The 70713-nt window shown below is 36.2% G+C and overlaps 8 protein-coding genes across 13 annotated transcripts; 4 read left to right on the forward strand and 4 right to left on the reverse strand.

Moving 5' to 3' along the window:
- Positions 1-17881: 17881 nt before the first annotated feature.
- LOC106378383 lies at positions 17882-19497 on the reverse strand. Its single transcript, XM_048749572.1, has 2 exons — positions 19106-19497; positions 17882-19004 (listed from the first exon to the last, which is right to left on the reverse strand). Exons 1-2 carry the CDS (start codon positions 19495-19497, stop codon positions 17882-17884), a joined length of 1515 nt encoding a protein of 504 aa, XP_048605529.1.
- Positions 19498-21079: 1582 nt separating this feature from the next.
- LOC106379633 (transcription factor bHLH25) lies at positions 21080-23597 on the forward strand. The gene is made up of 4 exons (XM_048751139.1): positions 21080-21355; positions 21445-21822; positions 22263-22607; positions 22979-23597. Exons 1-4 carry the CDS (start codon positions 21320-21322, stop codon positions 23066-23068), a joined length of 849 nt encoding a protein of 282 aa, XP_048607096.1. The 5' UTR covers positions 21080-21319; the 3' UTR covers positions 23069-23597.
- A 509-nt stretch (positions 23598-24106) lies between these two features.
- On the forward strand, positions 24107-26468 carry LOC106381732 (proline iminopeptidase). Of its 2 annotated transcripts, XM_013821670.3 has the most exons (11): positions 24107-24333; positions 24427-24584; positions 24672-24770; positions 24858-24968; positions 25062-25124; positions 25214-25307; positions 25428-25525; positions 25637-25738; positions 25827-25940; positions 26047-26121; positions 26207-26468. In XM_013821670.3, exons 1-11 carry the CDS (start codon positions 24225-24227, stop codon positions 26297-26299), a joined length of 1116 nt encoding a protein of 371 aa, XP_013677124.1. In that variant the 5' UTR covers positions 24107-24224; the 3' UTR covers positions 26300-26468. The 2 variants fall into 2 exon arrangements, with proteins under 2 accessions (XP_013677124.1, XP_013677123.1); XM_013821669.3 differs by having other exon boundaries at positions 24672-24968.
- A 713-nt stretch (positions 26469-27181) lies between these two features.
- On the reverse strand, positions 27182-37053 carry LOC106381733 (DUF21 domain-containing protein At2g14520). Of its 2 annotated transcripts, XM_013821671.2 has the most exons (11): positions 36667-37052; positions 36288-36364; positions 36128-36211; positions 35906-36019; positions 28683-28769; positions 28446-28585; positions 28284-28371; positions 28134-28207; positions 27936-28066; positions 27580-27845; positions 27182-27490 (listed from the first exon to the last, which is right to left on the reverse strand). In XM_013821671.2, the coding sequence occupies exons 1-11, from the start codon at positions 36842-36844 to the stop codon at positions 27446-27448; spliced, it is 1284 nt and encodes a 427-aa protein (XP_013677125.1). In that variant the 5' UTR covers positions 36845-37052; the 3' UTR covers positions 27182-27445. The 2 variants fall into 2 exon arrangements, with proteins under 2 accessions (XP_013677125.1, XP_048607097.1); XM_048751140.1 differs by lacking the exons at positions 27182-27490; positions 27580-27845 and having other exon boundaries at positions 27977-28020; positions 36667-37053.
- A 2174-nt stretch (positions 37054-39227) lies between these two features.
- Positions 39228-41748, forward strand: LOC106381734 (protein trichome birefringence-like 13). The gene is made up of 6 exons (XM_013821672.3): positions 39228-39723; positions 39924-40101; positions 40177-40317; positions 40610-40730; positions 40991-41125; positions 41321-41748. The coding sequence occupies exons 1-6, from the start codon at positions 39336-39338 to the stop codon at positions 41582-41584; spliced, it is 1227 nt and encodes a 408-aa protein (XP_013677126.1). The 5' UTR covers positions 39228-39335; the 3' UTR covers positions 41585-41748.
- Positions 41749-41855: 107 nt separating this feature from the next.
- On the forward strand, positions 41856-46915 carry LOC106380154 (glutathione S-transferase T3-like). Of its 4 annotated transcripts, none has more exons than XM_048751141.1 (4): positions 41856-42223; positions 42379-42693; positions 43044-43120; positions 44688-46915. In XM_048751141.1, exon 4 carries the CDS (start codon positions 45855-45857, stop codon positions 46896-46898), a length of 1044 nt encoding a protein of 347 aa, XP_048607098.1. In that variant the 5' UTR covers positions 41856-42223; positions 42379-42693; positions 43044-43120; positions 44688-45854; the 3' UTR covers positions 46899-46915. The 4 variants fall into 3 exon arrangements, with proteins under 4 accessions (XP_048607098.1, XP_048607100.1, XP_048607099.1 ...); XM_048751142.1 differs by having other exon boundaries at positions 43044-46915; XM_013819962.3 differs by lacking the exons at positions 41856-42223; positions 42379-42693 and having other exon boundaries at positions 42702-43120.
- A 2362-nt stretch (positions 46916-49277) lies between these two features.
- Positions 49278-50913, reverse strand: LOC106379708 (pathogenesis-related protein 1). Its single transcript, XM_048751144.1, has one exon. The coding sequence runs from the start codon at positions 50438-50440 to the stop codon at positions 49958-49960; it is 483 nt and encodes a 160-aa protein (XP_048607101.1). The 5' UTR covers positions 50441-50913; the 3' UTR covers positions 49278-49957.
- Positions 50914-63360: 12447 nt separating this feature from the next.
- LOC106437008 (pathogenesis-related protein 1) lies at positions 63361-64033 on the reverse strand. Its single transcript, XM_013877950.3, has one exon. It carries the CDS (start codon positions 63973-63975, stop codon positions 63487-63489), a length of 489 nt encoding a protein of 162 aa, XP_013733404.1. The 5' UTR covers positions 63976-64033; the 3' UTR covers positions 63361-63486.
- Between the last annotated feature and the right edge of the window lie 6680 nt (positions 64034-70713).

Consider the following 70713-nt stretch of genomic DNA (forward strand, 5'->3'; position numbering starts at 1 on the left):
TTACTCTTGCGGCGGTGGAGTTTTTGAATGCTAGGTATGGTGTTGAAGCATTGGTTACATGGGATGAAGATGAAAATGTCAGGAAATTTACAACCTAATGTTCGCGGAGATAGTGGGAAGAATGTTATGTTGGAAGTATAAAGCATGCATGATTTTGTCAAGGTGTAGCAAATAAAGTTCTATTCTTTAAGACTTTGCTTAAGATAAATAAGAAGTTTACCGGTGGCTGCCTTCAAGGTGGTTGTTCCTCTTGTTCAAGTTACAACTTTTGCTTTGTCTAAGTTTGATATAACTAAATTCATAATTTATTTAATAATTTTTTTTATAATTATTACTTCATCCTATAAATTTATATGATCTACTTTATATTGTTAGGGTTTGTTTATTAGCTTAGCCATTTTATTTTTGAAAAACATACATTGTCCATACTTTTACAAAGTATATTTATTTGTTTAGTCACATTATTTTGGAAATACATACACTGATTATATTTTTACAAAATTTCTGATTCCATAATATGTTAAACATAGCCTGGACACATAAACAAATGGTATAATCATATGTCAACCAGTATTACTAGTATAACTTCTGTAATTAGTGTAAAATGTAAACCAGTCTGATACAACTGGTATAACTGGTCCAACTATATATCAAACCATATTGGTTAGACTGGTATAACCGGTACATCTATGCTTTATTTATCATACAAGTGATATTGGTATAACTAGTACAACTATTCATTTTCTGAAATTTATATATTTCATTAGTATTCCATATGAAAAAAACAATCAAATGACCATTTTGGTAAATATTTAGATAGATTCTTTATTATTTTTTTTTTCTTTTTTTTTTTGCAGTTCTTACACCTTCATATAAGTTTGCATGATCTACCTTATACTTTTAAGGTTTGGTAATTTCTTTGTATACATAATTTTTGGAAAACATACATGAAATTTATTTTAACAAAATTGATGATTTCATTTTATTGGGGCAAAGACATGTACACATATAGAAGTGGTACAACTGAAGTAAGTTTAAATCTTATGTGGTACAACTAGTTTTTTCGATTTCACTGCCAAAGTACAACTATGTACTAACCAGCACAACTAAAAAACTAGTACAACTATGCACAAACCGGTACAACTCAAATATTCTAGTACAACTATGTTATTTCATTCTGTATTGTGCATCACGTTTTAAACGTGTATCATGTTTTATACATTATGTAAATTGTTTTTGACAATTATTACACTATCACATAAGTTTACATAATTCACCGTATACTTTAATTGTTTGTTTACTTGATTAACCATGTTATTTAGGAAAAAAAACGTAATCTAACTTTCAGAAATCGTTAGTTTAAGTTAATGTCAATGTTACGAGGCCGTTTTGTGATATATTGTGTTTTCTGACAGATTGTATATATGTTTTCTAAATTGTTTTCAAGTTTTTATCGAGTCTTTCTAGTCTTTTTCGAGTCATTTTCAGGTTTGAAGTAGGTTGAATGGCTCTTGGAGAGATGCATGCAGAGAAGAGTGAAACTTGGAGATTTCTAATCCAGAGCAGACGTTATTGTTTTACAACTAAGAAAAAAACTAGTACAACTATATTGTTATTTTATTTAGTATTGCTTTAAATGTGCATCACGTTTTAAATTAATGTTAGTGTAATGAATGTTCTTAAAAGTTTAATATGATGCTAATATAAGTTAAATCATGAAATTGCTAAAGTAGTGAGTTATAGAAGATGGTACAACCGGTAATCTAATAAAACTAAACATATAACCCATATACAAGATATGTAATACTGGTTTAACTGGTACAACTTAATATCATCATATAATTTGCAAAACAAAAGAATTAAAAGTTATTTGAAATCAAATACAAAAATACAACTAACATTGGTATGTCATTTTTAATATCAAAACATTGGTACTACTATGATATATAAACCAGGTACACAAGTTGGACTACTATTGTCATAGTAAAAACACCAAACATGAAGCCTATACATCACTTTCAAACCCATGAGGGTTTCTACATCATCTTTGCATTATACTCTTTTAAATCTTCTTATACTGCAATTTTTCAAGCCCCAGACTACAACTTGTACAACTAGTACAACCAATTAAACAAATCATTATCTTAATAAATATTATGTAAAACAAAATATTCATGTATTTTGACTCATGCATGTGAGGAAAGATTAGAATAACATTTCTCATTTGTTATACATAATTCTCTTTTTTTGCATTATTCATACGCTGAAAAAAACAAACAAAATATAACCATATTAGTTGCAGAGTTGTACTGGTTATACGCGTTTCAGTTTTACTAATTATACATGTTATACTCCTTCTAGTTGTATTATAGGGTATTACAAAACATATCTTAACCTAATATAACTTTTTCTGGCTTTGCAACTACCTTCTTCGGCTTCGAGAGCAAAATGAATGAAGATGAATTTTTTCCCTAAATAATACAACTAGTAAAACAAATTCATTATCTAAATTAAATATTATAGAAAAAAACTATTAAGATATTTTAACACATCTAGGTGGGAGGATTATACCAATTTTTTCATTGGTTATGCATCATCATCTTCTATAACATCATTAATAAGCTGAAAACAAAAACCAAATATCACTATATTAACTGCAAAGTTATACTAGTTATACGCGTTCTAGTTGTACTAGTTATACTGGTTATACTCAACCTAGTTATACTAGATGTACTGGTTTGAATTGTACTAGTTTGAATTATACTAGTTGTACTAGTAATACTCTGTGTTCTTCTTTGACGTGAATTTTTCACAATGAAGATAAAATTCGATTCAGATAAGAGGAAATCGATTAAGGATGATAATAGGTTGATCGATTTGGGATAAGAACAAGAAAACAAGAAAACAAGAAAACAAGAATATAAATCTGGGTTAAAAACAAGAACAACAAAATTAGATTGTGGGAGGTGAGAGAGATTGTGTTTTGATTTGGAGATGTAGGGTTACAAATGGGTTGGATTCTGGGTCAGAAAATGGGTCGGATTTTGGGTAGGATAATTGTGGCACGAGTTGTAAACAAGTTAATGTCTTCTGGTTTTTGAGTTATTTACTTTTTTTTTATATTTAAATTTTAATGTAAAATAAATAAAAATTATGAGTGGGTCATTCTAGATTTTTTTTACCCCTTGTGGTCCATTTGAGGATTTGATCCAGATTTTTGTTTTTTTTTTGCTTCGCAGTTTAGATTTAGAACACAACATAAACCTGGTTGACCTCGTTTCGGTTCTAAGACCATCCGCAATGGTGAGACTCATTGGAGTCCTTAGTACAAGGGCATTTCGGATTAATCTTGGATATTTTGGATTTTTTTACAAAAAAAAAGAAAAAAAAAAGACCATTCACGGGCCGCCACGTAGTCAATGGGACCCGTGAACAGTGTAAGGATCAATCCTTATCAAAGGATTTTAAGAGTATGATTATCCGGAGTCCTTAGTGGGTTTCTTAGTATGCGGGCCCCCATAAAACTCTTAAGGATCGGTTACAAAAACTACTAATTAAGAACCGATCTTAGTGAGTTTCTTACACTGTTCGCAGGCCCCACTGACACGTGGCGGCCCGCGATTGGTTTGTCTTTTAATTTTTTTTTTTTTTTTTTTAAACTAAGAAACTCATTGGGTTTCTTAGGGATAATCATGGCCTAAGGATTCTTTTTTGCACAAACTCTAAGAAAGTGGGTTCCACACCCTCTAAGGATTCCCTCAAGAGCTTCGATTGTGGATGCATACAGGTTACAGTTATATAAATACATGTTCATGACTAGTGATGTCGGGCCTTAGCCCGCGGGACCAACCCAAATGGCCCATATGCAGGGCGGGAATGGTCAAGATTTTTTCAGACCCAAATAATTATGGGCCTCACGGGACTGGGCCGCATGGATCCGCACTGAAGCGGGTTGGCACATACAGATCTCGTGGGGTTTGCGGGTGACCCGCAAATAGATCAATCCAACAAAGTGCAGATCCATTCACTTTCCTCTTCGTTTCTGAATGCAATATCTTCTTCGTTTCGAATTTCTATCATTGATTCCATGCTTCTTCGTTTTGATTGCTTATCAATTCTCTTTCTTATCCTTTCAATTTAATTTAGCGATCATTTTTGATGACTTCACTTGCGATTCTTTTTTTCTCCTCTTCTATAGGCTGTGTTAAAGCTCAATTGTCACAACATGATACTCTTTGAATTGGTTGGTTAGAGCATGATTATGTCGGCTGTTAAAGGTTTTTAAACGGAGGGTGATATATGTTAACAAAATTAAAATTGAGGTTTTCATGGTCAATTTTTTAGTTGAGAGATCGTTTTACGAACAATACTTAGGTTCACCCCTGTGGTGAATGGTTAAATTCACCACAGTGTTCATAACCAATCAAAATGTCATGTATTAGTAGTTAAAAAAGACAATAAAAATAAAAATAAAATAGCTGGAAAAAAAACAACACCGCCATTAATTAACGCCGTCTAAAAACTTAAACTCTAAAACCATAAATCATAAATCTGAAACACTAAACCTTAAATATCAATCCTAAAATCTAAACCCTAAATCTTAAACCTTAAACTCAAACTCTAAACAATAAACTTTAAATCCTAAAATCTAAACCCTAAACCCAAAACTCTAAACCATAAACCCTAAAATCTAAACCCTAAATCCTAAACCCTAAACTCAAATCCTAAACTTTAAACCCAAAACTTCAAATCCTAAACCCTAAACTCTGAATCCTAAACCCTAAACCCAAACCTTTAAACCGTAAACCCATCTGCTAGTTAATAAGGTTAAGGTTTACGGTTTAGAGGTTTGGGTTTAGGGTTTATGATTTAGGGTTTGGGTTAAAAATTTAAAGTTTTGGGTTTAGGTTTTAGGATTTAGGGTTTAGGGTTTAGGGTTTGGGTTTAAGATTTAAAGTTTTGGGTTTAGGGTTTAGAATTTAAGGTTTAGATTTTATGATTTAGAGTTTAGGGTTTAGAGTTTAGGGTTTAGGCTTTAGGGTTTAGATTTTAGGATTTAGGGTTTATTGTGTAGAGTTTGAGTTTAGGGTTTAAGATTTAGGGTTTAGATTTTAGGATTGGGGTTTATGGTTTAGTGTTTTAGATTTAGGGTTTATGTTTTTAGAGTTTAAGTTTTTATAATTTAGAATTTTGCAGATGGCGCTAATTAATGTCGGTCTTGTTTTTTTTTCAGCTATTTAATTTTTTATTTTTATTACCTTTTTAAGATATTCCTACATGGCATTTTGGTTGGTTATGAAGAGTGTGGTGAATTTAACTTTTCACCATAGGGGTGAACCTAAGTATTGTTCTTGTTTTACCATCCATTTTTAATTGATGAGTTTTATTATTGAAACCCCCATAAATTAACGCCCTATTTTTCTTAATGTCGGCCTTTCAAACGGCTATATATGTGTTACAATGTTTGGGTACAAGTAGATGATGTTTACTTGCTCTTAAGATCTTAAACTCATCATTTGTTGTAATTAGAGAGTTTAGAGACTGAATATTTATGTGTTCTTATTAATGATCAAGGGGGTTTCTTTATATAAAGATTACAAGATGAAGATAAATGGAAAGTATTCAAAACCTAAATTCACTAGGATTAGGAAAACTACTAATACATAATAATGGAAAGATTACATCTACTAGGAAAAGGAAAATGTTTCCTTTTCTCCAAGCTTTGTGGCCGCCTCTCTCTCTCCTGAAGTCGGCTCTCTCTCTCTCCTCTCTCTAGGGTTTCAGCCATCTCTCCATCTTCTAGGTATTGGGCCGGTCTCGGTCCGGGTCTGGTTAATGGCAATCCACTCCATAATTTATAACACTCCCCCATGGATGCCATAACCATACAGGCTTTGTAGTACGCTTCATGTTGCCTCATTAAAACCTTATCAGGAAAACCCAGTGGGACAAAACTATGATGAAGGAAAAAGAGTACAACACGCACTACTCCCCCTGATGTGAACCTCACTGTAGGTTTCTACATTCTACGCATCTGATGCGTGATCTTTCCTGTATATGTATGAAGGGAGTAATCGGCCAAGTTTTATTACTAAGCCGTATCTAGACCACTTTGACCTCTTAGGTCATTTCTCATGTCTCTTGACATCGAGTGTCCCGGTAAAGCATATGTGCTAAGCAATGTTAATCACATTGTCCTCGTAGATCACTATTGATTCTTTGCAAATCGTGTTTGCATGTGTCCATAGTCTAGACGTGATTGTCCATTGTTAACTCTTTACTTTGGTCGGACAAAATAAGTACTTATGGACAATGTACTAGACATGGTTATCATGAACCTATGTCTCGATCTGGCCGAACCATGTCTGGGTCATAGACCTCGTCTATACATGTCCACTACTTGTCTCATGAGTGTTCAAGATCAATGATCATTGTTGTGAGTTTTATAATCTCTCATTATGGCTCTGTGGCCGAACACTCTCATGGATGTGGACATCGATTTCTAGGCAGTACCATATCTATCTCGGACATTGTAGTCCTTTATCCATCTCTTGATGGTGTCTCATGACCTCTGTTGCTGTGGATTATATCACACACTGAAATATATATTATTAGGTCATAGATCTCGGCTCTCAGAAGCTTATGGGCTACAATACATTTGTATCCGGTTGATCTTTTGTCTCTACTAGCCCGTGATCAAGAAGAAGGGCTAGACGCCTTTTAGTCTTAAAAGCCGGACGCGTCTAGTAGAAGAGCCAGACGTTCTTTGCTGAAGAGCTGGACGCCATTAGACAGACAAAGTCAGACATCTTTAGTTTGAAGGACCGGGGCCAGACGCTTTTGGTCGGACACCTACATAAATTTATTCTATGCCTACTAACCTCTTTTAGGTTTAGTATAATCACAAGGAATTTCAAATATATGGACTGTATTGGATTGTCTTTTATACAACTCCAAGATCAATGATCATGCGTGATCAATTTTTTTTACATACTATATGCAGCTGCTTTTGTTTCAGTCCATGAATCAGCTTAGGAACGAAGCTGTTCTTTCATCTTATCCAGTGAATTATATGCTGCTTACTATATCATTTGTATCCAATATATTTCTTATGACCAGACCATTTTCAATTTCGAAAATCTGTAGTAGCATCCACCACATAGGAGTTTATCTCCTTATAATATGTTCCTTTGATCTCTGTGAGTACCTTGTGTAACAAGCTATGATCTAATGCTGTTTAGTAGGAAGACATGAACACTCTTAGACCTCGTGATCATGTGCCTTCTCTCACGGTTTCTTTATCTCACAAGAACCATCTATTTCACTGGTTTATCAGATGGTGTTTCTGTATATGTATATGGCCAATACGCCCATCTCTCTTTTAGATACTTTGAACCTCCACGTTTTATCTTTTCTAATCTCTATGATCTTTTATGATTGTATGAGTACTCTTTCGTGGGTTCATGATCCTCGTTCATCTCTTTATGTTCAAGTGCTATAACTTTATGTATCTTTATACAAATGTGTGTGTGTGTCGATACTTTCATGTGGTTCCATTATGTTACAGACATGATCTATAGATTTGAGATCTTATTATCCAAGACTTTTATTACCTAGTAGCTTGGCGTCCCAAGACTACATGGTTTGGTACCTTAGATGTGTAGCTGCGCAGCCTTTTCTCAATGTCTGGTATGGTTTCTCTTATAATCTCGGATCTGTATTCTATGCACCATTTTTCTATCCGAGATTCCTTTATCTTATGGAACACTTGGTCTATCTTGTATAGACTCTATAGCAACTTGATTATGTCTCTTCTAGGACATTCATTTGGTGCTAAGCTGGTTAGTCATTTCCCAGGTCAGTGTTTGGCATTTCGATTAGCTTCTCAATTAGCTAGTTTTATATAATCTTTCTTTGGACGTCTTAAATTATAATCTCTAGTCCGAGGATCTTTTGCCAAGACAATGATGGTTAAAACCATTCGTACTTTTAATATTCTTTATCCAGCTTTTAATCTTTCTCCTTTAATATTCGGATTCATTTGTTTCATGCAATCCGTACCTGGCCACTATTTGATCACCCATGTTTTGGCTCTCGGTCCTTTTGAATTCGTGGAGAAGATCTTATTCTTATATATTCCCAATCCTCTTATGAGGTTCCATCTTTAGACGGCACATATATGTATGTGGTGGTTTATTCAAAATCTCTTAAGATGGTGTATGTCTGGTTTTATGACCCGTATTCAATCTAAGATGGGAATATCTATGCTCACTTATATGGCCTAATGCATATTATCATTCTATACATGTAAAACATAATGTCTCCAAGCTTATAGACTTTAGAATCTTAGTCTTATAGGTAATGGCTTACAGGGCCGAACCTTTTATAGGTAATGGCTTACTTGGCCGAACCTTTATAGGTAATGGATTGTGTGCGGCCAAGCCTGCACTATGCGGCCAAGTCACGGCCAAGTCACGGCCGAGCCGGTTATTCTCATGGTCTCTTCAGCCGGGTAATGGCCTCTTTGGTTTGGCCGTTTGTTTCATGGCCTCTACGGCCGAGGAATGGTCCTTTATGGCTGAGTAATGACCGAGCCATATAACATGGTCTTAGACCATAGTGGTACACGAACTTGTAGTATTGATCATGGGTTTATCCTCTCTCCCCCTCATGACCATACTATAAGGTCGTGGTGCTTGGGACAATTAAGCCTAATGAGTTTTCCTTTGTGTACATGTTTCACAACGTGAGATCTTTTACGGGATAACTCTGTGCCTTTCCAATCTTTGCATCAAGTTTAGACTTTAGGATGGCTAATACTATCATGCCATATAGTGTAAAATTTCGTGGTGTTATCTCAATATGGTTACCACATTTCTTGCCTCTTTATCATACTGATATGTAGCATAGTTTTGATCAGTAGAGATCATAGGTATAGTCTCGACCACTTTCTTTCAAGGTCTTAGGCGTTTTTCTTCTTAAAATCTAAAGGAACTTGTTTCCTTTCTTACCCATTGTTTCTACTTGGAAACCATACATTATAACTTCAATGGGTCACATGTTCTTTTGGGTGTGTATAATGCCTTTTAAGGCAATGCCTTAGCCATAGTTTCTTTACTATGCTTACTATACCCATTCATGATTTCTTTACTTGATATTATGCCCTTTAGGCAAAAATAGAATCATTCATATGTTCAAGTAAGATCAGACAAGATAATGAATTCAAAACCAATTCCATTGTATACACAAAATCGTGAATGACAATTAGGTTAAAGCAAAACACAAATCAAAGACTTTAAAATAAAATGTCGAGATCCCTCTTAGTCAATAGACATGCCGGCCACTCCTTGAGTTATATTGGACACGGCTCCCTTGGATTCATCCTGATCCATATCAGTCTTATTTGTATCAGGATATCTCATCTCACTGCTCCTCTTTAGTACCTTGTTATTCTCAATCACCGTTAGGGAAGCGATCAGGTCATTGTAAGTGGTAGAACCTCTTTCTATGTAGATATGTTTTGACAACAAATCTTCTGGATGGAATGTGGAGTATGTCTTGAATAGACAATCATTATCTGTTACCTCTTCTCCACATAATCTCAGTTGGTACACGACCCTGGACAAGGCAAAGTGAAACTCGGCCACTGTCTCAAAGACTTGGAATCTGAGACTCATTCATTCATGTTTGACCTTTGGTAGTAATACCATAGTGTATCTGGACTTTAATTCTGTCCAAAGGTCACGAGGATTCTTGATATGTAAATACTGATTTCTCAGTTCCTCAGTGAGATGATGGCTCATTATGGCTCTTAACTTTTCACTTTCAATTTCATCATTTCTTTCAATGATACATTTCCCGAGTCCTTTAGACTTCAGGGCAATTTGAAGTGTTCATTTCCAATTCTAGATAATTATCTCCAGAGAGATTTAGAATGGCATAATCCATGGGTTCAAATCTCGGCATCTGAAATTATATTATCAATCAATTCATTGATTTTGAATTCTTGCAACCAATTTAAATAATCAGTGCACATGATTTCATAAGTCTCTCTATAATGCTTAGGCCATACGGCTTTGCATTGTGATGCTTATACCTCACGGCCATTATAAGATACAACAATCTTAAGGATCAGATCATGATGCAATCCGGTTTATATAACCATCCGGATACTAGGCCACACGGTCACTTTGATATGCACTAAGCCCCACGGCTTTTAATCAATCAAGGGCACAAGGCCGCAAGTATGAATAATGTATTAGGCCATACGGCCATATACAAAACGAGATCTAGATGCATTCAATCCTATTTCTTAGTTGCATATCTATTATGTTTTAGAATTAAATAATCTAGCAACCTAACTCTCATTCAATATGTATATTCTTTAAATCATTCTTTCAAGCTTTACGTAATAAGAGATTTAAGGTTTCAAGGCCTTTAGGAATTTTAAAATTCGAGATTAGGGTTTTTAGTTTAAACAAGATTCAGATTCAAGTTTTAAAAACAATCCTAATCATAGCTCTAGGCGATCAATCAAACACTCAAGTTTCAAATCAAAATTAAAAACCGATTTTCCAAAATTAGGGTTTTAGGGGATTTCGAAAACTTTGATCTTTGATCAAGGGGATTTGATTTGATATTCAAAAACCTTTAAGGTTCTGATTTTAATTGATCAATGGATCAATTTCGTTTTTAGGTTTAGATCGAACTTATAGAGCTTCGATTTACTCATAGGGGATTGATCTATTTAACCTACGGCTTTTAGTTTTAGAGATTATCTTTTAAGGTTTCAATCTTTACAAAACAACCAAATTCGATTCTTTTTTTTTTCAGATTTCGAATTACCTTTATTTTGTAGGGTTGAACCGGACCACCAAAGTCAGATGAACCTCTAGTTGCACACGGACGCGAGCTGGCTCCTTATCGGGTCGCAAGCTGGGACGGGACACGAGCTGTTTGGAACGATCTTGCGTCTGGTCACGGATGTGTGCTGAGGTAGTCAGACGCGATCGGGACACGTCTTCTTCTTATCTAGTTCGCGAGCTGCTGCCTTTGCAAGCGGCTGATCTGAATTGCGAGCTGACTGTGATGCGAACGTGGGATGACTCTGTTGTGAACATGAAACTGCGAATGTCTAGGATCAGGAACGCTTAAGGGCTTTAGCTTATCGGGTGTTTGCAAGCCGGAACGGAAGCAAGAACAAGTTAGGGTTCTTCGGGATTAGATCTTTGCACCAACTCCTCTCAGCTCATGAAATAAAAACAAGGAGTATTAGATTACATGAACACCATAATCTGAACAAGATATCATCAAACAACTAAGGTATGATAAACTTTTCTTTTACAGGATTTGAATTTGGCTAGAAAATCTTGTTGGTTCGGATTAGGGTTCCAAAAGATCAAGACGGCGCCGCATATTGTTTCTGCGAGTGTGGGCGCGTCTGAGATCGGATCGAAGAACGGTTTACGCTGATAGATTCGTCTCGTCAAGAGCTTCAATTTGATATGTGGCTCATCGTCTGGTTCCTCAGGGTTTGAGAGACAGATCGATTTTAAGTTGCACCTGATTTAGGGTTTATGTGTGACGGATTTTAGGTTAGGTTTTGTCTCAGGGTTTTGGAGTCTATCGTGCTGATAACATGTTGTAAATAGAAGGTTTGAGACTGAATATTTTTCTGTTATTATTAATGACCAAGGGGGTTCTTTTATATAAGGATTACAAGATGAAGATAAATGGAAAGTATCAAAAACCTAAACTCACTAGGATTAGGAAAACTACTAATACATAATAATGGAAAGATTACATCTACTAGGAAAAGGAAAGAGTTTCTTTTTCTCCAAGCTTTGTAGCCGTCTCTCTCTCTCCTCTCTCTAGGGCTTCGGCCATCTCTCCATCTTCTAGGTATTGGACCGGTCTTGGACCGGGCCTGGTTAATGGCAATCCACTCGATGATTTATAACAACAATCCAGTAGTCACGTAACTTCCAATAGACACGTAACTTGTAAAGTTTGAAGATTTTAGAATTTGATGAATTAAAATAAGATAACAATCCAGTATCCTTAGACTTCGATTGGCATAACATTAGCATAAACACTATGCTATTTGTTATCTAATCAATGATTAGAAAAACATTTAGAAAATACCAATTCTCTATAAATGCTATTTGTCCAATACTTTCTGATAAAGCTTTTGGTAGAATATTGGAATTATAATATATAAAGAATTTAAAACAATTTAATACAAATAATTTTTTTAATTCAGTAATATCATAAAATGAGAATGCCTAGTCAAATTAAAGTCAAGAAGGGGCGAAGCCGTTGCTTGCTTGCCGTATTTTCATACGATCAATTGAATATTGGTAAAATCAAATTCAGTGGGTTTTTGAACTTTTTTTGCGAATCGAAGAACGCCAGTGACTCGACTAAAAGGTCTGCAAGCCTTATTTATATTTATATCAAAAAATAATAATATTTATAAATAAAATTTATTTTATAAAATTAAAAGAATGATATTTCATATTTAAAATATAATTAATTATGATTCATTATCATCAGTAAAGATTATATATATTTTATGTATTATAAATATAAATATCTATATTATTTAGAAATAAAAAATGATAAATCATATACTAATTTTAAATGATAGTTTTATATACGGATCATTTACTGCTTTATCAATCGCTTTATTAAATATATTTATAAGAGCATAGTGTTTCTTTAGCATACTTATTTAGCATACTACTACTGATTTATTAATATTTCTATCAATCAAGACCTAGATTCTGCAAATATATATTATGATTTATATTTTTTTGTTATACTTTTGTAAAATGATATGGATTTGTATTAATTATTTTCTACCATAAATTTTGTAAAGTAATTATATTTTTTTATGTTTTCTAAAAGTTTCCAAATATTAATTTCATCAAATATAGCATGGTTATTTATGTTTGTAACTTTGTATAGAAATATTTAATTTTTTTAATTTTTATTTAATAAAATATCATTCGTGAAAATAATATTTATACATTGAAAAAGGAAACTGCATACAATATCCCAAGTTTTTTGGACATATAATTTAGACTAATGTTGCAGTAGATCTTTGTTACAACAGTTGTTTTGTTACATATAATTTTTTTTATTACATACATTTTTAAAATATCACAGATATACGTGACATTTGAAAATTTTGTCTTGTGAATAAAAAGATATACAATTTTTTTTCAGTACTAAAGTATAATTCCTTTAAAATTCTTAAACTTTTTGATAACAAGAGATTTGAGTAGATTTTTAAAATTCGCAAACCAATAAAAGTAAATTTTGAAAATTCTCATATCATATAGAATTTATTTTAATTTTAAGAATACATGAACCAATAACATATAATCTCAAAATTAAAAAATTCTTAAAAATTCTTTTCCTAATGAACCGGGGGTGGGGTTCTTAGAGGAATATAAGAACCCGTCTCTTAACTTTTAACTAAAAAAGCTAAGAACCAGTTCTTAAATAATAGTTTTAAGAGCCGGTTCTTAACTTTTTTAGTTAAAAGTTAAGAGACGGGTTCTTATATTCCGTTAAAAACCCTACTCTAAGAACCCTCCAATAATCATGCTTTAAGGGTCTTCCACCATTTAAAGAGAAAATATAACCAAAGATGCCAAGGCTTGCTCTCAGCCTTGTTTACTTCATGGCTAAGCTCATCCTTCTTTTTTTTGGTAGGGTGCAGGAGACATGAGTCTCCTACTCTTTATTCAAATAATAAAACTCATTACATGCAAATTTGCCTAGATCTAGATACCCATGAAATTCCTCCAACAAAACATAAACAACACAATCTGGGACATCTTCAAAGAAATGTAACTCAAGCGATAGAGAAAACGCATAGTTAGCTAATCCATCCGCCAGATAATTAGCCTCCCTATACATATGAGAAATTTTGACTAATCAGTCTCTTGATATGAAGCCATAGCACAGACGTACTATGAACGACAGGGGATGAGAATCATGAATCCCTGTCTGAAGAAAACCCACCACACTCTCCGAATCAACCTCCAACTCCAACTGACGAATCGCACGGTCCCATGCTATACACAAGCCATAGTATACTCCCCACAACTCCGCAAAAGGGGCTGAACAGATGCCTATGTTTATTGCAAAACCCCCATTCCATTCTCCATACTCATCGCGAGTAGCCCCACCCGCCGTAGCAAGTCTCGGGTTACCTCTAGATGCTCCATCCGTGTTCAGTTTGAACTAGACATTTGTTGGTCGATTCCATGAGATCTGCTTCTCCACATGTTCCCGGCTCTGCCCATGTTCCTTTAGTTTTACATTTGCTTCTATCACCTCCCGAGCCTTATCCTGAAGGAACTGCACCCTGTCTCGACGTTTTCCTTCCTCTCCAAAAACATACCCATATCTTCATTTCCAGCACCACCAAACAGTCAGAGAAAACAGTGTTGGCCATAGCTCCCCCAATCCTGGTCTATTCCTTGCAAGGTTATCATAAAGCCATTCTAGGAGAGGTTGGTCAAAGAACCGTTGTTGTCTGCTTAGGGGAACAAATCGCGCCCATAACCCTGCAGCTGCTGGACAGTCTCGAAGAACATGAGGAATGGTTTCTTCTCCCCCCCTTACACAATGGACATATACTATTCTCACTCAAATGTCTGCTTTTCCGTTCCGTGTTTGTCATGATCACCTGATGAGTTACCAGCCATAGGAAGACTCGTACACGTTCTGGAGTAGTGACACGCCAAACCCGCTGATATAAGGCTTCCATATTAGGTCTTGGCTCCGCATCCCTGGTTAAGAAAGCATAAGCTGAGTTCACAGAAAATAAACCATCCTTGCTCCCTCCCCACGACATTCTATCCCTTGCACCCGTAACATCATCAATCACCACTGAAGCCAACCTTAGACGATTTGGCATTGACATATACGGTTCTATTATATGCGTTTGCCAACCAGCGCCAGTTTGCCAAAGATCCCGAGCTCGTACCTCCACCATCTCTTCCGGAATATCCACTGTACTCAACTCAGATAGTGGCTCATTCAACAACCAATTATCCTTACAAAAACTTACTCGACGACCATCACCAAGAACCCAAGCCAAACCCGGGACAACAAACTCACGCAGCCCCAATACCAAACTTCTCCATGTTGGTGACCAAGTTCCTTTAACGCTTAACCAAGATAAATCATCCAACTCGCCAACTCGAAATTTTTTTTGCAGAATCTTAACCCATAGGCCATCCTGTGTGTTCAGCAACCTCCAGCCTAGCTTTGCTAGTAGAGCAATATTCATTTCTTTAGCTAACCTTATCCCCAGCCCACCTTCACTCTTCGGTTTACAGATTTTTCCCCAAGAGACCAGATGCTGTTTCCTGTTTTCCTCACTGCTCCCCCAAATAAACGACCGAGCAATTTTATCAAGTTGATCCAAAGAAGATATCGGTAGAGCGATGGTACTCATCGTATGTACTGGAATCGATGCGAGAATAGACTTTGTAAGCGTGATCCTCCCTGCCAAGCTCAAGAATCTCCTTTTCCATCCCGCAAGTTTAGACGACACTCTCTCAATTACTTCCCCAAACTTCTCTTTATTAATTATTTTTTGCAACACCGGCATGCCCAAGTACTTTCCCAACTCTTTTGTTCCTCTGATTCCACTCTCAGTACTTATGGAATTCGCTAAGTTGCAGAGAAGAAAATCAAAGATTTCTCAAGACTTACTTTCTGCCCAGAAGCTCCACAACATCTCTCTAGCACCTTCCTAATCACCCGAATTTGCGAGATTGAGGCCTCAGCAAACAAGATCAGATCATCTGCAAAACAAATATGGGATAAAGCTTGTCCACCCCTAGATAGACTGATTGGTTTCCACTTCTTCTTGGCCACAGAAAGATCAATTTGATGGCACAAGCGCTCCATGCATAATACAAATAAGTATGGTGACAAAGGATCGCCCTGCCGAAGTCCACATTGAGGTGTAAAAGCTTATGTCCTCTCCCCATTCCACAACAGACTCATTCTCGGGTTTGTCACGCACTGCATGATCCATTGAATCCATATCCCGGGTAGTTTTGCTGCATAAAGAGTATCCTCTAAGAAATCCCACCTGATTCGGTCTGCGTCCTTTCTTTTTCCTCATTGAGTGAACCGCTTCATGGACCACAACAATATTGTCTGTACTAAGCCGGCCTGGGATGAAGCTGGCTTGCGCTGGACCAATAAGCTTGGGCATAAGTTTCTTCAATCTCAACACCATCGCTTTAGTTATTATCTTGAACAAGACATTACATAAACTGATTGGTCGGAATTGCATGATTCTTTCTGGCTTGAGGACCTTCGGTTTTAAGACCATCATTGCATCATTCATACCCGTAGTAAGAACACCTGATTCAAAGAACTCAAGCCCACACCGAGTTACCGACTCCCCCACTACTTCCCATGAATCTTGGTAAAAGACCGGTTGAAACCCATCTGGTCCTGGAGCTTTAAACTTCCCCATGGAATCTCAAGATCCACTGCAGAGAACGCTTTATTGAGTATCTCCTTCTCACCCCTCGTAAGTTCAGTGAAGCCTTCTTGAGAAAGTTTTTATGTATCCAAATTGATATCTTCCGTTGAGTACAGGCGTTTATAATAAGCTACTGCCAGCTTTTCTAACTCCTCTGACTGATCTACCTAGCGCCCCTCATCATCCTTCAGCATTTCAATTATGTTTCTCTTCCTCCGAACAATTGTATTCGTATGATAGTAATTTGTATTACTATCACCAAACACTATCCACTTCTCACGTGATTTTTGGTACCAGCATCTCCTCTTGTTCTAGAACCACATAAAACTCCTTCTGTAAGCCAGCTTCCCTTAACAACAAATCATCAGTTGGGTTCCTCTCCAGCTCCTCCTGAATTCCCTTGATGTCACTGATTAGTTTTTCTTTTCGTTGCTTTACATCCCCAAATATCTCCTTATTCCATTTTTTGAGCTTTGCTTTCAACGCCAGAAACGCCTCAGGCGTACGCATCTCCCAATTCCAAGATGCCGCAAGTAACTCCTTAAAACCTTCATGTTTGAGCCATGCCGCCTCAAATCGAAAAGGTCTCCTCTTGAGGTTACCTCTCTGTTCAGGCTTTAGTTGCACATAGAGTGGTGTATGGTCTGATGCTAGAAAGGGAAGATGAGAAACTACTGCCTCATGCCATCTTACTCGTGTCTGAGCACTAAACAAGACTCTGTCCAAACGTTTAGCCACAAAGTTCCGGGTATCTTTCCCTCTTCTCCATGTGAAAGTGTTACCTCTAAAACCCATATCCACCAAAGCTAGCTCATTTATCTATTCTCCAAAAGCTAGAGAGTCCGGTGAAAGTCTACCATTGCCCCCTGACCTCTCATCCAACCGCAGTATAGTATTAAAATCTCCACCTACCAATACTGGTTCATCAATATTCTCAATTACCCGCTTCAAGTCTCCCCATAACCCACTCCTACGACTCACTGTAGGCGCAGCATAGACAGCTATGAGGTGAATTACCTCACTCCCAATCTCAACACGTGCATGAATAAACTGTTCTGACGATTCCAAGATCGTTAGAGCTCCAGCATGATTCCTCCACAACAACCAAATACCACCACTCTGACCAACGGCGTCCACCCGAAAAGAGTTATCAAAGCCTAGACTCTGACAGATTTTCATCGCGTTATCCCCTCCCGCATGGGTCTCAAATAACGCAAGAAAATCAGTATCGAACTTCTTCAAAATGTACTGAATAGAACGTCGGAAATTGGGTTTATTTGCCCCCCGACAATTCCAGAAAATGCAATTCATCATCTTTATTACGATAAGGTCTAATTGGATTACCAGGGAACCCTGTTATGCGAGGTCCAAAATCCTTTCGTCCCCCTGCGCTTCCATCTGCGCCTCCGTCTCCCTTTGTTCCATCTCACTAATGGTACTATCCATCGGATTCTCCAACTCTTCATCTCTTAGTTGCAATGGCTTTACCGTAACTCTGGGTTCTGCCACACTCTCCCTGAAGGCACCCCCAGCTCTCCCTGCCTCCAAACTTTCCACTCGCAGTCGTTTCCCCGACTCCGATAGACTGACTTCCCCTTTAGTGGGCCCAAACACCAAACCTCTAGCGGGTTTATTGTTTAAATTTATGGGCCTTCCTCGTGCTCCTTCTACTACTTTCTTCCCAGCCCATTTCTCCTTGTTCACCATTTTCGAATCCTTTCTTATATTCACCTTCCCTCCAAAGGTTAGAGTCTCTTTCCCTTGCGAAATTTCCTTGTTCTCATTTCTTTTGATGTTCATATTCTGATTCTCCTTGTTCTCCTCGCCAGACACAATCTCTTCTCTTGATTCACTTCGATCTGTATCCAGCTCTAAACTACCAAATTTGTTGGATATCGCAATGTTTGCGATTCCCCCGGTCCGCGGGATCTCTTGGACATTCCTATCTGTCTCCCCGCTGGCTTCCGCAGTCCTGCCGTTCACCAGTCGAGGCAGTATCTGCGTCCCTCTTCTTGAGCTCCTCGCCGGAGTAAAACCATTCTCCTGCACTATTGGTTCTTGTCTAGTGGGTGATCGCGTAGCTGACTGTGCCTCCGACTGTATAGCTACTTCAGCCAATCTTTCCGCAATTGTTCTTGGGCATCCATGAACCAAGTGTCCATAAATTCCGCACTTTGAACAGATCTCAGCTAACCCTTCGTAAGCTACAAAGTATCTCTCTCCGTTAATTAGGAATGTCCCTTTCAACGGCTTTGCAAGATTAACTTCTACACAAACTCTCACAAACCTTGTTCTTTCAAACTTCAATGTGGTCAGGTCAACACGAACTGGTTTACCCAAACCCTTGGCAATACCCATGAGGATCGATCGATGGTAAAAGTTCACTGGAATATTTGTCAACCTGATCCAAACCAGCGTCGTAACGATGTCATCTCTTAACGGATCGAACTCCGGCGACCAAGCTCTCACCATGAGATAACTGCCAAAAGCCCCCCATGGACCCCCTGTCAGTGCCGCCAAATATTCATCCTCCTTCTTGAAACGAACCATAAAAATTGTCTGGATAGGTCCATTACATACATTCCTCCTTTAGGGTTCCATAACTCTCTTAGCTTCTTGCTCAAGGCAGAGATCGGGATGTTCCTTCCCAAAACCCTAACAATCATACACTGCTTCCACATCCCATTCATCGCTTCTAAAACTTCCGGCTCAATCGTAATCGATGGTTCTCCATCCTCTCCATTCGAAAACTCCACTCGTAGCCTCTCAGATACAAACACATTATCAATCAAACTCTCTGGAACCGGCATACCTCCTCCATTCGTACCCGCCACTTTGGATGCATACGAGGCCGCCGCATCCGGTGGATCCCCTGGTGGTCTCGCTCTCTCTCCCACATCCATCATGGTTGCATCACGATCTCCCGACTCCGAATCCCTGCCCTCACCAATCGCCAAAACCCTAATCGTCATATCCCGCAGTTTTTTCAATGGCTAAGCTCATCCTTCTTTGTCGCTGCTTATTAGCTTCATTATAAAAAAAAAATTTGCCACTGAAACTCCTTGCTGTAATTCTTTTATATTCACAACTCATATTCCTTTTTGGAAATATGTTAACATTTTATTTTTAAAAAAACAAAATATAACCAAATTAAATAGAAAATGTGTAATTCTTTTGATTTCCCAATGGTTGATTTACTAATGAGGGAATCCCAGCTTTATTTATGTAAACTGTTTGTATATTTGTAGATTAATTCAAGTGATTATCGTAAAGCTCCACCAATAAAGTTAACAAATAAACTAATTCTAATATGTAAGTGTAATGGGAGGGAACAAAGCGGGTGGCGTTCTTTCGGGTTTAGTAGTAGCGAGTAAATCTACTTTTCAGTCACAAACTCTAAAAACATGATGCACTTGATTAAAGAAATTTTTTTGGTGAATATTTAACAATCTTTTTTTAACTCCACAAATGTTTTTTTTTTGTTTATATAATGATGTGTCAAGAAAAGAATTACGATAGCCTCGTCCAAAACCCTATCAATATTATTTTTTGCCATCAGTTGATATTATACACATTTGGGGTTGGTCCGCGTTTTGCGCAAAAAAAATTATATTTTGAGTCTTTGTATCTAACATTTGATTTAGTTTGAAGAGTTTTATCCTATTTTTTTATTTTTCTTGTTTCTTTATTATATAATTTATCATTATTTTCCGTTAAATTTGTATGTTGTTAGGAAATTCATGGATAATCCTCACACACACAATCCAGAATAGGTAATAGCTGTAATAGGCATGCTGGAGACAGCGTTGAGTGTTTATGTGTCTAACATATCTGACAAGCTGCAAGATATTCATGAACTCGCTTGTACATCCCTTCCAATTGAAACCATTGTCTTATTCTCTTCATTGTTTTCATAACACCAGAGTGTCCTCTCCCAACTATCCATCATAACATTTTGATAATATCAGAAGAATGGAAACCGATGACTTTGGTATAACAAGAAGCCTTTTGTACTATAACTAACCATCCTGATCCGTGAACCCATCTATTTCTATCTCACCCTTGTTAACATGTGATATCCAATTCTGTATAGTAGCATTATTCTCAATTTCTTGATAAAACCCATGTAACTGAATGACTGTAGGCACCGTGAATAACACTTGTCACTGGTATGGTGGCTGATTCTTTAGGAAACAGCCGATATATTGAAGAAATTCGCCATTAATTTCTATAAGTCTGCTGAAAATAAGCATAATAATCTTTTGTTGCATACGTGTCTGCCCAAGAATCGGCTATAAATGCATAACAATTCAAGACTTTCGAAAAAGTAGGTTTTAGAAATTACAAACCAGCTAAATTTTGACTTTTTTCAAAAAAGACAAAACTTTGATACCACCAGTTTCTCCGTAAATGACATATTAATACTCTTATATTATTTTTTTTAAAAAAAAATTAATTAATACTCTTATATTACAAAGAGACAATTATGCTTTATCTTGTTCATACTTCTTTTTTCTCCTACTCTACCAAACAACTTTAAACAAAACCTTCACCGACCAGCTGCTTCAATGGAAACAGACAAATGTCGGTCGAATAAAGAATGTGTAAATTAATCATACACACTTAATAATTCCTTTCACGTTAATTTTGAATTTTAACCAGCACTAACTAAAAAAGTCTTACTGTGCTTTCTATCTCTGACTTTGTTGGAAGTTTCATACTATATATGTTATTGCATAATTATACATAAAGCCAATTGTATTAGCTCCATCTTTTCAGGTAGCATTGTCTCTGATGGACATTTCATGCAACTCTGAATATAATCAACTTGTAAGCTCTCTTGATTTTCTTAACTTTCTCCATTTTGTATTTAATTTGACTCACAGCTCAAATAATATGGAACTTTTTGTTTTATGCAGGAATATCAAATGATGACGAACTTTCCTACACCCGAAGAGCTCAATGATATTCTCTCTTTACCATCTCTACAAACCATGGAGCCCCAACTCTACAGCCATCAGTCTCCAGTAGTAACCACGTTGAACGCAGAAGCTGCGAAACAACTCAAACATAGAAGCTACATGAATACTACTACGAACCAATGCTCAAGCGGGTTTGGTGAATATGGGGCTATGGGAAACTTGCAGCCCAAGAAAGAGCATACTGTATTGGCTCAGAGGAACGTGTCACGTGGGGTTTCGCAAGCAAGAGACCACATAATGGCTGAACGAAGACGCCGAGAGAAGCTGAGTCAACGCTTCATTGCTTTATCTACCATCGTCCCTGGACTCAAGAAGGTACAATTGCACAAACATAATCTCATTCATGGTCATCATAGTTAGTTAGCTTTGATAAGCCGGTCATGCCATTTTGAGCCTGGTCTGCTTTAAGTCCTGCATAAGCCTGACCATTTTGAATGATTAAGCAGAAAAATGCTTACTAATCATTTGGTAATTTGATGTTTTTCAACCATAAATATTTTTTGTCCACACTTGTGCGGATAATTACAATATATAGAACATAGAAAAATATCGGTATGCAGAATTTTTTTGTTAATCCGTTTGCTGCAACCAATAACATAACAAAAATAATCTTTGTTTGCTGCAAAAGGTTTAGACCCAAAACCCGATAATTACTTGTCAGAATCTTTGAAGGCCAACCATAACAAAAATAATCTTTGTTGATACATATTTTATGTATTAATATTTCCTATGGTGCTAATTAATTGGGCTTAAAGACGGACAAGGCATCAGTGCTTGGGGGCACAATAAAGTACCTGAAACATTTGCAAGATAGAGTTAGGTTTCTTGAGGAGCAAGCCAGTCAGAGAACCATTGAGTCAGTAGTGTATTTGAACAAGTCGAGGCTCTCGGTTGCGGATACAGAGCTAGAATGTATTGCGTTGCCCGAGATCGAAGCTAGATCGTCTGGTATAAATGTTCTGATAAGAGTTCACTGTGAAAGAAGGAAGGGGGTTGTTGAGATCACTATGGCTGAAATTGAAAAGCTTAAACTGACCGTGATAAACAGCAGTGTCATCACTTTTGGATCCAGTTCCCTTCATCTCACCATTATTTCTCAGGTTAGTTTCTCTTTTCGGATTGTTTTTAAGCTTATGGGTTTGTTCATTTCTAGAAATACTTGCAAATTAAACCCTGGGGGACTCTTTTTATCATTTCACTTTTTTGATTAATATCATTGTAGTCACCATACTTTTTCCTTTAGCTTCAATTTAAAGTTTTCCGAGTCAAAAATTTTTTAGCACTCTTTTTGAATAACCCGATTGTTTTTGGTATTATAACAAGTACAATTGAAAAAATGAATATATAAATTGATACATGGGTTACCGCCTTACCGGATATGTTTATTATGGTATATACATAAGAAGAGGAAGATAGTTGATGGGATGTGAAAGAATTATACAAAATTAGTTGATGTTAATCTTAAACGCAGATGGGCGAGGGATTCAATATCACTACAAAGGATGTTGTCACGAGCATCAAATCAAGCCTCGAAGCTTTTATGAATGCCAATCTCGTCTGAGGAAATAATATAATTACAATAAAATTATATAAAAGCATATATAACTAAGATCTTACAAATTGGAAGCTCCGGTATATTTTCACCACTATAAGACCTTTTTCTCCCAAACTCTTTTATCTTCTCGCAGTTCGATTTTTTGGAGGGGTTTATTCTTTTTTCCCTTTCCGTTTTAAGACTTCAAAACACAAATGAGAAGAAGAATGCCTATTTTTGCATCGGGTCTAATAGAAAAAGACACCATGTGTTTCCAAACTATGAGTTTTCTTTCTTTTTCTTAATCTGGTTTTGAAGTATTTTACCTTAGTGTTGGGAATGGTATTTATTATCTTCTTGTGGTGATGTGTTGTTTTGTTTGTGGAGTGGATTTCAATGGAACTTCGTAACTCTGTTTAAGTTAGTAATGGTGTGGTGCCTACTTTTCTTCATTCTTTTTCTAGAGTTTTTAATATATTATATTCTGATGTTGTTATAATATTGTTTTCTTACGAACCGATGTTATTGTGGACAATGATATTATTTTTCTTACCGATTGGTTTTGAGAAACATATCTTTCCATCCACCCTCGAATCATAACTATTACCAATGTTGCATATTTGAATAGTCTAAGTAATCGCTCTCACCTCTCTTTATTCCGGTTGGTCTTTACATGTAACACTGTTTTTAAGCGGTGCTTATCACAAGAAGTGAACTGGAGAAAAGAAATAATAGAGGGAAAAGAGTAAAGAGATAAGAGCATCCACATTGTGTTCTCAAAATAAAAATTAAGAAATTAAGAAAGAGAAGTAAAAAATGAACATTTGTGAGAGACACATCCCCCCACCCACACATATCATTACCAATTTACCACCAGTAATTTAGATTATAAAAATAAATGAAAAAATGAAAAAATAGAGATATTAATATTTTCTTTTTTATTGAGAGCTTCATATATGTTTAAATTTTTGGTAAAAGTTAAGAAAACCTTTTGTCAAAAAAACATTGTAAAAGTTAGTAAAAATAGTAAACACCGAAGCTTTAATATATTTTGGTCAGTTTATTTTTTAAAGAAACCATTGTACCAAAATGAAACAATTTGGAGATTTTTGGTTAGACCAGCACGAATTGCGAAACAAACAACAGATATCATTCATCGCTGTCCAAAGCATCATCAAATGCGATGAAATTAGGTCATCACATTTATATACTCCCGTCCTTCTCTCTACCCACTTACTCTTGTATTCGATCGTTTCCACCATCCCCGATCAATCTCAATCTCTCCTTCCCAGGTTTCCCATCTCCCTCTCTCTCTAAATACTCTGCTTCGAACTTTGTCGTCACGATCTTCGTTTGATCCGAAATAATCTCTCTTTGAATTTCAGTAAGAAAACGCGCAACGATTCGCAGTATGAGCGACTCAATCGTAGTGCCTCAAAGGAGAAGCCTTTACCCTCCAATCGAGCCGTACAACAACGGGATTCTAAAGGTTTCAGATACTCACACACTCTACTGGGAGCAATCAGGAAACCCAGATGGCCACGTAACGTCGTTTTAGCCCTTTCTCTATGAATATAAAACTGGAAGGAAACCATTAAGTCTCTAACTTTTTTTTTTATTATTATTGCAGCCAGTTGTGTTTCTTCATGGAGGTCCAGGAGGAGGAACATCTCCTAATAACAGGAGATTCTTTGATCCTGAGTTTTACCGGATTGTTCTCTTCGACCAGGTCTCGCCGTTTCTTAGATTTTCTTTTGACACTCTTAACATTATTAAAACTCTTTCATTTGTTTTTTTGTTTTTTTTCTCCTTCCAGAGAGGTGCAGGGAAGAGTACACCACATGCTTGCTTGGAGGAGAACACCACTTGGGACCTTGTCAATGACATTGAAAAACTCAGGGAGCATTTGAAAATTCCTGAATGGCAGGTGTGAGAGAGAGAGAGTTTCAGATATTTTTGTTTCCTCTTTGATGTAGAGGGTAAAATAGGCATAAGATTGTGAACATTTTGTTTTCCTCAGGTTTTTGGTGGATCTTGGGGTAGCACTCTAGCACTTACTTACAGCCAGTCCCACCCTGATAAGGTGCAAAAGTTTGCAAGAAGAAAAAAAAAAAGAAAGAAATTAGAGATAACCTCCACACATTTTTACTTTATATTTGTTTGGTTTTTAAGGTTACTGGTTTGGTCCTTAGAGGGATCTTTCTGATTCGGAAGAAGGAGATTGATTGGTTTTACGAGGGTGGTGCTGCTGCTATATATCCTGATGGTAATTTCTTGTGGAGTTGTGATCATCGTTTGCGTTTCTAGACATTTCTATATAAGCTTTAGTGATCATGGGACTATAGTTTTTTTTGTGTAAGTGGTTGTTTCTCTGTTTTAATAATAGCATGGGAGGAGTTCAGAGATCTTATTCCAGAAAACGAGAGAGGTAGCCTTGTGGATGCATATCACAAAAGACTCAACTCCGATGATCTGGAAACTCAAGTATGTTGACATCTAAATAAATTACACAAGCAAATACGTCGAGCATTAGTCCTATTTATCTTCTAGGTGTACCTCAGCAACGGTGATAAATTGCATTTTTGATGTTAATAGTATGCAGCTGCGAGAGCTTGGACTAAATGGGAAATGATGACTGCTCATCTTCTTCCAAATGATGGAAACATTCAAAAGGCAGAAGATGATAAGTTTTCATTGGTTAGATGTTGCCAATCTTATCTGGCATTCACTGATCTATTGTTATATCTAAATCTTTTAGTTAATTTCCTGAGACATTGCTCCACAGGCGTTTGCAAGGATTGAAAACCACTACTTTGTTAACAAGGCGTTCTTTACCTCGGACTCATACTTGCTGGAGAATATTGATAAAATAAGACATATCAAGACCACCATTGTTCAGGTGCATACTTTATATAAGAAGTTGATTTGTGGGTTCCAGTTATAGTATATTATGGGATTGGAAATGTGTTTGCTAAGCTGTGTGTTTGTTTTATTACAATGGGCAGGGAAGGTATGACGTAGTTTGTCCTATGATGTCTGCTTGGGATTTGCACAAAGCATGGCCAGAGGCAGACCTCAAGGTAAAGCTAAAGTCTTTTATTTTTTTTCTGAGTTCTCTTCTAAGTTTGTTTTTACTTTGTTGGTAACGCGACCCATGGCCTGCAGATTGTTGGTGATGCTGGACACTCGGCAAATGAGCCTGGAATCGCAGCAGAACTGGTGGTTGCAAATGAAAAGATGAAAGCTCTTGTGGGATGAAAGGATTCGATGGACTGCGTTCATATCTTAGGGACTTGTGTTCATTTTTTCAAGTTTTTTGCTGCTAAGTAACATCACATTCACAGACGCATGAGCATTCACATAGTTTGTTTTCAACGCGAACCAAATGTTTTTATCACAAAATCTAATTTAAACGAGTCTCTGATTATGATACCCAGATCAGCGGCACTTGCATCAACATATAATATAGCTGAATCTAAATTCCGAACACCACGTGGTGCAAACTTGTCCTTCTTTGTATTATATTTTACTTTTCGTATATGTTGGATTTTAAATTAGATATGAACTTCTTAATTTGTTGAAACTTCTTCATATAGATAGTGAAAACGGGTCAACTTTTTTGTGTAGATATTATTTTCACCAATCAAGAACAATTTTTTACAAACACTATTTTATATATCGTTAAGATTTTCATGCACACCATGGTCCATATCAGCATTTCAACGCCTGCATGTAGCGGTTACAGACTTATGGTGGATATTCATAACCCCATAACAAGATATTGTGCGTCTCCTTTGCTGCAAAGTGAATCTTGACCTGAAAATTTATTTTGTTCTCTCCAACACTATCTTATTCCTCTTGAAAGCTGTCTAGTTTGAATAAGATAAATTTCCTCTTGGATCACCTAATATTTTATTCAAACTATTTGAACTATTCAGCTTACTTGAAAACTAAACTGAATCGGAATTGAATCCAGTTTTTAGGATATTAACTCGTTCTTTTACCTGAATTAGACCGAGGATTACAAGGCATTGAAAATTACCTAAACCAATCAGAACCTAATTTTCCTCGGTTCTTGAATAGGGTCCTAAACACCCATACCCCCCCAACTACTCAATACCCAAAATAACAACCAAATACCGAAATTTTCAGGCTTAATGCCAGGAGTATTGTTATCTGCTTGTTTATACTGTACGACAAGGACATATATTTTTGGTCAAAGTAACGATATAAACATATATTAACAGTTCATGCTAGGAAAGTTTTTGTTCCTAATGTACGGAAATAAATGTACTTACGGAGCAGCGTTAATACATGTGACATACATGACTCTTTTCACAGAAAATTTCCTACGAAGATATTTGATCTAGAAAACTCTGGCACCGTATATTGGAGTTGTTGCTGTCACGAGTCTTCAAAATGATGATCCGTCTCATCGAATATCTCTTCCTACAGCCACAAATTCACAAAAAAACAAATGAGTTGAAAACAGAACAAACAAAAAAAGGTATGAGAATTAGAAGTAAAAAGTAAGTTACTTGAAGAAGTTCCTCAATGACATCTTCCATTGTAATGACACCAACAGCTTCTTCCTCCTCGGCTAGCTTTGGCAGCGAATCTCCGTTCAATTGCAGAATATCAGCATCGCTATCCTTGGACCATCTCTTACTCCTAGACCTTCCTTTAAACGAATTCGCTCGGTGTGGAAAGCTTTTCCATTTCTGAAGTGACCTCCTTCTCTTCAACTTCTTTTCTTGTGGGATTTTCTCATCATCCACATCCAATCTTACTTCAACTATATTCTCTGTTAAAACAGAAGAAGAAGGTATTATTAGGCTTTGTATGAAATCTCCATCTCATGTTTACTCCCACAATGCCAAAAAATACCATTTACCATTATTAGCAGCGTCAGTACTAGGTAATGTGTGGATTTTGTCGCAGCATTGCCTCACAACAACAGCCATGTGGCTGTGACCTTTCTGGAACTCATTTAATATATCGTATAACGGTAAGGTTTCTGGAACTCTAGAGAACAGAAAAAGAACAAGCAATCAGCTATTGAAGCACATGAAACTGTAAGAGGTAAAGATACCTTGGGATCCGTCGTACGGTGACATTCTTGACCTGCGTTTCATCATCTGGATTGATAGTCAATAAGTTCTTCACCTAAATAGCAATCACTAAAATTCTTTAACTGTTGGAAAAAAATATGATTTTAAAATAAGGTGAGATAGAATTTTACCAAAACAAGACCAATTATATTTGTACGTTGCTCGTAGTATACAGGGACTCTGCTATGACCTTTCTCAAGAATCAAATTCATCAAATCCCTGTTGAAAGAAACTATGTTTACGCATGACTTAATTATATAGATCCGTGTAGGAAGGTTAAAAGAAGACAAGACCTGTCTAGTTTTGCGTTGATATCAATCACAAAAGTCTCGGAGATTGGTGTCATTGCATCTTTAACCATTTTCTCAGATAGCTCAAGAGCTCCAGCTATGATTGTTGTTTCATCATGTGTCAGCTCTCCACCCTTACCAGCCTGAAAAGAAATAAAGATTGCTCCATTATTTGTCTAGCGTTAAAAGCATAAAGAGAAACTTGTCATTTTGAAGATATCAGTAAAAGAAAAGACATGCCTCATTCCCATGCAAATCCACAAGTGTTTTCAGCTCGGCTCTACGGAAAAGTGCTACACGACCATGACCAAGTAGAAAGTCCAGTAGCTGTTATATGTACAACAATAAACAAATGTACAATAAAACAAGACTTTATGGACAGGACACTGCGGTCACTACAAGAAAACGTTTCCATAACAACGACGATTTACGATGAAAATCTTTCCACGTAAATTTATATGGTGTTTACAACGCAGTTACGAGGAGACCAAATTTCCCTGTAAACTCCATGTAAATTTACGAGGAAACGGTTTCGTCGTAAAATCCATGTAAGTTTACGACGACGAAAGTACGTGGAATGAGAAATACGTCGTAATCATTACATTGACATTACAACAAAACATGTTACCGTTATATTTAGGTGAAAACATGTATTCAATGTGCTTTAACTTACCTAATTTCGTCGTAAAGTCGTTGTAAATATTATGTTAAAACCATGTAAAAGATTCCTTGTAAAATCGTTGTTATATTTCAACTACCCAACTCGAAAATTTCTCTATATATATGTCATTTCCCACAACTCTCTTTCTCACAAGACACCAACGGAAAAAAAAATCCGAAAAAAATCAGAAAAAAAAAGATTTCAAAAAAAAAAATCTAAGAAAAAAATGACCGGTGGCGGTAATATTTACGAGTTACGGAGTTGGATGTATTTGCACAAAGATTCCGACGGGAGGGTGACGAACGCATTTCTGAGCGGGCTGCACACCGATCACGCAGGAAAGCGGTAAGATGTTCTGCCCCCTGTCGGAAATGCAAGAATTCAAAATTTGCACGTAGTGAAACTGTATGGAAGCATTTAGTAAACAGAAGATTTACACCACAGTACTACATTTGTATCAACATGGAGAGGGTTATGGGGGAAATGAAGCTAGTAGTAGTAATAATAATTTTGAGGATGCTCATCATAGTGAAGAACCGAATCATTTGCATAATGAATATAATTATCATCAAGATCAGGAGCAGATGGTAGATCATGATAAGGTTCAAGATATGATTAGTGATGCATTTTTAGAAACAACTACAACAATAGTTGATGGAACTGGAAATGTAGAAGAACCAAATTTGGATGCAAAAAAGTTTTATGAAATGCTAGATGCTGCAAATCAACCAATCTACACTGGTAGTAGAGAAGATCTCTCTAAATTGTCTCTAGCAGCTAGGATGATGAATATTAAAACGGATCATAATTTACTTGAGAATTGCATGGATGCATGAGCGGAGTTGTTTAAAGAGTATTTGCCAGAAAACAACGTGTCTGCTGAATCTTATTATGAGATTCAGAAATTGGTTTATAGTCTTGGGTTGCCTTCGGAGATGATTGATGTTTGCATTGACAACTGCATGATCTACTGGAAAGAAGATGACAAGTTAGAAGAGTGTCGATTCTGCAAAAAACCACGATTCAAACCGCAAGGCCGTGGGAGGAATATGGTATCGTACCAAAGGATGTGATACCTACCAATTACAGATAGATTGAAAAGATTATATCAATCTGAGAGGACTGATGTGTCGATGAGGTGGCATGCGAAACATGTCCAGAGAGATGGTGAGGTTGCACATCCATCAGACGCAAGAGCGTGGAAACATTTCAACAAGGTACACGCAGATTTTGCTACAAATATTCGGAATGTCTATCTTGGGTTATGCACCGATGTATTTAGTCCATTTGGAATGTCTGGTAGACAAAATTATTTGTGGCCAGTCATTCTTACGCCGTACAATTTACAGCCGGATATGTGCATGGAACAAGAATTTCTATTTTTGACCATATTAATCCCTGGGCCGAAGCATCCAAAACGGTCTTTTGATGTTTTTCTTCAACCGTTGATAGAAGAGCTAAAGCAATTGTGGCCAGAAGGGGTGAGGACGTACGATTGTTCTTTGAAAAACAATTTTATGATGCGAGTTGTTCTGCTGTGGACGATAAGTGATTTCTCTGCTTATGGGATGTTGTCTGGCTGGACAACACATGAAAGATTATCTTGTCCATATTGTCTTGGATCAACGGATGCTTTTCAACTGAAGAATGGTAGGAAGAGTTGTTGGTTTGATTGTCATCGTCGGTTTCTTCCACTTGCCCATTCGTACAGAAGAAATAAGACAATGTTTCAGCACAAAAAAATTGTCAGAGACAGTCTTCCTCCATATCTCAACGGATACAAAAGATCGAAGCAGACATTGATTATTACGGAGCTCAGGAAACAGTTAAGGTTGGAGGAAATTGGCATGTTCCTGGAAATATGCTTGATGGGTATGGTGTCTCTCACAATTGGCATAAGAAGAGTATATTTTGGGAGCTACCCTATTGGAAGGATCTTCTCTTACGCCACAATCTGGATGTCAAGCATATTGAGAAAAACTTTTTTTTAGAACATCATGAATACATTATTTAACGTCTCTGGGAAGACAAAAGATAACAAAAAGTCAAGGATGGACTTACCTGATATTTGCTCAAGAAGTGATTTACATATCAAGAGCAAAGGAAACGTTTCTGTTCCCATCTTCTGGTTGTCATCAGAAGCCAAAACATTCTTGTTTAACTGAGTTGCATCAGAAGTTAAGTTTCCTGATGGTTATGTTTTTAATCTGTCAAGATGTGTTGAACGGGGTCAAAAGTTCTCCGGCATGAAGAGTCATGATTGTCATGTGTTTATGCAACGACTACTTCCATTTGCTTTTGCCGAGCTCCTTCCAGCAAATGTCCATGAAGCACTTGCAGGTAATTATAATTTTATAATATATATACATATATATGTTATGAAATGTTATTAATTTGATTATTTTTGCAATATACAGCTATCCGAGCATTTTTCAGAGATCTTAGCACACGTACGTTCAAGGAAGAAGTCATCGAACAACTTCATCAGAACATTCTGATCATATTGTGCAACCTGGAGAGAAGATATTTCCTCCTTCATTTTTTGACGTCATGGAGCATCTAGTTGTCCACCTACCGTATGAGGCATTGCTTCGTGGACCTGTTCACAACGGATGGATGTATCCGTATGAGCGACAGATGAAACATTTGAAGGGGAAAGCAAGAAATCTTGCAAAGGTAGAAGGTTCAATAGTTGCGGGGAGTTTGACAGCCGAAACATCTAACTTCACATCATACTACTTCGCTCCAACTGTTCGTACGAGAAAAAGAGTTCTTAGAAGATATGATGATGGTGGAGTACCAACATCATATCCAATTGATAGTGTTCCTGACATTTTCTGCGAAATTGGACGGTTTGGTGGTAAAACGAAAGAAGTATGGTGGTCATGTGAAGAGGATAAACATAGTGCCCACACTTATATTCTGCTCAACTGCGAGGATGCAGTGACCCATTACTTTGAAAGGTAAATATTTGTGAATGTTAATTATATATGACTTGATTATTTGTTTAATTTGCAGCATGTTTGTATCTCAAGTTGAAGAAGCAATACCAGGAATATCAGCAACTGATGTGGACACACGTAAAGATAAACACTTTATCAAGTGGTTAAAATCACAGGTACGTAATATATCTCATACATTGATTAATTAAGTAAGTGTTTTGATACTTCAAGATTAATTAAAAATATCTGCTTTTTGCAGGTTGATTATGACGATCCTTATTATCCCGTATGGTTTCACGAATTGGTTCAAGGTCCAGTTGCAAAGGTCACCACATCATCTATGTATTTCCCACGAGGATTTACCTTTCACACATACGAGTATGAGAGACATCAGGCAACGAGTAACTATGGAATATGTGTGAAAGGTGAAACAGACTTTTACGGGATCTTGCAGGAGATTATTGAAGTGGAATATCCGGGGTTATTGAAGCTAAAATGCGTCCTCTACAAATATGAATGGTTCGATCCTGTTGTGAACCGAGAGATTCAGTATAACAAATTTGGTGTTGTGGATGTCAATTTTGGGAGAAGATACAACAAATTTGAGCCTTTCATTTTAGCTCCACAAACCGAGCAAGTTAGCTTCCTTCCTTATCATCAGCCTCGAACTTCCGGGATAAACTGGTTAGCTGCTATCAAAATTACACCTCGTGGACGCATTGTCGCTGGAGAAGAACCGCCCTTGCAAGAAGAAGACGCTATCAATGAAGATGAGGTACCAGAACAACCAACTGATGAAATCCCTTTGATCAACCCGCAAAACTTTCAATATGAAGATATTCCCGAAGATGCGACAGATGAAGCACGTGAAGACGAGTTCGAGAGAAGCGACGATGATGATTGTAATGATAGTCATGAGAACGAAAACAATTTAGAGTGGTGTAATATTGATGAGAACGAAAACGATTTAGAGTGATGTAATATATGTAACAAATGTTGTATTTCTCTATTGTAACGTATGTTTAAAGAAATATTGTTTTTTTAGCATCTTAATGTATGTGTAACAAATGTTGTTTTATATAATATGTATTTCTTTAGTTTTAAAAAATTTATTTGGAGTTTTAGGGTTTTAGAGTTTAAGTTGAAGAAAGAGCTAGAAGTAATAGAGAAGAAGATATGATGTTAGATGATATGTGACTTAGGGGTTTAGGGATTTTATTCTCGGTGTTTAGGGTTAAGCATTGTAAAATCGTCGTAAATGGTTTGATTCCACGTAATTTCGTCGTAAATGAAAAAAGTTGGGTCTGGTAACTTCGTCGTAAACGGAAAAGCCTGGTAAATCGATTCGACGTAATTTCGTCGTAAATAGAAAACGTGGACCTGGTAACTTCGTCGTAAATGAAAAAACGCGGGTCTGGTAACTTCGTCGTAAATGGAAAAACGCGGGTCTGTAACTTCGTCGTAATTTGAAAAGCATGGTAAATTATTTCGACGTAATTTCGTCGCAAATCGAAAAACACAGGCTTGGTAACTTCGTCGTAAATGGAAAAACGCGGGTCTGGTAACTTCGTCGTAATATTACGTCGCGTATACGACGAAACGTTTTCTATATATTGAGACGTCAAGAATGAGGCTGCCTCGTTCATTCCTCCCAAATTCCTTTGCTCTCCCTCTAAGGTACACTCCCTTTCCTCTTCTATTTTTTTTAAAGTTAGTTTAGGTGATTAGTTAGGTGACGAAATAATTTTTTAATTATGTCGTCGTAATTGATTAAATTTATTTTAATTTTTTTAGATGGATCCTAGAAGGAAACCAGCAGCACCTACTTATGCCCAGTTGTTTGGTGATGGTTCTGGTACATCTTCTTCCGTTCCATCGTCTTCCGATGCAGTTCCACACTCTCAGACTTCTCAGAGAGTTTTTTCGAGTCCTCCTCTTCCACCGCAGATGCCTCCACCTCCTCCTCCAGCGGCTGCACCTCGTCCTGTCCCAGAAGGTGCAGTTCAACCGGATTTGCGTGTGCCTTCATATGCTCCATTCGCGAGATATACGGTGGAGGATTTGCTTGCCCAGCCTGGACGGGAGGGTTTGGATGTTCTAGACCCCGATAGACCCCGAAGAACTTACTGGTAAGTTATTAATTTTTATTATATTAAAATTTAGATTATTTTTATTTTCTAATGGTTAAATTGATTTTTTTCAGGTTTGGGGCTAACAACCGTGTTAGCCGGAGCGTTTCGGCGACGATTAAGGGTTACTACGACGGGACATATTCGAACTGGAGCAAGACACCAAATCACGTTAAGATCACATGGTTTAAATATTTTGCGGTAGAATTTTTAAATTTAATTAAATTTTCACTTTTAAATATATATATATATATATATATTTAATATTTATTATTAATTGTAATTTTTTCAAATTTTTTGTGTTTCAGCAAAAGTGGCATTGGTCTTTGGGAATCACCGAGAGGGTGTAGGCGGAATTCGTTGCAAAGACAAAAATCCGCCTCTGCAACACAGTCTCCGGTTGGAATGACAAGTGGGAGATCTACGGGTATGAGGGAAAGCCTACTGAGCTCACGAAGGATGTGTGGGATGGCCTCATCGCCTATTGGGAACACCCCTCTTCGATCAAAAAGGCCAATTCGTACTCGGCTTCTCGAAGGACGAAGGATAAAGATGGTCATTTGCCCATGCTTCACAGAACCGGAGAAAAACCTCATGCAGGAATCCGTCTAGAAGCTGTAAATTTTGTTTTAAATATATATTTTAAAATATTCAATTATTATAATTTTTAATATTTAATTTAACTTTTTCTTGTAGTTCGAAAAGACGGGAGTCTTACCATCTCTGTCTGGCCTATTCAAGATGACTCACGCCACATCCGACGGAGTTTTTGTGGATCCTGCATCTGAGAAACTCTTAACTCTTCCAAGCAGTGGCTGCTCAGATTGAAGAACAGGAGACGCAACTAACCCAGGAGTCTCTCGATGGATTACCCGTCACACATTGTCCACCGAAGAGGCCGACCGAGCTCCTAAAAAGAAGGGACGGATAGTCGGTATAGGCTCTGTTAACGAAGTTGCAAGGGCAACTTCGTCATACACTTCGAGACGGGATGAAAAGACTGCTCAGATGAAAGCTCGAATGGATAGCCAGTAGGTTCGTTTAGACTCTCTTGAGGATTTGCTAGACGTGATGGCCGTGGAAAACCCGGTTATGCAGAGAATGTTGAGTGAGAGACGAGCCGCTCTTGGGTTGCCAGTACGAGATCCCCAAGAGTCCGATCCAACCCGTCAACAGCCGAGCAACCCCACCGACTACTTCGAGAATATGTAGTTTTTTTATATTTCTATTTATATTATGAATTTAAATATTATTGTATGACTTTTAAATGCTTTTTTAAAAATATGTTTTTCATTTTCATATTTCGTTTTAAAATTTAAATTATTTTAAATTCCAAATATTAAATAAATTCAAAATAAATTCAATATATATATTAATAATAAGAATCGATATAAACTCCATGTAAATTTTTACGAGGGTTTTACATCGAAAAGTTTACGTGTTCTTTACAACGAAAGTATTTAAAGTCTGCTTTACATTGAAAGGGTTACGTGGAGTTTACCACGAAATGTTACGTCTCGTTTACGACGAAACCTTGCCCTGCGCTTTACAAGGAATTATTTTCGTCGTAAACGTAACAAATCGTTTACGATGAAATCTCCGTTACGACGGACGTTTTACAACGAAACGTATTTCGAAGTTAATTCGTCGTAAAAGGGTTTACGACGAATTTACAACGAATATTGCCCTGATAAAAATATGTTTTCTTGTAGTGAGTGTGTTTTTAATTACCTTACTAATTGGCCATGCAACCGGAGAGCAGATCCAGACTAGAACACGAACAAACGGCGCCACTGTTGCACCAATCGCCAAACCATGACGGGAACAAACGGACTGAGGTATAATCTACAGGTGAGAAGTTAAATCAAACTATCAATTTTTTCATCATAAAACACAAATCTACATGTCATATGGCGAATATTCCAGTGCACCAGATCATTCACAAGATCTCACCTCACCAAAGAGAAGAATCAATGTCACTGAAATCAAAATAGCACCCCAAGCAGTCACAAGACCATCAAGAAAAATAGGAAGCGTCTGACAAAATAAAATCAACTTAATAAATTATTCATGAACTTTATGATTCCCATTTCGGCAAAAGATAAAAGTTTACCTCCATAGCAGCTGCATTGCATATCAGTAAAGTACAAAGCAAAAGGTGCTGATTTTTCACAACTGGCAATATCTTTGCTGCATCAATCAATCAAAAATCCCAATAAGAAAATGCAAGTAACAACATCAAATAAACATCCAGAAAATGCATTAATACAATTTAATATTCTTCCAAAAACAAATCTTGACCCCAGTTTAAGACGCTAATTAATCTTCAGAACTAAATAAACTAATCAGATAAAATCAAATAACAGGGAGATTCTCGTGACGTCTACCTACCAAACACATGCGCGATACATTCCATTAAAAAGAATATAAAAATCAAAGCACACGTCTAAGATTTTTCTCAGGTTGGTGAAAAGAAGAGAATCAAAAAGTACCAGCATGTTTGCGATCTCTGGGTGTGCCAGATTTAGCAAGGACCTCGAGATCCACGAGACTCATGGACATAAGACCCAAAGTGAGACCAGACATTAGCCCAGCGAACAAGACAAGTAACACTATCACGAGAATGTGTACGAAGAAGTTGCTCTCGCAGCATTCATACTCCACAGCCATTTTATTACAAAACAAGAATACTCAGATATCGCAAACCCTAAAATTTTATGTCAGTGCTTCTTTGAAACCAATTTTTTTCTGTGAAAGAATTAGTAATTTGTAAAACAAGAAACATGAAAAAAAATTTAGAGATTAGGACAGAGATCCGACTAATTAGTGGGAGACGAAAAGTTGAAACACACAAACTCTGGAGCTGGAGATGGAAATGTTTTGTTTCATTTTCTTTTTATCACTCGGTTTGCGGTTCTGTTTGTGTAGTAAAAGACTATAGCACCCCTGGAACATAAAGGTATGCGTGTTTTCGAGAAATGGTGTTTTAGTCCTTTGAAGATTCCATCATGCTGAGTCGATGTATCAATGATTTGGCAGGTGGAGTATCGGATTCGATTCGAGTATCATGGTGCGGTGAGAAAGGGTTGTGATGTGATTTTAGGAATATTTTTTTATAACCAAGGCACGTGAGCTATTTAACATTTACGAGTAAACTTTTGGATAAATTCAATTTTCTTTTCAGATGCAAAAACAAAAATGAATTTAATAAACTCGAAACTGATTGTAAAAAGAATAAATATGTTGATTCGATTTCCGCAGTCGATTGTACTTTAGAGATTATACATTATATTATAACACCTAATTAAACTTATACTTACGAATGTAATAGTAGCATTCATCATTTTGGCAATAGCAGTAGTAGTCACCATCACGGTTTCAAATTTTTTTTTGTTGCTTTCCGTTAACCTGATTTAACCATACAGTGACCATTCTTTGTATAGCTACAACAAAATTTATCATTTTGGATAAATACATCATCATATGCGATGTTATAATTATTGTTTTCATTATAGAGATCTAGATGAATATGTTAATTATGCTATTTTCGAATGTACTTCAATTTTATAAATTTAGTACTATTTTCTACACATTTATGCCCGTCAGTTTTTTCTTATTTCTAGTGTTTATACTAATTTGAATTATCTGTTCAGAAAGAAAAACAATATTAAAAACTTAGAATTGAATAGAAATTTTTATCCATAGATTTGGTATTTTTGAAAAGCGCATAATGACAAATTATCTAAAGAAATCGCAAGAGATCATCTAAAGCTAATAAGACATGAAGAAGATAGCGAATGCAAAAGAAATTGAAGAAAGACATCCACTACATCATACTCATCCGATCCGATGTGTTTAGTGGGTAGTTTATGGACTTCTGAGGTACAATGGTGACGAAAGAAGGACATAAGCAACTTTTGGAACTAAAAAGTCAAAAGAGAGGCATGTCATATTTTTCGTACAGAGTTGGAAGCATTTATACGAGCTGTGAAAAGTATGTTTCAGTACTTATACTACTAGGATTAATTAGTTAGGATATCACTACAAAGTTTTTTTACCGCACATATAACACTAATATATTAATACCCTAAAATTAATTAATATAGACTAACAGCTGGGATTTGAGGGACGTGGCTTGGGAGAATGGAGTTTAAGATTTTTTTTAAAAAATTGAATTGAAAAAAGTTTTCTCAAAAATTAAAACAGAATAATTTTTTTTAATTTATATTTATATATCTACAAAAGATATAATTTTTTTTTTACATTTTTAATGAAACATTTCTTGGTCATGTTCCCTTTTTTGTATTTTGAACAAAGGAAACCATCCGAAGATCATTTGGTAGATTTTCCCTACTAATAATTCAATTCTATTTTTATATTCATCTTATATAAAAACAAAAATATTATATGAAATTAATTATGCATGAAAAATTGTATTTTATTGACCACTTAACATATATTATTTTAATGATATAAAATTACAGTTATATTAAAATTTTGTTTTCAGAACATGTTAAAATTAGTAAGCTATATAATACATTTATACAAGAGTGAAAATTTTAAAATATCTTAAATTTTAGATACATAATTATATATTATCTAAAAATAATTAATTTTAAAATATAAAATTTTGATATAAAAATATTATGTATTTTTAAAGCACGAATTCAAATATAGTTATTTAATTATAGAATAGTTATATGAATATGTATTTTATTCAAATGATCTAATATACATATAATAATTAAATTAATTTTTATTAATAACATTTGAAATATTTTTAAATATTCAATTCAATAGAAAATAATTAAAATATTCTAAACTAGCTATCATTTCTCAAAAATATATACTCAATCCAAAATATGATAGCATTTGAGTTTTTGATTAAATGATAGATGTTTACAGTTTAGTATTTAGAAGATGAAATTCGGCTTATAAACTTTTATAAATATTTGATAAATTATTTTAAAATATTTAAAATGATTATTTTAATGTAAATTTGAAAATAATACTAAATTTATGGTAAAATCGAAATTTCTCCTAAAATTCATTGAATTAGAATAGATGTGTTTCAGAATCTTCAATAAAATAAAATCGCAATCTCCGCCATGGGTGAGAGCTGCTGCTTCTGAGAAATGCGCTGAACGATCCCAAATAAGCCATGGCTACTCCTCCTCCACCCAACAAACTCTCTCTCTTCCCTCTACTATCCCTCCTCTGCTTCATCTCCATTTTCTTCCTTCTCTCCCTCTCAAAACGCGCTTCCCTCTCCTCCCCAAACACCCACCGCTCCTCCACCGTCTTCCCCCCAAAACCCGACGCTTCCCGCGCGTGCGACTTCTCCGACGGCTCGTGGATCTACGACCCGAACCCCAGATCCGCTACGTACGACGGCAGCTGCAAAGAGATCTTCAAAGGATGGAACTGCGCCCGTAACAACAAAACCAACGCCCTCGAGATCTCCAAGTGGCGATGGAAGCCTAAGGACTGTGATCTCCCATCGTTTGATCCTCTCAAGTTTCTCGAAACTCATCGAGATACCAACATTGGTACACACGATTCTTCCTTGTCTCTCTCTCTGTGATGTTTTTTTTTTGACTGAAAACTTGCAAATTCAAGATTCGAACCCTGCACCTATAATAGGTAACTTGATGTTCTTACCAGTGGAGCTACGTACACTCTATCTCTCTCTCTCTCTCTGTGATGTGTTGTATACAAATCTTTAAGATTTTTTTTTCAAACAGGGCAGGATTTGTGGGTGATTCGTTGAATAGGAACATGTTTGTATCGCTCTTCTGCATGTTAAAGACTGTGACTAGTGATTTAAAGAAGTGGCGACCAGCTGGTGCTGATCGTGGATTCACGTTCCTGCGTTATAATCTGACTATTGCTTATCATCGGACTAATCTCTTGGCGCGTTATGGTAGGTAAGCTTGAGAGTTTCCTTTTGGTCTACTCTGATTGTTTTATGTTGGATGCTTCATGGTTTATATGATTATTAGGTGGTCAGCTAATGCTAATGGTGGCGAGTTCGAAGCTCTTGGCTTCAAAGAGGGATATAGAGTTGATGTTGATGTTCCAGAAAGCTCGTGGGCCAAGGCTCCAATCTTCCATGACATTCTCGTTATGAACACCGGGCATTGGTAAACTAATGATTACAAAGAAATGAATATTAATGAAGTTTATAGCCTTTTTGGCCGGTCATGGGCATAGCCAACTCAAATATTGATCTTTTGGCCTCCAAATGTTTTGAAGAAAATTACATAGACATAGCCTCCCAAATTAGTTTAGATTTATTTTTACATCAAAACCTTTACTAAATCGTTTACAGCTCCCAAAATCTCAGGGTCCGCCCTGTTTGTGAAAATAAATTTTGTTATATGGGCTTGAGATGTTGTTGACAACCTTTTGCTGTCTTTCTCTTTTTTTTTTAAGGTGGTGGGCGCCATCAAAGTTTGATCCTTTGAAATCTCCTATGCTTTTCTTTGAAGGCGGCCGACCAATACTTCCTCCTCTACCTCCTGTGGATGGCCTGGATCGGGTTCTGAGCAACATGGTAAACTATTCTTTTTTCTGTATTTTCCTTTGTTACTTACTGCAATGCAACTTGAGATGTTTGATACCCGCCATTTGACAACTCTGCTAGGTTATCTGTTTACAAAAAAAGAACATGTGCTATGATTTTTTTCTGGCAGTGTAACTGACTCTATACCGTTGTGTAACCAGTCTTTAAGCATGCACTGATGCACCAAAGTGTGCGATGTGTATGCTAAACTGTTGGTACTGGAATATTATGATTCTCTTCCATTGTCGCAGGTAAACTTTGTGGAGAAAACAAAGCGACCTGGGGGGATCTTATTCTTCCGGACACAATCACCTAGGCATTTTGAAGGAGGTGACTGGAACCATGGTGGTACTTGTCAAAGACTGCAACCTTTGGTACCTAGAGAAGTAAGTCATTTTCAATCAATACCCTTGTTCTATCCAAAGTTCATGAATCTTCTTTTGCGAGTGGTAACGGATAGAGAGGAGCGATAGAGAGGAGCGTTAGGACACTAAACTGGGTCATTGTTACAGTTTTTGTCTCATTTTTTTTCTATGGTAGGTTGAAAGATGTAATATTCTTCCCCATTTCCTTTATGGTAGGTTGAAGAATTGTTTTCGGTGAGGAACAATGGAACAAACGTAGAGGTTCGTTTGGTGAATCAACACCTTTACAACTCCCTTGAGAATAGAAGCGGTTTCCACGTTTTGGACATAACTCAAATGAGCGAGTACAGAGCAGATGCTCATCCGGCAACATCTGGTGGAAAGAATCATGATGACTGTATGCATTGGTGCCTCCCGGGCCTGACCGACACTTGGAATGATTTGTTCGTCGCAACTCTCGGTAGGATTAAAGGTTTGTAAACCCAAATCACATGCTTTGGGTCGATGGGTCTTTCTCTTTTTAGTACTCTTGTAAACTTTGATGTTTTTGTCTAGCAAAATTTTTATATTTGATCTCTCTTTTTGAGTAACCTACAACATGAGAAATGTTTTTCAGCTCTATCAGGTATTCGAAACTTAAACAATGCACATACGATCTTGAGTTTAAGTTAGGTCGTGACTCGTGTGACACCCAGACAGTCATTGGGCAATCTTCAAGTATACGAGGATACTTTGATATGCAACATTGAAATAATCAACTGCTATGCGTGACTGTAGACTAAAATAATCCACATGGAAATTTAAATCAGTGAAAAAAATTCTGGGTTGAACTTTTTTTTATTAACATATACTTGAAATGATGCGCAATAAGTGAAGGAAAAAATAAGTACTATTGTATAACCGTACAATAACTAACATATTTGCATACATAAATATCTTAGTTTATAGGTTTTCCTAAGAGGAAAGTAATGATTACAAGGTCAACTAATTTACTAAACAGAATAATCGATATTGAGATAGAGTACCACGATATAAAGATTTATATGTTTTCAGTGATATTGTACAGAAATTGATGGAACATGTGTGGGAAAGAATGATCCGCATTGGGATAACTATACTGTAAGTACTTTCTTACATCATCTAAGGGCAACATTATTGCCGTCGTTAGATTTAGTTCTTAGGGAGTATATGATTTAATTTAAATCAAATTTGCATCATATACGCTGGGACGCGTCCGTTTTGTCCTTAGCTAACATATTTTTTTTTGTCCTTAGGTGATACGTGTCGGCAAGGGAATGGTGGAAGAGTTTTCGTTAAGGCAAAATCGAATTGGGATCGAGATAGACATTTCTCGTCTCTCTCCTTCTCCCTCGCGGCGATCGAAATGGCGATTTTGCTCTCAACGGCACATCTCCTTCGTGACGGTTCTCCCGTCGACGAATCTCCTCCCAAGTCGTCTCTTCTCGACGGATCTCCTCCTGAGGCATCTCTCGGCGGTTCTCACCATAGATCTCTCGGCGCATCTCCTTCTCTCTCGATTCTCTCCGCGGATCTCTCAACCGTTCTCTCTGTGATTCGAAAGTTAAAGGGTATGTGTTCCTCCTCCTTATGATTTGCATGTAGTTGGTTTATGTTTTCGATCTACTTTAGCTGAGGTTTGCATGTATTTAGACTTTGATTGATTTGCTTGCTTTGCAATGGATTTAGGGATTTCGTATCATATATTTTTGTCTCTTTAGTCTTTGAGAGTGTGGTTATTAGATGATAGTGGTATTATGTGATGTTATCGTGTAGATGAGTTTATCGATTCAGTAGATGTGTAATGTGTTCTTCGCATTTGGTAAATGTGTTCTGTTATCGATGAAACTGAGATGTGTGATTATTTGTTGTTTATCTCATGAAACTGAGATGTGTGTTCTTATGTTTTCGAGGTTATTAGGTGAGGTGAGGTTCGATCACCAGGATTGTATTAGCAAGGAGATCAAAGAGAAACAACCATTTCCTCCACAGTTGAAGGTAAACTTCTTTCTCTTCAGCTCGAAAGTAATGTAGTTTGTATAATAGTTAAAACGTCTAGTTTTGTTTCTCTGTTTTGTTTGCGACCAAAGCGTTTAGTTTGTATAATAGTTAAAGCGTCTAGTTTGTTTGCAAGGCCACACTTTCTTGGTAGTGTCGAGTCTGTTTTGATTGTGACCAAAGCATGTAGTTTGTTTGCAAGGCTAGTTTGTTTGGTAGTTAATGCACTTGTAGTTAGGTAATTATGGTTGTGTAATGTGTAGTAACTGAGATGTACTTTTGTAGTTAGGTCATTATGGTAGTTTTAATTACCATTTTCAACTATTTAACCCCTCTTTCACAATTTCGATTTAATCTCCATCATCTTCTTTCTCTTTTCTCTGGTATAACTCTATCACATTCCTTCTTCTATTCTTTTTTCACTTCTATCTTCTTTATTTTATGGATCCAAGGATTCCGTATAGCCAGTCTACTGGCTATACGGGACTTCTTTACAGTCAACACGAAAGTGTTTATGATGGGAACTCTCCTTATGAGAGTTTTCCTTCTGGATCTTCACAGATCCCTCAATTCAGTTCTCAACAGTGTGAGGCTCCAACTCCACCCACACATCCACCCGTAGAGCGTGGGAGGAGACATAAATGGACCCCAGCCGAGGACGAGATGCTGATCAGTGCCTGGTTAAATACCTCTAAGGACGCTATAGTCGGCAATAACCAAAAATCAGGCACTTTCTGGAAACGAGTTGGAGATTATTTCTTCGCAGCTCTTTCTGGTGGAGATTGTGTTGAAAGTAGCGAGCATGTCCACTATAAGCAGAGGTGGCACAAAATCAGTAATGACACATCCAAGTTTTGTGGTGCATATGTGGCTGCAGAGAGACAGATATCTAGTGGTCAGCATGAGAACGATGTACTCAAGGTAGCCCATGAAATATTCTTCACGGATCAGGGGTCCAAATTCACTCTGGAGCATGCGTGGTGTGTGTTGAGGTATGAGCAGAAATGGCTCAACCTGAACAGCACTAAAGCTTCTGAAAGTTCAAAGAGGAAAACCGTTGAATCAGATTCCCAAACTTCAACCACAAGTGTTGGTGAAGAAGAGATACGCCCTGAAGGTGTAAAGGCTGCAAAAGCTAAACGTAATGCAAATGAGAAGTCTGTTGATTACTATACGACGGTACTTGAACTGAGGAAGGTGGATTTGGATAGGAAAGAAAAACTCCAGAAGCTTGCCATCTTAGACACTCTCCTAGCCAAAACCCAGCCACTCAGTGAGGCTGAAGAAGCAGCCAAAAACAAGCTCCTCGCCGAGTATATTTAGAGAAATATCTGCTACAACCTTTGTGTGTTTTCTGTCAGTTTGGTTTGTATGGTTTTAATGTGAACGGTGTCTATGTTTTTAAAGCTACAACTTTCCTGGTTGCTTTGTACTAAAACCTTTATCAATTAATCTATTATGTTTACTTGCTTGTATGATGTTTATTTGCTTGTATGTTTAGCTACTATAAATGTCCATCTGTAATATGAATGTCCATGTCTAATTTTTATCTTGTAATTTTTTGCAGTTTTCGGATTACACATGGGTCTTGATTACAGCTATTCACAACCTTCACAGGATGAGACGTTTGGTGGGGCTGAGTCAGACAGTGACTACAACGAAGTCGAATCTCTCATTCAGCAAGACCAAGCTCAGTTAGACCAAGCTCTCATTCAGCAAGACCAAGCTCTCATTCAGCAACACGAAGCTCTCATTCAGCAAGACCAAGCACATGCGTTTGTGTACCCTCCACAGCCGGAGGTTGAATTCGGATTTCCACAAATATGCTACTGTGGGAGTGAACCGAAGATAGCTACGTCTAGCATCGAACCAGGTCGCAGATACTACACATGTACAAATGCAAACGATGGAGAGTGTCATGTGTGGAAATGGTGGGACGAGGCTGTAATGGAGGAGATGCGAGCCAGGGATAGGCACACATTTCAGTTAGCCGAGAAGGTAGATTCTCTGACCCTCTTCAATGACCATGTTACTGAGCAGAAGCTCGTTAGATTAGAGAACATGGTGTGTGAGTTGGCCAAGAATAAATCAAAGTCTAGCTTAGATTACTTCGTTGCGGTTATGGTTATGGTCTTAATTTTCATAGGTGTCATCCTCGTATTTCTCTAATTTGTTATGGTTATGGGAACTTCTTTGTAATGACTTCGGATTTGTGATGTATGGTTGACATTTGTGATGTATGTGTACCTAATAGTTTATGACATTGAAACAATATGCATGTTTAAAATTCAGAAGAAGTGAACCTATAAAGTAGTTGAAAATGTCAGGAGACAAACATGTTGTGTACCTAAAAAGTAGTTGAAAGGTTCACAAGACAAACAACAGACAATCACAACATTGTAACTTCATGAGCCTATAAATGTGACGGACATATTCTCGTTAAAATTACAACTCCTCTACTTCTTTCTTATATTAAAAACATTGCCTTCTTTTTTTCATTCAAAATGGCTTCTCTTCACATTATCATTATAACCAAAATGACGATGATGTTGATCCATTTGAAAATATTTTTGAAGATTTCTTACAAATCCCAGATATTATTCCCAAACCGAGAGAGCGAAAAACACGTATCTTTATTGAGAGAGAGCAGGAAGAAGGCCAGGACCAGCTTTGGAGTGATTATTTTAGCGAGACTCCAACATTCCCGCACAATATTTTCCGGAGACGGCTTCAAATGAACAAGACATTGTTCTTGCGTATTGTGCATTGTCTCGAGCAAGAAGTGGATTATTTTAAACCATCACAAGATGCAACCGGTCGGTCTAGCCTAACCGCGCTCCAAAAATGTACCGCAGCAATTCGTCAGTTGGCGTATGGTGGTGGGGCTGATACCGTTGACGAATATGTCCGACTAGGTGAAACCACAACTAGAAAATGTTTGCACCATTTTACCAACGGAATCATCCACTTGTTTGGCGATGAATACCTTAGATGTCCTACACCGGAGGATCTGCAAAGACTACTATATATTGGAGAACAACGTGGATTTCCAGGAATGGTTGGAAGCATCGACTGTATGCATTGGGAGTGGAAGAATTGTCCATCCGCTTGGAAAGGAATGTATTCACGAGGAACCGGAAAACCAACAATTGTGTTGGAGACGGTGGCTGATTACGACCTCTGGATATGGCATGCGTTTTTTGGAACACCAGGTACTATGAACGATCTTAATATTCTTGATCGATCACCTGTTTTTGATGACATTATTAACGGAATAGCACCAAAAGTCAACTTCTATGTTAATGGTTATCCGTACCATTTGGCCTATTATCTCACTGATGGGATTTATCCTGACTGGGCGACTTTTATTCAATCTATCCGTCTACCACAAAGTGAGAAACATTCATTATTTGCTAAAACCCAAGAAGCTGTACGGAAAGATGTTGAACGTGCCTTTGGAGTCCTGCAAGCTAGATTAGCCGTCGTCAGAAATCCATCTAATTTATGGGATAAACAAAAAATAGGAAATATTATGAGAGCATGTATCATCCTCCATAATATGATTGTCGAGGATGAACGGGCAGCAAGGACACAATATGTGGTTCCTGGATTTGAAGAAAGTGAAGAGGAAAGATTTTCCGTCAATATGCCTTCGCCTCTCGGCAATACAATGGATCGTCGAACGAACGTTCGCAATAGACAAGCTCATCATAATTTAAAAAATGATTTGATTGAAAATATATGGACCAAATTTGGACATTTTCCAAATAACATGTAATTTATAAGTTTTTATGAATTTAATAAAATATTTGTTTCCTTTTAGTTATGTTTTTTTAATTTTTTTCTTTTTTTTTAATTTTTTTGTTGTAATTTTCTTTTTCTTTCAATTTAATGTTTAACTTCTCTTTTATGTTTTATTTAAAATGTATCTTTTATATCTTATCACACATTAAAATAAATATTATAAAATATGCTAGGACTTTTTTTGTCTTACCAATAATCAACAAATTTACAAAAGTCCTTAAGCATTTGTCCCTAACTAAAAAATAATACTAATTTATTCTAAGGACAAAATTTTGTAGAACCATTAATGTTACTCTAATACGATGATAGCCAAATATTTTACCGACTGTGAGCATTTAGTGTGAAATTTGGAGAAACTTTTGTCACCTCTATATATGTATATTATATTTGTCTATTGTAAAGTGGATACATAATCGCCGGAACTGAGTTTGCAATAAAATCTGGATGTTGCCTATTAACACCAAAAAGGTGGGGATCCCCACCTACTTAAATGGTTTATGTTTGTTACTGTCTTTAGTGTATGTGAGATTCGATTTCTGGTATATAGGTGAAAATTTATTACTTGTCGTTTAGGTGCCTTGTAAATACATGTGTAACTAATAACAACAGATGCATTTTAGTACATTTAATCTATCAACAGTCGAGATAAAATCATGGAAATTTTGACATGAGAGGCTTGTGCGGTTGTTGCATGGATATTGGTTGAATTCACCGAATGCATGAGTGGGATTATGGGATTAAACAGACTTGGGGTTTGGTGCTATGATCCGTGAGGATGACACCATCGAATTGCCAATGTCCACATTAAGAGAATATACTTGTTGGAGGAAAGACCGCTGGTTGTTATGACTTGTCATTGACCGAAGTGGCATACGGAGTGACAACTAAATATATTAACCACAACTGATGCATATGGCTTTCTGATGTGATTGAGTGTACGCGTTTGGTATACTGAGCTAACTATATGCCTCACTGTTGGTATAGAGCACATAATCATATACAGCTTTCAGTTTCAATACAAGGCTAATTTTCCATGGGAGTGACCAAGATGCAAATGCGCAAGCTGCTTATGATGGTAACTATGCCACATATTCTCAGATGATTACTTGCTGCATTTAAAAAGAACTTATATGGCTAAATGGTTAGTGTGCTAGCTGCTCATCCTTTCTAATCTGTGCAATCCTAATCTAATTTATTTGCCAACCCTATAGTTCATTTGCTAGTCATAATCTCCATTCCAAATGGAAAGCATAACATGTTTTCTTAATATCCTAAATTCTAATCCTGATTTAAATTGTTTATTTTCTAATCTATTTGCCAATCCTATAGCTTATTTACCTATCCTACTGTAATCCTAAATTATACTAAAATCTTGTCCATACAAAAAAAAAATCATCAAAGTAGCTGATCCCGGTCCAAAGTCTCATTTTTAACCTTTAGAACTTTTATTTCACACCTATATTCCATGTCAATGACCCCCCCCCCCCCCCCCCCCAACTAAAACCTAAGTATCGAGTGGATAGCAAAATTGTTTATTTTTCACTAAAAACTAATTTTGTGTACGTAATAAATAAAACAATGCATAACTTTTTAAAAAATTATTAAATTAATGTGGAAAAGTCTTTTAAACCTCATTTTAATAACAGAAGCACCATAAAAATTAAGAAAAATAAAAATATTAATATCAAAATTAAGTTTAATAAAACGAAAAAAATTGTAATCATTTTTGTGATTTTTGACTTGCATTTGCGATTGGTTTTGCAACTAATGTTCAGATTTACTCAACTAGTGTTTATGACTGATTTTTATAGTTGGCATTTAAAATTAATGATGATAAACTTATATACTGACTTCTATTTAAATGATGGTAAACTTGTATATCAAAAATGTCAACTTTACAATTTCGTTTTTTATATCATATGTAACATTTAAGTCTACAATAATCGAATATAAACGTATAGGTTAACTGGATGTAAAAAATATTTTATGTAGATATAGAGTTTATCATATATATATGGTAAATGATGAAAATTTAATATTATAAATCTATAACTATAATTGATAAATTTACTCCAAAAATGGAATGGGAAATGGAGTATGAACAAAAAATAAAAGTTTACTCTATAAATGGAGAGATTTTTTATTTTTTGTTCATACTCCATTTTTGGAGTAAATTATGAAGTAGAGATGGATAACTATACCGCTAGAAAAATAAATCCATCATTTATTACAAATCTACTATAAAAAAAACATATCTACCATTTTATACTAGAGGATTAAAATTTTCAAATAAAATGTTTTACTTTATATTATTAATTTTATTAATATGACTAAAAATGTATTTTCTTCCTCTTTTCAACAACTCATTCTCCCATGCAATCTGAAAGGCTCTCGTTTGGATTAGATCCTTCGCTGTCTTGATAACTATATCCTTCAGAGAATTGCATGCACTTCGCTGTCTTGATAACTATATCCTTCAGAGAATTGCATGCAAACTGATCAAATATTTTAGATACGTACACGGTGCGAAAGTGCTTGGTCAATACATCGTTGCGATACATATATAAAATATATTACTGCTATAGTAAATTTATAGTATAGTTTTTCTAAGGGGATTAAATTAAAATATGACACGTTAGTTAATCCAAGCGGGGAGAATGAAGTTAACACAAACCGCGAGAATGGAGTTTTCAAAACTTGCAAAAGAAACGTCTAGACGGGGTTAAGAAGCTAACATATATTTGATTCGTACTGGAATAAGAAGAACGCTTCTTGTTACGCGTCCCAGTAGCAGAAGAACCCTTCGGAACAAAAGTTGTACAATCTGTTCCAGCACGATCTGTAAAGAAGGAGACAGATGTCTAAGATAATATCTTCGACTAGGGGTCTTAAATTAATAGTAGCATACTAGTAATCTCAGCTCTTATTCGTATTATTTAATAGTATATTGATACACATCCAGCATATAACGCTCTTTATTGAAATATATATGTATACGTCCTGAATACACGTGTTTTTGTAGATAATCATTCATTAGTAGGGCTTCTGGTTCACATAATTCCCAGGAGGATCATAGTTGCAAACGACGAAAGTTCCACCATTGTTACACTTCGCTTTGCCACATCCGAGTTTTACTGAGCTTCTCCAAACAATCTGAGTGTAGTGACCGCACTCTCCGTTGCACGTGTTCGAAGGGTAGTCGTAGTTAGCCTTCTCCTCAACCCACAGGTTCACGGCTCTGACGCCAGATAAGTCGCCACTACTCTTGGCCAAGTTCTCCCCGTAAGGTCCAGTGGAATGTATGAGATTGCAGTCGCTTCTTCGTTGGTCTGCGTAGCTCTGAGCAACGGCTGCAAGGGTCTCGTTCCACTGCATGGGGCCTACGCCTACCCCTGCCCGCGCCTCGTTGTGAACCCTCACATATTCTTGTGGGCTGTCTTGGGCCTTTGAGGGAAGAAGAGCTCCTACAGAGGCTGCTAAGAGTATCAGAAAACTAAAATTGCTAATGACTTCCATTTTTTTGGTTGATACTGGCTACTTCCTAGCTTTATTAGGTTGTGATTTTGGGGTTTGTGGAAACATGGTTTATATAGAGTTTTGAAAACCATCTCGCGTTTCCGGCCAGCATAAAGAAATAAATAAGGTTTTAGTAAAGAAATATATCATAAAAAGTTGAAGAAAAAATCTTCAATGTTAGAGCATTTTAACGGTGGTATGTAGGTAGAGTTTTCAGATTAAATGAAATAAAAATAATCAAAAAGTAAGAGAAAGTAAGAGATTATGTATCTCATTTACACTTTAACCATCCTTTTAGAATTCATTTGCCACTTGTATTATTACCACTGGTGTAAATTTGATTTGTAACTAAATTTTTTAAAACAAAATTAATCGGTACTACGGGGTTTTTGGCGTTAGCCATGCTCTCTGTAACCCTATTCCATTTTATAATTCAAACTATTATTTTGAAGTAAAATAAACTCCAACTTCATTCTATTTTTAACTCCAAAATGGAATAGTGGTTAGGGTTACTCTATTTATGGATGAATACTATATATTACTCTATTTTGGAATTGAACATTTTTTATTTATAGAATGGTCTTTTAAATTTTGAATGTTTTATTTCATGCTTAAATAATATTTTAAAATTCTACCAAATAAATATAATATTTCATAGGAGATTATTTAATAATTTTACATAAAAGTTGCATAAACTAATAAAAATACCAAACTAAACATAAAACTATAAAATAAATAGAACATAAACGTAAGCATAACATAAAATAAGTGATTTAATAATCCGGTAAATCATTTCTGGAATTGCCATGCTCGGTGAAATATTGCTCAATTTTAGAAAAAAAAGTGGATAAAAAAGTCATTATTCATTTTGAAATGCATTAGTTGAACATATGTGAGAAATAATATTCTAATACTCATTACTGAACCAAAATATTTTATCTTATATATATTTTTGTAATTTATTGTACTTTTAATAAGAAAATTTTAATGTAAATAAATTATATTTTGTGGATGTTTTATAAACATAAAAGATTTAGGGTTAATTGGTAGGTTTTTGTAAGTAGAAGGTGCTAGTAACAATTTTTAATTAAATAGAAATAATTTTTTTTTATAATATTCAATTTTAGAGTGAAAAATGGAGCAATACATTGAAGTAAAAATCTACTCCATTTTGGTCTTGCATCATTTTAGAGTAAAATTTGGAGTAATACATTGGAGATGCTCTTGATACATCAACATTTCTAAAAAAAAAAATTCAACATGTGTCCAACTATTAATAATAGATAAACGATTTTATTTAAACATTGTAAAAATCCTTTGAACAAAAAGAAGAAGCAATATAGAGGCTTCAAATTAAATTTTAAGACATCATAAACATATAACTATCATATAATAAATATTTAAATGCATTTTTCATTTATTTAGAGCAATTCGATCATCATTGTTAAACTATAACATATATAAATAAATTTTAATGCAAACAAAAAAGAAATGAATTTATGAGAAAATATGACCATAATTATAAGTTAAGCAGTTTGAGAAGTTGGAAAACAAAACTTCAGACTATTAAAAGAAACCATGAAAAGAATATTAAGTAAATAATACGAAAGCTAATTATAAAAATAGAGAGAAAAGATGACAAAAATATATAATCAATTGAAACAGTTAAAACAACTATAATATTCAAATTTGGATAAGTGACAACTGTTGTATGGGAGGGATTACAGGTTAAAGAAAAATGAAATCTACCAAGGGCCTGACTGGTTCAAACGTAGCGGTTGCGGTTGCGGGATTTTGCGGATGCGGGTGGTTGCGATTTCTAACGGTTTTAAGAGATTTGTACGACTGGTTCTACGGTTAGAAATTGATGCGTTTGCGGGATACTTATGACTGGTTAACTACCAAATACAGCAGCGGTTAAATAATAAATTAACAATATTTACATTTTATATAATTATAAAAAATATCAAAAATCATAATATTATAATAAATATGAAAATTATATTTAGAAAGTTATAGTTTTAAATTTTTAATATTATAGAAAATATTTTTATTTTAAAATTTATAATATTAATTAAAATATAATAGATATATTTTAGTATTTTTATAATTCCAATTTAAAATTTTTATTGAATATTTTTATTTTTGTATTTATATGGTTTTCGAAAAAAAAAAGAAAAAAAAATTATCCTCCCGCAACCGCAAACGCTAGCTGGAACCAGCTTTTGATTTTAACAGGTTCGGAGGGGGGGGGGGGTTTGCAGCGATTTGTAGCGGTTTATATGATTGTTTCGAAACGTTGTCAACCGCTAGCAACCGCAAAACTGCGTTTGCGGGTGGTAGCGGGGAACCAGTCAGTCCTAAGACCATTTTTTGATAAATCTAAAACTATTATTTTAAAAACTAAAAAGATAGAAATAATATCACCTTTTGACAATTATATTAAACAATTAGGTACATTTTGACATTTAGACACTTTTTACTTTATATAAAGAGATAATAGGCTAGCGTGCCCTTCTACGGTTTTTCATTGACTTTAAGAATTAACTAAACTTTAATTTCTTTGTTGTAATTAGAGAGTTTAGAGACTGAATATTTATGTGTTATTATTAATGATAAATGAGGGTTCCTTTATATAATGATTACAAGAAAGATAAATGGAAAGAATACATATCCTAATCCATCTAGATTTAGGAAAACTAGTAAAACATAAACTTATAAGGAAAATGAAATAGAGTTTTCTTTTCTCCTAATCTTGTGACCGCCTCTCTCTCTCCTGAAGTCGTCTCTCTCTCTCTCCTCTCTCTAGAGTTTCGGCCATTTCTCTATCTTCTATGTATTGGGCCGGGCCTGGTTATGGACATCCACCATTGGATTTATAACACTCCCCCTTGGATGCTATAACCATACAGAATTTGTAGTACGCTTCATGTTGCCTCATTAAAACCTTATCAGGAAAATCCAGTGGGACAAAACCATGATGAAGGAAAAAGAGTACAACACGCACTACTCCCCCTGATGTGAACCTCAGTGTAGGTTCTACATTCTACGCATCTGATGCGTGATCTTTCCTGTATATGTAGGAAGGGAGTAATCGGCCAGTTTCATTACTAAGCCGTAACTAGGCCACTTCGACCTCTTAGGTCGTCTCTCATGTCTTTTGACATTAAGTGTCTCGGTAAAGTATGTGTGCTAAACAATATGAACCATATTGTCCTTGGAAGATCACTATTGGGTCTTTGCAAATCGTGTTTGCATGTGTCCATCGTCTACGCGTGATTGTCTACTATCAACTGCTCTTTACTTTGGCCATTATAATTACCATCGACTATGTATCAATCTGGTCGATCTATGTTCGGGTCATAGACCTCGTCCATACGTGTCCACTACTTGTCTCATGAGTGTTCAAGATCAATGATCATTGCTGTGAGTTTATAATCTCTTATTATGGCCCTGCGGCCGAACACTCTCATGGATGTGGACATCGATTTCTTTGCCTTAGGTAATGATGTATTCATTATTGTTTGCATTCCTATCTTAATGATGACGTCTCATGACCTTAGTTGCTGTGGATCATATCACACGCTAAGTATATATTATTAGGTCATGAATCTCGGCTTTCACGAGCTTATGGACTACAATACTTTATATCCGATAGGGAAGGATAGATTAAACATCTCCCCTTTGTCCTCACGACAAAACTCTGTGGGAGTTGATCATACAGCAGCAGAAAACTATTCTGCTATGCCGGATCCTTAAGGGATCTGATTGTCGGATTGCAACCTGATGGTTGATCTTTTCTACTAGCCCATGATCAAAGTATAAGAGCCGGACACCTTTAGTAGAAGGGGCCGGACGCCTTTATCTGAAAATCGGATGCCTTTTAGCTTAAGGGCTGGACGTCTTTAGTCGAATGACCGGATGCCTACAGATACGTTCTGTATCAGTCTACTAACCTCTTTTAGGTTTAGTACAAACACAAGGGATTTCAAATGTTTATGGACTATTATTGGATTGTCTTTTATACAACTCCAAGATCATGCGTGATCACTTTCTTTTACATACTATATGCAGCTGCTTTTGTTTCAGTCCATGAATCAGCTTAGGAACAAAGCTGTTCTTTCAATTTTATCCAGTGATCCATATGCTGCTTTTACTACATCATTGTATCTATTTTCTTATGATCAGACCTTTTGTTAATTTCGAAATTTTGTAGCAGCAACCACCACATAGGAGTTCATCTCCTTATAATCTGTTCCTTTGATCTATGTGGGCACTTTGTGTAACAAGCTATGATCTAATGTTGTTATTAGGAAACATGAACACTCTAGACCTCGTGATCATGTGCCTTTCTCACGGTTTCTTTATCTCACAAGATCCATCTATTTCACTGGTTTTATCAGATGGCGTTTCTGTATATGTATATGGCCAATACGCCTATCTCTCCTTTAGATACTTTGAACCTCCACGTTTATCTTTCTGATTGTATGATCTTTATGATTGTATGATCTTTATGATTGTATGAGTACTCATTCGTGGGTTCATGATCCTCGTTTATCTCTTTATGTTCAAGTGATATTCTCTTATGCATCTTTTATATAACATTCATGTGTGTGTCGACACCTTCATATGTGGTTCCATTATGTTCCAGACATGATCTATAGATTTGAGATCTTATTATTCAGGACCTTTGTTACCTAGCAGCTTGGCGTCTCAAGCCACATGGTTTGGTACCTTAGATGTGTAGCTGCGCAGCCTTTTCTCAATGTCTGGTATGGTTTCTCTTATAATCTCGGATCCGTATTCTATGCACCATTCTTTTCTATCCGAGATTCCTTTATCTTATAGAACACTTGGTCTATCTTGTATAGACTCTATAGCAACTTGACTGTGTCTCTTTCAAGGACATCAGATTTTGTTTGGTGCTAAGCTGGTTTATGACTTAGTCATTCTTTTCTATTCGGGTCAGTGTCTGGCATCTCGATTAGCTAGCCTTTTATAACCTTTCTTTACTTTGGACGTCTACAATTCTAATCCGAGGATATTTGCCAAGACTATGATGATTGATACCATTCATTCTTTTATAATTCTTTCTTTGCTCTTTATACCAGCTTATAACTTTCTCTTCATAATGTTGGATAGCCGGATCCATTTGGTCATACAATCCGTACCTGGCCACTATTTGATCACCCATAATTTGGCTCACGGTCTCTTTGAATTCATGGAGAAAGTTCTATTCTTATCCAACATATATTTCCAATCCTCTTCTGAGGTTCCATCTTAGACGACACACATATATCTGTGGTGGTGTATTCAAAGTCTCTTAAGATGGTGTATGTCTGGTTTTATGACCCGTATATAATCTGAGATGAGAATATCTATGCTCACTTATATGGCCTGATGCATATTATCATTCTATACATGTAAATTCATAATGTCCCCGAGCTTATAGACTTTAGAATCTGAGTCTTATAGATGGTGGCTTACATGGCCGAATCTTTATAGGTGATGGCCTCTTTGGCCGGTTATGGCATTTGCGGCCGAAGGCCAGTAATGGCCTTTGTGGCCGAGCCATTTATAACATGGCCAAGTAATGGCCTTTATGGTTTGATCGTCCTAAACATGGTTTTAGACCATAGTAGTACACAAACTTGTAGTATTGATCATGGGTTTATCCTCTCTCCCCCTCATGAACATACTATAATTTCGTGATGCTCGGGACAATTAAGCCTAATGAGTTTCCCTTTGTGTACATGTTTCATAACGTGAGATCTTTTATGGGATAACTCTTTGTGCATTTTCAATATTAATCTTTGCATCAAGTTTTAGACTAGGATGGCTAATCCTATCATGCCATATAGTGTATAATTTTCGTGGTGTATCTCAATATGATCACCACGGCTCTTGCCTCTCGTCATACTGATCTTTGGCATAGTTTAAATCAGTAGAGATCATGGGTATAGTCTCTACCACTTTCTTATAAGGTCTTAGGCGATTTTCTTTTTTCTTTAAATCCGAAGGAACTTGTTTCCTTCTTTGCCCATTGTTTCTATTTGGAAACCATTTATAACTCAATGGGTCATATATCATTGGGTGTGTATAATGCCTTATAGGCAATGCCTTAGCCATAGTTTCTTTACTAGGTTTACTATACCCCTTTCACGATTTCTTACTTGATATTATGCGCTTTAGACAACTCTTTATCAATAGAATATGTTCAAGTAAGATCAGGCAAGATAATGAATTCAAAATCAATTCTATCATATATATAAATCGTGAAACATCAAATAGGTTTAAAAGCAAATCACAAAATCATAGACTTAAAATAAAATTATCATGTCGAGGTCTTTCTTTAGTCAATGTATAAGCCGGCCTCACAATCTATATTTCTCCACACGGCTTTCTTGGATTCATCCTGATCCAATGCCTCAGGATATCTCATCTCACTGTTTTGTTGCTCAATGTATCTTTTCTTAAGTTTCTCAAATCTGTTAATGGTATCTTTAACTTTCTGCTTTCTTTGCTCAGTTGTCAATAGGTATGACAATAGGTCATTATAGGTTGTGAAACGCTTAGCTTTATATGATAGCAACTGATTCTTTGGATTGAATGTGGAATATGTTTTATACAGTAAATCATTATCTGTAACCACTTCATCACATAGTTCAAGACTATGGGCGATTTTCATTAGAGCAGAATTATATTCGTCCACGGATTTAAAATCCTGGAACCTGAGTATCTTCCAATCATTCATGGCTTTTCGCCATAATTCCATTGAGTATATGGATTTTAGCTTTATCCATAGATCATAAGGATCCTCAATATTTACATACTTATTTCTCAGTTCCTCAGTGAGATGATAGCGCATAATTGTTATGGCTCTATGCTTTTTACTTTCAATTGCATTTTTGCCTTTAATGATACATTTCCCGAGTCCTCTAGACTTCAGGGCAATTGAAGTGTTCATTTCCCATTCTGGATAATATCTTTAGAGATATCTAGGGCAACATAATCCGAAGGCTCAAATCTCGACATCTGAAATCATCAATCAATTCATGATTTAGAATTCTTGCAACCAATTTAAATAATCAGTGCATGTGATTTCATAAGTCTGTCTATGATGCTTAGGCCACACGGCTTTGCAATGTGATGCTTAGGCCACACGGCCATATTGTGTGATACAACAATCCTAGAGATTGGATCATAATGCAATCCGGGTCATATGACCATCCAGATACTAGGCCACACGGCCACTTAAATATGCACTAAACCACAAGGCTTTTAATCAAATAAGGGCATAAGGCTGCAAGTGTGAGCAATGCATTAGGCCACACGGCCGTTCGGTATGTTTTGTAACAAAAAAACACAATGTTACACAATCCATATCAATTAAGTTTACCAATTTCAAGGTTGGTAATGTTTCAGCTAGATTTTTAGAATCAAGTAATCTAGCAACCTAACTCACATGTAAATATTCCTAATCTTTAAATCAATCTTTCAAGCAATGTGAGATTTAAGGTTTTCAAGGCCTTTAGAAATATCAATCGAGATTAAGGGTTTTAAACATTTAAACATTCAAACAATGCCTCACGGCCAAGGTATATGCCTTACGGCCAAGGAGAAGCCACACGGCCATTTAGTTCAACTCAACATTATCCCTAGAATAAGATCTAGGTTCAATTGCAATCAATCAGGTATGATCAAATTCAGGTATGAAATCAATAAGGCCACACGACCACGAGGTGATATAATCAAGAACTTATCAAGTTTAATTAGGGTTTTTAGTTTAAACAAGTCAAGCAATTCAGATTCAAGTTTAAACAATCCTAGCAATATTTCTATGTGATCAAACAAACAATTAAGGTTCAAATCAAACAAGAAAACCCGATTTTCCAAATTAGGGTTTGAGGGAACAACTTAATCTTAGATCAAGGGAGTTTGATTTGAGATTCAAAATTATTAAGACTTTGATTTTAATTGATCAATGGATCAATCTCGAATTATGGTTTAGGGGATCAGACTTATTCGAGCTCCGATTTACTCTTTTAGGGTTTGATCTATTTGTCCTAAGGCTTTCATCTTAGAGATTAGTTTTTAGGGTTTCAATCTTTATAAACAATCCAAATTCAATTCTCATGTTCTTAGAATTAGGGTTACCTTTTTGTTTGCAGATTGTAGAACCCGGACCACCAAGAGAACCTCGAACGGACGAGAGCTGGAACGAGCTGGAACGCGAGCTGGAACGAGCTGGAACGCGAACTGGAACGGTCGCGTGCTGAGGCGAGACGCGTCTAATCGGGATCGGGCGGTTTGGCGTCTGGTCGCGGATTAGGGTTCCAAAAGTAAAACGTCAACGTATATTGTAGCTGAGCGTGAAGGCGCTTCTGAGATTGGATCGACGAACCGTTTGCGCTGATAGATTAGTCTCGTCAAGGACTTCAAGATGATATGTGGATCGTTGTCTGGGTCCTCAGGATTTGAGAGATCGATCGATTTTAAGTTGCACCGGATTTAGGGTTTATGTGTGACGGATTTTAGGTTAGGGTCAGAGGTTTTTCTTTCTCAGGGTTTTGGGAGTCTATCGTGCTGATAACGTGTTGTAATTAGAGAGTTTAGAGACTGAATATTTCTGTGTTATTATTAATGATCAATGGGAGTTTCTTTATATAAGGATTAAAAGATAAAAATAAATGGAAATAGTACATATCCTAATCCATCTAGATTTAGGAAAACTACTAAAACATAAACTTATAAGGAAAATGAAATAGGGTTTCATTTTCTCCTAATCTTGCGGCCGCCTCTCTCTCTATCCTGAAGTCGGCTCTCTTTCTCTCATCTCTCTAGGGTTTCGGCCATCTCTCTATCTTCTATGTATTGGGCCGGTCTTGGGCCGGGCCTGGTTATGGACATTCACCATTGGATTTATAACATTCTTTACTTAAAAACTCACGCAACATTTTTTCTTATGTGTTTTTCTCATGTTGTCACTAATTATTGGAGGTGATTGGTTGGGTTTTATCTCTTTACTTTAGTTTAATTTATTTACTTTTAAATCACTAAACTTTTTTTTTTGGTAGAATTTTAAATCACTAAACTTTACCAATCATGTTATACCTTTATTTTTAGTAGTTAAAACCTAAATCAAGTTTTTATAAACTTTTACCAATCATGCGTTAACTTTATTTTAAAGCTACAGCAAAAAAACTAAAGCAAATTTTTTTTAATGTATTTTAGGTAAAAAAACCTAAAGTTTTCTTTTATAGACTGTAGAATATGTGAAATAAAAAAACTACCTATAATATCAAATAAATTAGATAATCATAATTAAAAACATCTATAAATATTTAATTCAATTTTGAGTGCTTTAAAAATTATTAAAATGTTTTAAATAAAATATATATTATTTATATATCACATTTTAAATAACAATAAACTTTGAAAATTTATAAAAGATATTAATATAAGTTATTTAATTGATAAAATAATAATTACTTTATATATACATCACAGATTTCACATATTTTATTTTAAAATATGTACAACCTATAATTTATAGGTACAACAAATTTAACTACAGCAAAAGTCTTTAGAAAAAAATCTACAGTAACAACTTTACAGCTACAACCAATTTACATACAGTTAAACTTTTACAACTAAATTTTTAGAGTCACAGTCCAACCAATCACCTCCACTATTTTCGCTCATCTTTGTTATGTTAGTGTTCGAAAATACGCCCTCTAAGGGAGTCTAGACTCTAGAGGCTGATATAATATACGTCTTCGTACTGTTTAGTGGTTTCTGAAAATACGATTTCATAGTTTTGACAAAAATACAATTTTTTGGTTAAAGTCGGACAATGTGATCTAGCCGTCTTGATATGAACATGTATAATGTCACGGTTTTGATAAAAAAACGTGCTTTTACGATCTTTAGGAAATGTGATTTACTTTAAAATGTCCTTTTTTACTTTACGTGAAAAAGTGATTTTCCTCATTCGATAAAAATATATATTGAAATTCTCACAAAAATATACAAATTTAGTGAGAATACAGTTTTACAATTTTGGCGAAAAGTGATTTTTTTTATAGGAAATGAGTTTTTGTAACTTTGGATGAAAATGTGACTTGTGATTCTGATGGAAAATGTGATCTTGTAGGAAATCAAGTCCACTTACACTTGGTATTTTCTTAAACTTTAAGTCTTATAAAAATATATAAAATATCTGAAAATGTTTTGGAAGAATGCATAATACGTTGGAGAGTAAGGAATAGATAAGCATTAGGAAAGTATAATAGAGAGTAAGGAATAGATCTCAGTCGTTAGATCAGTTTTCTCTCCACCGACTCTTGAGCAGGTGGTCATGTATATAAAAGGTGTGATGAAAGCCTCATTTGTAACACATATCCAAGAACTTAATGAGAATACACTTCTCTAATCTCTTCTACAGCGTGATACTCCCTTTCTAAGCAAAGTTCCGGATTTTGGTTAGAGGTTAGAGATCGACTTAGTAACTAGAAAAGAGTATAAAGGTGCTAAGGCTGCACGTTCCGATTCAATAAGAATAAGTCTGTGACAAGTGGTATCAGAGCCAAGTCCGACCATGATAAGGGGATTTTATCCGATAGTATGGCTAAACAAAGTAATGACAAAGAAGTTAAATCGATGTCTGAATTTCACAAGGAACACAGAAGGGAGACCACGTTCGCTCATGTAAGAAGCTGATGAAAAAATAATGTTTCCTTGAAGTTTTGGGAACGAGCATAACTGATTTACGAAAAAAGCTCGAGAGGGTTGAGCACAGCGTCACCGAGCTTGAAAGTTGAGTGTTCAACAGGTTTGACGAGGTCAAACACAATGCTGCCGACTTAGACTCCCTGTTCGTTAGACTGAAGGAGTTGGTTACTTTATCCATCTAGGCCTTTCATATCGAAACATCATAAGACCAACCAGTGGGAATCCAAGATGATTCTGACTGGGTGCACAATATAAATTTTACCAATGACAATATATATAAATATATATTTGAAATTAACTAAAGAAGACACTGTCTTTTAAAAATTAAGCAGGAGAGATTCGCAGATCCTCTAAACGTAAATCATATTATGGGTGGATGTGCACCCCTTCTCTCCTTAGTAGCTTTGCCCCCGGGACCAACTACTGACCACGTTGCCATCTATCATCCATCAGCAGAAAAAACAAAGCATCATGACTTATTTCTTGCAGCGACTATGATATCATTGTGGTGGAAAAATCAAAGTCTGCTAAAATTAGGCTCTTTGAAGCCATTCAAATCTTATCTTTACCTATGATTCATTGAAAGATTTTATTAAATTACATAAAAGAAGACAATATGTATTTCAATGGCGACGAATATGTCCAATAGTACTAGTCTAAGGGTTTCTTCGTTTCTATGTCTGGAAAGTCACATGCGGCAGCTAAGTTCATCATCCAAATTTGTTAGCGTATTCGTATTTGCGTTTAGATCCAATTTATTGGTTTGTTAGTTTACAAAAAGAAAAGTGAAAAATGATTAGCTCTACACCACCTATAGGTCATCACATGACCACATATTTATACATTACTAATTACTCATGTATTACACAAACTATATAACTAACATGACGATATACATCATCTAACACATGTTCTATACTACTAGTAAACACCATAATCATATTTTTGTTGCAAAAGTAGTAGATCAGACGTTGAAATCATGTACAACATTGTAAAATTGTCTGATCTAAAAGAAAACCTGATAAAAATTAATTTAAGCAATCCAAACAGCCTAAAATATGTTGGTAAAATTGGAACAGTTCGGCTTTTTATTATGAACGAATCATTTTTTTTAATATTGGATTGTCGGATTTCAATGTCCGTACCATTTTTAGGCACCATAAAGTATGATTATGGTGTTAACTACATGTTAACTGATAAATATTGTTATTTTAATCACATTGTTTGTATTGTTCTAAATACATTAATACTGTCTAGATGTGTCATCATATGCTGGCTTGTAATTAGTGTGGTTGACAGCCATTTTTTTTTAAAACACTATTGATGTAAGTTTATATTAGATGACATAAAAGGCTGTTTTACATTACTAGTTTTTTGTGATTAATTTTTTGGTGAAATAATTATTTCATCGAATTCAAAAGAGAAGTTAGTGGAATACTAACTGGTCGAGCTCGCCGAAGGATTTTGATCAGATTAATTAATTATCAAATAAAATTTTAATCGATTTTTCAATGAATAATATAATTATTAATAAGAGAAATTAGTGAAATACTAATCAAATTTAGTTCTTAGTAGAAATAATCTGAATTATAAGATAAATATAATATAATTAATAGTTATTATGGGATTCCATAATTATGTAAGCCAAAATAAGGTTCAAAATTTTTAATTCCAAAATGCAGTAAAACATTGTGCAACAAGCTGCGTTCAAATTCCGCATTAACATAAATTTATGTCTTAGTTTGGTTTCATAGTTTTGAAAAAAGGAGGTTCTCTTCTCTTATAATTACAGTTTTTGTTTTGAAACTTTAACTGACTTGAAAAGTCGTATTTGGTATGCATTCTACTAATTTAACGTTAGCCTTACGTTAACTATACTTCCGTTATATCACTGTGTTACAGATACAGTGATACTTAGCTTTTCAGATTTACAACGCTTATCGCTTTTTTCATATATATATGAGATTGTACGAGATGCCAGCATTGGTGGCCAGATCCGCAGCATTCGTGGCTGTTTAGTGATCAGCACTGAATCTAAAAACAATTTTATATACAAAATGAATATCCCATGCAGTGTCGGTTATGGTATCCTGACCTCGAGCGGTCACCAAATATGTAACGGAGAGAGAGGCGTATATAGTTTATCTTTAACTAGGTTTTAAATGGATAGTAAACTAGGCAACGGATAATTAGTAACCATTGATATTTATTTATTTTAAATATTGATACACATCCTGCATATGATGTTCTTTATTGAATTTGTAAACACGTCCTATATGCACGTGTTTTATATGTCGATGCATAGTAACTCATTAGTAAGGCTTCTCGTTCACATAATTTCCCCGAGGATCATAGTTGCAAGAAATGATGGTTCCACCATTGTTACACCTTGCTTTGCCACATCCAATTCTCACAGACTTTCTCCAAACAACCTGAGTATAGTGACGGCATTCTCCATTAATGCACGTGTTCGAAGCGTAGTTATAGTTAGCCTTCTCGTTGACCCAAAGGTTCACGGCGCTGACGCCAGAAAAGTCGGCGCTACTCCAGGCCAAGTTCTCTCCATAAGGCCCACCGGAGTGTACGAGTCTGCAGTCGCCTCGTAGTCGGTCGGCGTAGCTTTGAGCGAAGGCTGCAAGCGTACCGTCCCACTGCACGGGACCTACGCCTACTGCCTGTCGTGCTTGGTTGTGAGCGTTTACATAGTCTTGTGGACTGTTTTGAGCTCTCGAGGGATGAACAAGAGCTCCTACAAGGGCTGCCAAAATTAATAGAAGTCGAGAACAGTAAATGACTTTCATTTTCTTAGTTTATTAGTGCTATTTCCAAGCTTTATTTTTTTTGTTATGATTTTGGGATTCGAAAGAACGGTTTATATAGAGACTAGCGTGACTCTTCGGCAACCAACCATAAAAGATAAACACGTTTTGATTGATAATATTTTGGTGGTTAAAGCATTTTCAATGGTTGCCTTCATTTTCTTTTTTAAAATAATGTAACCTTAAAATGATGTAGTCTTTTGTCCAAAAATAAATAAAAATAATCTAAATTAAAAACGAGTTTGTGTTTTACTCAAATGGTTTCTTTCATTTTTTTTTAAAAGAGAATATTTTAAATATATTATTTTATTAATAATTATTATAAATTTTTATCTAATTTTATTTTAAAAAGAGAATAGTTCAAATATATTATTTTACTAAATAATTATTTTAAATATTTATTTATGTACATAAATTTAGTTTTAGTAGAATATACATTGATTTATATGAATTAATAATTATAATAATTAAAATATTAATAATTTTGTTAAAATAGAGAATACATATATTTAATATTTTAGATATAAGAACTAGAAAAATATCCTAGGATAGCTTTGTTTAGTTTATTTTCACAAAATAGCTTTTAAAGAGGAAAATTGACCAAATTTTTTTTATTAAAAGGTAAATATACATTCATACCCTAAGGTTAACTAGTATAGATTTATGGTTTAGAGTGGGGTTTATACAGTTTTATTAACTGGTAAATATATATACATTTATACACTTTATATATTGAGGGTGCGTTTTCAAATTTTTAACAAGTAAAGGCTTATTTTTTTCTAATCAATTTGTTTAAGAAATGGCATGAATATCACTACAAGAAAACAACGGTATTCTGACGGACATTTCGACGAAAAATGAAATCCTTGGAATATCCCTCGGAATATCCCGAGGAATTTCCGAGGAAATTCCGAGGAAACACAAAATTGGGTTTCCTCGGAATTTCCTCGGAATATACCGACGGAATTCCGAGGAAATATCAATCCGTCGGAATATTCCGAGGAAATTCCGAGGAAAAATGTGTTCCTCGGAAAAAACCGATGAATTCCGAGGAAATATTATAGCCGTTGGAGAGCCGTTGGGGGATTTTACAAAATTCCGAGGAAATTCCGACGAACTAGCCTTTTCCGTCGGAATTCCGTCGGAATTTCTTCGGTCTGTCTGCAGGATTTAAACTATAAATACAAGCACTCCTCTTCCTCTTCATTCACTCCATATCTTCATCATCCCTCTTACTCTATTTACACACGAATTTGATTCATAAAAAATATGTCTTCTTCAAATTATTTTTGTTCTTGGATCGATCGACCTCATTTGGATCCGAACACGAGATTGCTTACGGAAGAATACCAACGAGGTATAACCGAATTCATGGGGTTAGTTCACCGACAACCGGAAGCAAAAACAGGTATGGTAAGATGTCCTTGCTCTAATTGTAAAAATATAAAGGTTATTAAAGAGTGGGATGTTTGGACTCATCTATATTTGAGTGGGTTTACACAAAGTTACAAAATTTGGTATCATCATGTTGAAACTGATTATGAACATGGTAGTACTAGCGAACCTCAACCAGCGGTTAGATTAGAAGAACCAATTTGAACGGATGTAGATTATGGTGTGGGTACTGAGCAGATGGTAAATGATCATTTTAGAGGGGAAGATTTACCCAATGCACAAGCTAGGAGATTTTATGATATGTTGGATGCAGGAAAGCAACCATTGTACGAAGGTTGCAGAGATAGTCATTCAGCTTTATCATCTGCTACAAGATTGATGGGCATTAAAACAGATTATAATTTGGCTGAAGACTGTGTGGATGCGATTGCTGATTTTGTAAAAGGTATTCTACCCGAGGATAATGTAGCTCCTGGTTCATACTACGAGGTTCAGAAACTCGTAGCTGGTCTTGGTTTATCGTATCAGGTAATAGATGTATGCAGCGACAACTGCATGATTTATTGGAGGGCGGATGAACAGCGGGTTACATGCAAATTTTGTGGAAAACCTCGTTATAAAGATACGTGGAAGAGTTCCAGTGCCATATAAAAGGATGTGGTATTTACCTTTGACGGAAAGGTTGCAGAGGTTGTATCTGTCTGGACGCACAGCGCAACCAATGAGATGGCATGCGGAGCACTCAACAGATGGTGAGATCAGACATCCTTCAGATGCAAAAGCGTGGAAGCATTTCCAATCAAAGTATCCCGACTTTGCGTATGAGAGAAGAAATGTCTACCTTGGATTATGTACTGATGGTTTCAGTCCGTTTGGCAAGAGTGGAAGACAGTATTCTCTATGGCCCGTCATTCTTACACCATACAACCTACCCCCAAACTTGTTCTTGCGACGAGAGTTTTTGTTTCTCTCGATTCTCGTTCCCGGACCAGAGCATCCTAAGAGATCACTTGATGTGTTTCTTCAGCCACTAATATATGAGTTGCAACAACTATGGGCTCAAGGTGCTGAAACATACGATGTTTCATGTAAAGAAAACTTTCAAATGCGGGCAGTACTAATGTGGACAATAAGTGATTTTCCGGCATATGGTATGTTGTCTGGATGGACAACGCATGGAAGGCTATCATGTACATATTGTCAAGATAACACTGATGCTTTCCAACTAAAACACAGAAGGAAAACGTGTTGGTTTGACTGTCACAGGAGATTCCTACCACCTGATCATCCATATCGTAGGAGTAGGAATTTGTTTACGAAGAACAAGAGGGTGTTTGACAGTCCACCTCCGGAAATTTGTGGGAAAGATTTGAAGATACAACTAAGAGATTTTGGTGCAGAAAGGACGCCAGACGTCGGTGGACATGAGCGTTTTCCGGTAGATGCTGTTGAAGAACTACATAACTGGCACAAAAAAAGTATTTTCTGGGATCTTCCATACTGGGAGGATCATCTACTAAGGCATAATTTAGATGTCATACATATTGAGAAGAACTTTTTTGACAATCTCATGAACACGATCCTTAATGTTCAAGGTAAAACAAAGGATAATTTGAAGTCAAGACTGGATTTAGTCGATATATGTGCTCGTTCAGAACTTCATGTTGATGAGAATGGTAGGGCTCCTTTTCCCATATACCGAATTGATGCAGAGGGAAAAGATGCGTTCTTTGATTGGATTTCAAACGATGTGGAATTTCCAGACGGTTACGCATCAAATTTGCGTAACTGTATCGACAGAAAGGAAGGAAAGTTTACTGGCTTGAAAAGCCACGATTGCCATGTAATGATGCAGCGCCTCCTTCCGTTCGCCTTCAAGTAACTATTAGCAAGAAATGTTCATGAAGCAATTGCAGGGATAAGTGGTTTCTTCCGCGATTTATGCACGAGATCAGTGACTCTTGAAGGTATTGAAAATTTGAAGACTAACATAGCCTTGATTCAGTGCAACCTTGAGAAGATATTTCCTCCCTCATTTTTTGATGTTATGGAGCATCTTGTTATTCACCTGGCAAGAGAATTAGAACTTGGTGGTTATGTGCAGTATAGATGGATGTATCTGTATGAGCGGTATATGTTCCATTTGAAGAAGATGGTGAAAAATTTAAGTAGGGTGGAAGGTTCTATAGTCGCACAGATGATCAATGAAGAAACTTCAAACTTTGCCGAGTACTACTTTCCAGCAGAAGTTCAGACCAAAAACAGAAGACCTGCTCGGCATGATGATGGAGGCGAACGGGCAACATATCATGTTACGGTTCCAGACATTTTCACAGACGTTGGACGACTTAGCGGAAAACCAAAGGACCGTCGACTTACTGAGCAGGAGCGCAGTCATTTGCAAACATATTTGCTCACCAACTGCGAAGACGTTCTTCAATATGAGAGGTAAATAAATGAGCTTACAAATTTTTATTTTAACAAGTTGAAATTTAAATCTTAATTAATTACATTATTATCATCATATACAGGATTTTCATGGCAGAAAAGCGGTTCGAGTATAGATACGCCACAGAGGACGAACTAGAAGAAATGAAGCAGAAAGAATTTACTGGATGGATGTTTACCTATGTGAGTGCTTTAAACAAATTAAAATATATTTTATCACATATTTATACTAATTCACATTTATTGATATAACATATATATATGTGCTATTAATAGGTGTCTGCTGGTTTGGCCAGAGGTGAAACATTTGACGATTGGATACGTGAGATGGTCGTTGGACCAAACTTTGTTGTGAAGTCATATCCGAGATTTTGTACTCGAGGATATGCATTCACAACTCAGAAGAGGAGACGTTCGAGTACGACTTATGATGCTGGCGTTTGTTCTGCATCAGGAAATGATGTATACTACGGACACATACATGAGATTTTGGAAATCAAGTATTTGAGCATGGTTGGATTGCGTTGTACTGTTTTCTATTGTGATTGGCACGACAACACTCCAGATCGAGGTGTGAGAACATATGCATTTGGTGTTACATCAGTAAATTCGAGGCGAAAGCTTCAATATTATGATCCTTTCTTTCTTGCTTCTCAGGCCGATCAGGTAATTAAATGTTAATTATTCAGAATGATTCATCATCATGTGTATTAATTTATAATTTTTCTAAATGTTACAGATTTGTTATATCAAGTACCCCCGGGTAAGGAACAGAGATGATCCATGGGTTACTGTTACAAGACTCAACCCGAGAGGCCGAGTTCAGGGAAGTTCTGAGCTGGAAGACCCACTACAACCAAGCACATCCGGCAACTTACGTGCAACAGAAGATTTAGCTGGAGTTGGCCTTGTAGTCGATTTAACCGACTTCAGAGAGGAAGCCGTCGTTCACGTAGAGGATGAATCAGTGATTGGAGAGTTTCACCAAGATCCAGATTCAGATTCATCTGGTGATGATGACTCGGAAACAGACTACCATTGATTTTTTTTCTTTTTTTTTTAAGAAATACCGAGGAAATTCCGAGGAATACTTGATATAACCTCTTTCCTCGGATATTAGTTATTTGGTTTATCTAGCAAGGCAAAACTGAATACGAATTAAAAACTACTCAAAACACAACCAAATAAAACGAAGAAACCATGTAAAAGAAATACGAACTCATAATTAAGAAAAAAAAAAAAACTAAGTTCAAAATTAACAGAAAATAAGACCATAAAACGTTAGAATAGAAAAGAAAATAAAATAGCGCGGTCGGAAATCAAATGGCAATACTGGCCGGTGATAGCTCCTACTCCTCGTCTCCTGCTCCAGATGTTCCTGCATCTTTGGGTCTCTTGGACCTCTTTCTTACCCTGTGTGTACCACTCGAACCCGAACCAGAGCTGGATGGAGAGTTGTCCCGATGAACTACATCATCCTTTTGGCAACGACACGGCCTGATACGTGAAATGGCAGCCCATATCTTGTGTAGCATGTCGTTGTTTGTCTTTATGCTCTGATCTCTCCAATGTTGTTGCTGGCGCGAAGTGGCGTTCGGTGGAAGCTCTTGCAGCTTGTACTGGCTGGAGTCTGATGGGAGTAGCTGATGGGGTTGTGAATCATCTGGAATGGCTTGTGCAGCCTCATCTTCTCCTTCTTCATCTACCACGGCCTTGCCTTTGGTCTGATATTTTGGCGTGAAGAAGGATGGCTTGTCTACTAGTGCGGTAGCAGGGGGTAGGAACTCAACTGCAGCCTCTGAAAGTAGAGCAGTCAGGCCGATCTGAGGCAGGTGGCAGTAGAGTGTTTTCTTCGCTCGGTCCTGGAATACGTAGACGTAAGGACCATCCCGATCGATCCTCGAGTGGGGACCAGCTATGAACTCTTTACTTACTAGAGAAATGACATCCAGGTAGTTCCAAGCAATGTTGTTCGATCTGTCCAGTGCTACCTGATGAATTTCCGGGGAAATATCCCGACGAAGTTCTCCCTCGGTATATTCCGAGGAGATTTCCGACAAACTAGTGATCCTCGGAATTTCCTCGGAAATTTGTTTCCTCGGAATTCCGTCGGAAAATTCCGAGGGATTTCCGAGGAAAGAAGAAATTCCGATGAATTATTTCCGAGGACTTGTTTCGTCGGTATGTCGTCGGAATAACGTTATTCCGACGAAATTCCGAAGATTTTTTCTCTCAGTATCCTTGCTGTTTTCTTGTAGTGTATAGCCTTTTGTTTAACGAGTAAACCTTTTCCGGTGATTAGCACCTATTGGTTGATGAGCACTTTTCCGGTGATTAGCATGCACGGATCAAAGACTTCTGCAAGGAGAAGACGGCCATAATTGAGGGGTAGTAGTTGAAGTTTCTATGTTGTTACAACTTACAAACTTACAATCGGTACAAAGTGCCACTGGATTTTAAGAGAAAATATATAAAAAGTGCTACTGAACTAAAGAAAAAAAATGGAGAAATAATCATGTTTTCCGTGTTAGAACTGCAGTTTTTAATAATTTATTTTTCAGATATTTTTTTTACTTACTATAAAAAACAAAGTAAAATAACTATATTTCCACAAAAAAAACATTTCATCGTAAGACAAGTATCTTCTAAAAAAAATAACAAAATAAATAGTAAATCTGTTGTAAAAAAATAATGAAACCACATTGTGGTGGCCTAGTGGTTTACACTAGAGGAGGAGTTGCCCTGTTGGTCCAGGTCAGGGATCGACTCCCCTCCAGTGCAAAATTATTAGCTCCACATGTGGGCACGCGGATATGGACTCATACTTACGGCTCATTTGAATACCCCGGGGGAGGATCCATCCGTGGGTTGCACCTC

This window comes from Brassica napus, chromosome C3 (genome assembly GCF_020379485.1).
Source record: "Brassica napus cultivar Da-Ae chromosome C3, Da-Ae, whole genome shotgun sequence".
NCBI classification, from domain to species: Eukaryota; Viridiplantae; Streptophyta; class Magnoliopsida; order Brassicales; family Brassicaceae; genus Brassica; species Brassica napus.

Excerpts from the sequence above, each read along its gene's own strand:
- LOC106379633 (XM_048751139.1), top strand. The coding sequence starts at position 21,320 with ATGGACATTTCATGCAACTCTGAATATAATCAACTT. Across the intron at positions 21,356-21,444 it reads ACTCTGAATATAATCAACTT|GAATATCAAATGATGACGAA; the intron begins GTAAGCTCTCTT and ends TGTTTTATGCAG. Across the intron at positions 21,823-22,262 it reads TCGTCCCTGGACTCAAGAAG|ACGGACAAGGCATCAGTGCT; the intron begins GTACAATTGCAC and ends TTGGGCTTAAAG.
- LOC106381733 (XM_013821671.2), bottom strand. The coding sequence starts at position 36,844 with ATGGCTGTGGAGTATGAATGCTGCGAGAGCAACTTCTTCGTACACATT. Across the intron at positions 36,365-36,666 it reads CAGAGATCGCAAACATGCTG|CAAAGATATTGCCAGTTGTG; the intron begins GTACTTTTTGAT and ends TGATTGATGCAG. Across the intron at positions 28,586-28,682 it reads TGGATTTGCATGGGAATGAG|GCTGGTAAGGGTGGAGAGCT; the intron begins GCATGTCTTTTC and ends ATTTCTTTTCAG.
- LOC106380154 (XM_048751141.1), top strand. The coding sequence starts at position 45,855 with ATGAACAAGACATTGTTCTTGCGTATTGTGCATTGTCTCGAGCAAGAA.
- LOC106379708 (XM_048751144.1), bottom strand. The coding sequence starts at position 50,440 with ATGGAAGTCATTAGCAATTTTAGTTTTCTGATACTCTTAGCAGCCTCT.
- LOC106437008 (XM_013877950.3), bottom strand. The coding sequence starts at position 63,975 with ATGAAAGTCATTTACTGTTCTCGACTTCTATTAATTTTGGCAGCCCTT.
- LOC106378383 (XM_048749572.1), bottom strand. The coding sequence starts at position 19,497 with ATGACGATTAGGGTTTTGGCGATTGGTGAGGGCAGGGATTCGGAGTCG. Across the intron at positions 19,005-19,105 it reads TGGAACCCTAAAGGAGGAAT|TTATCTCATGGTGAGAGCTT; the intron begins GTATGTAATGGA and ends GGCTTTTGGCAG.
- LOC106381734 (XM_013821672.3), top strand. The coding sequence starts at position 39,336 with ATGGCTACTCCTCCTCCACCCAACAAACTCTCTCTCTTCCCTCTACTA. Across the intron at positions 40,102-40,176 it reads CTCTTGGCGCGTTATGGTAG|GTGGTCAGCTAATGCTAATG; the intron begins GTAAGCTTGAGA and ends TATGATTATTAG. Across the intron at positions 40,731-40,990 it reads ATCGGGTTCTGAGCAACATG|GTAAACTTTGTGGAGAAAAC; the intron begins GTAAACTATTCT and ends CCATTGTCGCAG.
- LOC106381732 (XM_013821669.3), top strand. The coding sequence starts at position 24,225 with ATGAAATTAGGTCATCACATTTATATACTCCCGTCCTTCTCTCTACCC. Across the intron at positions 24,969-25,061 it reads TGAAAATTCCTGAATGGCAG|GTTTTTGGTGGATCTTGGGG; the intron begins GTGTGAGAGAGA and ends TGTTTTCCTCAG. Across the intron at positions 26,122-26,206 it reads GGCCAGAGGCAGACCTCAAG|ATTGTTGGTGATGCTGGACA; the intron begins GTAAAGCTAAAG and ends CATGGCCTGCAG.